The 72,089-nt window shown below is 38.5% G+C and overlaps 1 protein-coding gene across 1 annotated transcript; it reads left to right on the top strand.

Annotated features, from left to right (window-relative positions):
* Positions 1-1,693: 1,693 nt before the first annotated feature.
* LOC149814716 (uncharacterized) lies at positions 1,694-49,373 on the top strand. Its single transcript, XM_089989889.1, has 5 exons — positions 1,694-2,723; positions 38,665-39,325; positions 46,628-48,116; positions 48,402-48,485; positions 48,821-49,373. The coding sequence occupies exons 1-5, from the start codon at positions 1,697-1,699 to the stop codon at positions 49,313-49,315; spliced, it is 3,756 nt and encodes a 1,251-aa protein (XP_089846015.1). The 5' UTR covers positions 1,694-1,696; the 3' UTR covers positions 49,316-49,373.
* The last annotated feature ends 22,716 nt before the right edge of the window (positions 49,374-72,089 follow it).

Genomic DNA, 72,089 nt, shown 5'->3' on the forward strand with positions numbered 1-72,089 from the left:
GAGAGAGAGAGAGAGAGAGAGAGAGCCGAAAGAGGATCAACATTATCACTCATGAAGATCAACAAAATGTTGAACCCATGAACCCAACAAAATAGAGAACAAACTAAAATAGAGAGAGAGAGAGAGAGAGAGAGAGAGAGAGAGAGAGAGAGAGAGAGAGAGAGAGAGAGAGAGAGAGAGAGAGAGAGAGTTGAAGGTGGGTATCATCCAAACACATCAAAACTTGGTTTTTGAGCACAAAACCCAGTTTAAAATTAGGTTTCAGGTGTCATCCAAACAATCCCAAAGATGTTTCTGTCATGGTTTGCATAATAAGAAACTTATTTTATTAGCTCATAAGAGCTTCACACACTGGTTAGGCAGGTCAGCTTAGAAAGATGCCGAGAGTTTGATACCAAGGTGCTTATACCAACAAGAAAGAAACCATCCCCAATGAGCAAGAGGAGAGTAAGGGCATGTTCGGTTCATTCAGAATAGAATCGAATTCTCAGGTTCTTTGAGATTCTAACAATCGTGAAATCTCTTGTTCTTCCGAACATGAGATTTCAGGCAGTGAGGATTTCAAATCTCTTTAATTCGAAATCACAGGCGCCTGTGAGATTTCGATTCTCACGGGTTGCCTTGTGAAATCACACTAGTGAAACATGGGTCTCAAACTAAGAGCCGTGTTTCACGGGTCTGCAGTGGCTCTCTTCCTCCTCTCTCCTATATGAAGACGACGATGCAAGAAGGAGCTCCACTACGCAGCACATTGCCAAATCAGTTGCCGAAGAAAGTACTTGCTCACCGAGAAAACAGATACAATATTTTTTTATGGCTGAGATAGCGGGGGAGGGGGTGGAGAGGGAGGAGCTCTGCAGAATGGATTATGACGAGCTCCACTAGCCTCGAAAGGAGTAGCTGAAGGTGCAGAAAGAAAGGAAGGTTGGAGGTGGAAGAGCTCGGCAGAATGGATTCCAATGAACAACGACCTACTATTAAGGGGTGTCAATGGGTCATGTTTGACTTGGACCCATACCAAATGGGTCGAGTTTGACCCAAATATGCTAAACCCAAATCATGATCCATTATAAATCCAAAAATCCATCGAATGAAGCTATGATCCATTATATCTAATTCATGGTTTAAATAAAACAAACAACAATCTAATCCATGATTCGTTAAATCTAATTTATAATTCATTTTTTTTTAAAATATGAGAAAATGAATCCATGTCACGGTAATCCAACAACCCAAGCGAACATGAGAAATGAAATCTCATTATACTCCAAACCAAATGATTTTGATTCTCATAAGATTCTAAATCACACATAGGTTGGGAGCAGCCGAACATTCTCTAAGTAGGTACCAAATTAAATTGAGAAGTGCAATGTGATTAACTTGATCAACTGCATATGATGTTAGGCCCCACAACTGACAGGCTGTATCACAAAGATAGTGGGTGATTTATTTAAGAAGTGAAATGTGATTTTTTTTTTTAATAAGTGCAATAAATTGAGATATTTTTAAGCAGCACTAAAAAAGTGTGCAATTACATTGCACCTGATCAGCTGTCCAAGGCAGGCTCACGTCCAATCAATGTAGTAGTACAACCACGCGGTTCACACGTAAAATTTTTTTTGTTTTTGAAAAGTCATATCGTATATGAGGGTAATTTTGTAAATTGGAACCCGACGGTCCCCCTGACGCCTCTTCGATGCGATTCCTCCGCTCGGAAAAAAAAAAAGATCCGCTTCGTTTCCGCCATCCCTCCCTCGCGATCTCTCCGCTCCACCGAAATCCGGCCACCGACGGCAAGATTTCTGTTACCGACCATCAGGCTCCGGAAACGTCGTTAGATTCCGACGAATTCTCCGTTAGGAGTTGCTGTTCAGCCTTCCCCTTTACCTTCCCGCCGCCGTCGCGCGATTCTCCTCCGAAGGTTAGGGTTCCGTCCGCATATCCTCTGGTTTGCGATCTACCGTCGGATTCCGGCGGTTCTATCATGCCTAGGGGGTACAGACACAAATCCCACAGGCAGCACAAGCACGGTTTGAAGGACTCGAAGGAGGTATCGGACTCTGACGGAGAGGACCAGGAGGAAGACGGAAACCCCGCGGATTGTTCTTTGAGGAAGTCCCGGGACGAGAGCGCAACAGGAGTTAGGGTATCGAAGGGTTCAGTGCCATCGGAATCCGGCGGAAAGAGGAAGTTTGCGGCATCTGCGGCTGCGGATCTATTTGCCCCCGGTAACGAGGAGTGCTCTGCTGAATACTTCCCTGCGAAGCGCTGGAAGGATAGGGTGGAGCCGGGAGTGTCGAACCGCTGGAACGACGAAGCAGAGGGTGCTAAGGAGGTTAAGTTTGATGGTTTCAGTTCGAATCTGGAGTCGTCTCGCAAGGAAGAGAAGGGAGCGAAGCTTAGGGCTTCAGCCGACGCGAAGACTAAGGGCAGCCGGAGGTACGAGAGTTTAAATAAAGAGGAAGGGGTTCAGGTTTCGGTGGCATCCCTGGACGCCGAAGGGGGAACAAAAAGCAGCAGTAAGAGTGAGGTTTCATCATCGAAGAGGAAATCGGACAGGGAGTTGGCAACGAAGGAAGTTCATCAATCGACGCAGGGCAAGGAGAAGGCAAGAGACAGAAAGGAAATGGCTGTTGTGGTCAGCGAAGTAAGCAAGAGTCAGAAACCCCAAAGTGGTAGCACACAGGAAGAAAGGTCGCGTAAGAGAGAGGTCGAAAATACGGGTAAGGTAACACTAATTGGTTCCTTTAGATTCACCAGTCTTTCATATGCTGCCAACAGTGTTAGAGTTCAGGTGACGCTACACATTTTTTTCCTTGAGATTTCTTTTTTACCTGATCGTTGCAAAGTTATATTCTTTTTTTCGTTCTCTATGCTGGTCACTTATTGCAGCTTTTACAAAATATTCTCTTATGCCTGAAGGAAACATAGCCATTTGAACGGTTTTTTCTGTATCTCTCTGTTAAGTATTCTTATTACCAAGCCTTCAGAAAAAGAGGAAAAAATAGTTAGTCCTGCATGTCGCTGTTAAGTACTTATTCCCAAGCCTTCCAAAAAAGAAGAAGAAATAGTTAGTTTTTTTACTGATATCATATGAACCATTGTTGGTGGAATTGTTATCGGTATTATTTGACACAACGGGGCAACAAATTTCAGAATTGAGAAGACAGTGATAGAGGAGGGAGTATAAGTTGTCATTCCTCATGTACTAAATAAATACAACTTAGAGAGTGCTCTAGGTTGTTGTGAGAGAAAAAGAGTTACTGGGAAACTTTTTGTTTATCAATTGATGCAAATTATTAGCCAATCTATCTGACTTGCTTTTAGTGCATATCCACCATGCCGACATAGCTGCCATTTTAAAGAACAAAGGACAAAAATATATTAACCAAATATGAGAGAAACCTTCTATCACAATGTCAAAGAGAAGGGGTGAAAGTGGACCCCCCATAACGAACTTCGTAGCTTGGTTGAAATAACTCTCAGCATTATTGTTAGTTGAAACTAAGGTAAAAATGACACAATGGTTCCTTTAATTTGATCCCATATTTAAATTCGGTAATTAAGGGACATATTTTTTTGTAACAAAAAAACATAGTAAAGTCCCAACTTATGGAGTCAAGCACCTCGTCAAAATCAATATTAAGCAGGACTGGGGTCCCGCTATGCAGAATGGAGTTGCCAAACCCATTGGCTAGAACCTGACACTCTTGAATGGACCTACCTCTCAAAAAGGCCTTCAATTTGGCGCTATGACATAGTCCATAACCTTTCTTGTCCTATTAGTAGGATCATGGTGATAAGCTTGAAAGTGGTATTGATGAGTGAGATTGGGTGAAAATGTGAGATTTTCGTACACCTCCCATCTTGGGAATGAAGACCCAAGGAAAACTTGCTCATTTCCTTCAAAATTACCTCTTGCACACGTTATTCCCTTGGCATTTGAAGAAGTTCATGTAATGAAATGGTGGTCTTCAACAAATGCACAAATAACTCACAAACAAGTGTCTATTGGAGACACTACAAGCATGACCCTTGAAAGGGTATAAAGGGAAGAACACTTGAAAAATAAATAATACTTTATTCATGAACAAAATGCTTAAGAAGCATGGTTATTTACATTGAAGGGGTTCACCCCTATATATACAAAACAATGGGAGAGAGAGGAGAGCTCATTTTGAGCTCTCCAAAAAGAGACGTTGGATTCCAACGTCTCTTAATATAGCTGTTGGACTACAGTCCAACAACATTTATTATTATAGCTGTTGGACTATAGTCCAACAACATTTATTATAGCTGTTGGACTATAGTCCAACAACATTTATTATAGCTGTTGGACTACAGTCCAACAACTACTTGCACAGTCAAGTTCCAACAGGAACTTGACTGGATCAAAATATCTAGTTTCTATTGAACTAGATGCTAAAAAAGAAAATAGAAAAAATAGAAAAAGAAAATAATAAAAGAAAATATAATAATATTAAATAATATATATATATATATATATATATATATATATATATATATATATATATTGCAGTTTACATTTTAACACTCCCCTTCAAACTTACGGTACAATGAGCGAAAGTTTGTCTAAGAGGAAGTGAAATCTGGGAGCAGCGAGAGGCTTGGTGAAGAAGTCTGCTAATTGATATTCTGATGTAACATATGGCAGATCAATGGTTCCATGTAAGTATTCCTCTCTGACATAGTGACAGTCCATCTCAATGTGTTTAGTGCGCTCATGGAATGTCCGGTTGCTTGCAATGTAGATCGCACTTTTGTTGTCAAAGCACATCTTTGAAGCTTGCGTTGCTTTAGCTCCCATATCTGCTAGCAATCGTCTGAGCCAAACAACCTCCATAGTGGTGGTTGCCATGGCTCTGTATTCAGCTTCGGTGGAGGAAAGAGAGACTTTCTGCTGCTTCTTGCACCTCCACGAAATTAAGGTTTCACCTAGGAACACACAAAAACCAGTAGTTGAGTGTCTATTATTGGGATCACCTCCCCAGTCAGCATCAGTATATGCAATTAAATTTAATGAAGATGAAGCAGACAAGAAGAGTCCTCGTGAAAGAGAGGATTTTAAGTATCTAATAATACGCAAAATCGCTCCCATGTGCACGGAGGTGGGAGCATGCTGAAACTGACTAACTGTATGAACCACATGAGTTATATCTGGCCTAGTAATGGAAAGATAAGAAAGAGCTCTAACAAGTTGTCTATAAGGAGTAGGATCATCAAGAAGTTCTCCATCATCAATTTTCATTTTAACATTGACAACTTCTGGAGTGTCTACTTTCTTATCATCTGTAATTCCAGACCTGGAAACGATATCAAGAGCAAATTTAGATTGAGATATCAAATACCCCCGAGGGGAATAAGCAACTTCAATGCCTAAAAAATATCTTAATAAACCTAAGTCAGTCATTTCAAAGTGAGTTTTAAGAAGAGATTTGATATTTGCAACTCCCTGTTTGTCGCCTCCGGTGATGATCATATCGTCCACATAGAGAAGAAGAATAATGATGCCTGCATCAGATTTCTTAACAAACAAAGCAGTGTCAGTTAAACAAGGTTGAAAACCAATATCAAGCATAACATGACTAAATCGGTCATACCAGGCTTTTGGAGCCTGTTTAAGACCATAAAGAGCTTTTTCTAGACGAAGAGCTTTACCCTTAGGGATACTAATACCAGGTGGGGCTTCCATGTATACTTCTTCAACGAGATTCCCATTCAGGAAAGCATTTATGACATCTAATTGAAAGATAGGCCATGTTCTAATGGAGGCCAAGGCTATTAAAGTTTTAACAGTGGTCATACTGGCCACAGGAGCAAATGTTTCTTCATAATCGATGCCATACTCTTGGGCATATCCTTTTGCTACTAAACGGGCCTTATATCTTTCCAGGGTCCCATCACTTTTGGTTTTGACTTTGTATACCCACCTACAACCTATAGGTTTCTTACCCGGAGGAATATCTTGTATCGTCCAAGTATTGGCCTTTTCTAGTGCATCCAATTCTATTTTCATGGCTTTTATCCATTCTATATGATTTTTTGCTTGAGAATAGGATGATGGTTCAACATATGATTGTATTAATGTAATGGCGGCCCTATACGTGGGTGAAAAAGATTCATAAGACACAAATTTTTCTGGAGGTTTAGAGATTCTAGACGTTCTTCTAGGTGGGACTTCAGAGTATTTTTGTAATGCACATGGAAGATTTTGCTCTCTACGTCTTGAATATTGTAGACTAACATCCCTATGGATTTGCTCTTCATTATCATCATTTTCAACAACAATAGGACTTTGATCATTGTCAAGGTCATATCCAACATCACATTCATTGGATTTTGAAGTTGGATCAATTAAAAACGAGTATTCAGTGACATCCTTGGATTTTTCAAATTCAAAGAAGCTTTCTTTTTCCAAAAAAGATACATTTCTTGACACATATAATTTGTCATTTTGAAAATCGAAACACCTATAGCCTTTTTGATTATCAGCATATCCTAAAAAGGCACATGGGATTGCACGAGGAGAGAGTTTATCATTTCTGTTGGTGAAAACAAAACATTTGCATCCAAAGACTCTTAATCTAGAATAATCTGGAGTTAAATTAACAAGCTTTTCTATTGGAGTTGTATTCTTTAATGAGGAAGATGGCATCCTATTAATGAGGTAGGTGGCAGTTAGGACCGCTTCAGCCCAAAAACTTTTTGGAACTTGATTTGCAATTAGCAATGTCCTAGTAGTTTCCATAATGTGCCGATGTTTGCGTTCGGCTAGGCCATTCTGTTGTGGAGTGTGTGGACATGATCTTTGATGTGTAATACCATGTAAATTGAGATAGTCTTTGAATTCGTTGGACATAAATTCTCCCCCTGAATCAGTGCGAAAAACAGAAATATCATTTTGAAACTTATTTTTAACCATTTTATGAAATATTTGGAAGTTAGCAAAGACATCAGATTTATGTTTAAGAAAATAAATCCAAGTATGTCTAGAAAAGTCATCAACAAAAATGACATAATATGTATAACCACCTTTGGAAATAACTGGTGCGGGGCCCCAAACATCCGAATGTATTAACTCAAGTGGTCGTGAGGAAACAAAAGTTCTACTAAGAAATGGTAACCTTTTCATTTTGCCAAGAATGCAGTCTTTACAAGAAAAATTTTCAGAATTACAAAATTTTTCCAAACTTGGAAAATATTGAATTTTAGACATATGAGGATGGCCAAGCCTTTTGTGCCATAAATCCAATTCTAATTTCTGAATATTATAACAAAATGCATTCTTGGGTAATTCCAAAAAGTCCATGTAATAAAGTCCTCCTTCTCTATGGCCTTCCCCAATCAGCTTCCCTGACTGGCGATCTTGTACCCAGCAACCATGAGAAGAGAAGGAGATATTACATCCATAATCAGATATTTGCGAGACAGATAAGAGATTCAAATTAAGTTTAGGGATATATCTAACTTCTGGGATAAAAAATCTTTTGGATTTTTGAAGATTTTCAAAACATCCGATTCCTTTTACTTCGAGAGATGTGCCATCGGCTGTAAAAACCTTTGACACACTTGAGTCATTTTTAAGACATTCGGATAGACTATTAACATTTGGGGTCATATGAAAAGAAGCACCAGAATCTAAAAGCCAAGGAAAGTTACCTGGACCGGAGAAAGATGCAACTGCCGCTCCAGTTGAGGCTTCGGTTGAGGAGGATACCCCTTTGAGAAAAGGTTGAAGGATTTCCATCAGTTGAGCCATAGACACAGGTGCATCTTGATCTTTTGACTCAGATTCAACAGATGCAACTCTTTTTTCTTCTCTTCTTTTTAACTTTGGACATTGAGGCCTATAGTGCCCCGGTTCATGACAATGATGACAAATAACTTTTTTTTTATCAAAGTCGCCGTTTTGCCTTCCAAAATGAGGCGGCTTGTAAGTACGAGTATGATTCCCCGGTCTAGATACAGCTAAAACGGAGTCATCATCAACTTTTGGAGTACTTTTTCTAAGTCTATTTTCCTCCATAGTGAGCTCTTCTATAGTATCAACAATAGAAGGAATTTTTCCACGATGTAAAAGGGCCGATTTGGTGGATTCAAACTCCGGCCTTAGACCATTCACAAATTGATAGAAATGTTCCATATCGAGTTGCTTTTGGCGAAGCTCGATGTCTTCGGCACAATGCCATTTGGGCTCAAGAAGAGCCAACTCTTCCCAAAGTTCGGACAACTCATTATAATATTCTCGAATAGTTTTATCTTTTTGAGTCATTGTCCGAACTTTATCTTGTAAATTGCATACATGTGCAATATCTTTAAGGAAATACATGTTTTTGAGGTATTCCCAAGCCTTATCGGCATGCTCAAACTTAGCTAGACTAGAGCATTTTTTAATGTCTATGCTATTGATGAGCCATGACATAATTTTTGCATGTCCTATCCTCCATTCTTTCCATTTCTTTTCATAAGTGGCTAACGCCTTACTCTTCTCTTCTTCCGTTAGAGGAACCTCTTTATCACCCTCTTTCTTGGTAAGAGATAGTTTAGGTTCCAAATCGGAACCATCCACTATACCCCATAAACCTTTTCCCCAAATGTGGTGCTTCATAATCGAAGCCCACATTACATAGTTAGTATCATTTAGCTTCATAGGAATGATGGTGATCTTATCATTGTCATCCATCTTTTACAAGGGTAAGAGAGGAATAAATAGGAGGAGAGAGAGAGAGAAAAATAAAAAGAAAAGAAAAAGAGTAGACAAAGGAATAAGAGAGGATACAAAACCAATTTTTTTTTGTAGCACAAGTTCGCCTTTCTTCAAACAAATCTTCTTGAGCCAAGAACAAGGTGATGAAACACCTTTTGTAAATGTGGCACGGAAATCGAGGCGGAAGCACTTCAAGATCTAAGGATTTCGTAGCTTTGATACCATGTAATGAAATGGTGGTCTTCAACAAATGCACAAATAACTCACAAACAAGTGTCTATTGGAGACACTACAAGCATGACCCTTGAAAGGGTATAAAGGGAAGAACACTTGAAAAATAAATAATACTTTATTCATGAACAAAATGCTTAAGAAGCATGGTTATTTACATTGAAGGGGTTCACCCCTATATATACAAAACAATGGGAGAGAGAGGAGAGCTCATTTTGAGCTCTCCAAAAAGAGACGTTGGATTCCAACGTCTCTTAATATAGCTGTTGGACTACAGTCCAACAACATTTATTATTATAGCTGTTGGACTATAGTCCAACAACATTTATTATAGCTGTTGGACTATAGTCCAACAACATTTATTATAGCTGTTGGACTACAGTCCAACAGCTACTTGCACAGTCAAGTTCCAACAGGAACTTGACTGGATCAAAATATCTAGTTTCTATTGAACTAGATGCTAAAAAAGAAAATAGAAAAAATAGAAAAAGAAAATAATAAAAGAAAATATAATAATATTAAATAATATATATATATATATATATTGCAGTTTACATTTTAACAGTTCATACTTGCAGTCCTTCCAAATGAGTCTAGAAAACTTGATTCTGAAGCTATTTGGTCCCAAAGCCATAAAATTTTCCATGGGCTTGAGGGAAACCAAAATCTATACCTTTGAAAAGGGTCCCTTGTCCAGTGGTAACCTCTTTTTTGGCAAAAACTATTAGGAGGAAAAGCTTCGTGTTCTGGTCCTCTATCTTCAGCCAAGAGATGCAAGACCTTTGTCTCTGCTCGATTTCCTACCTAATGTGCCATTCCTTGATTCTATTTCTATGTATCCGATATTTTTACACCCCCCCCTTGGTCACCTTCAAGTTGGTGTTCAAGGTCTGACAGTTCAACTTCCTAGGCATCAATTTGTCTGAATTGGTCCTTCCTTAACTCCTTGGCCTAATTGATCAACTGACCCTTAACAATGCATAACTTCCTCATGATCTTGAAGGCCGGCCATTTTTTAGTTGGCTGTCTCTACCACAAGCCACCATTTGTTGGAAAATAGAGGACCTTTCCCAGCAAAGTTCATGTTAAAAAGGACTCGACTAGAATGCTCTAGTCCCTCAAGAAATAAACATGCCATGAATTGTTTATCATTAATCTGATGAACCTCTATCTTTCAAAGCATTATCCAAATTTTGGAACCATTAGAGAAGTCTTCTTCAACCTATACTTGGACTTTTCAACTTGCAAACGTGCTTTAAAGGGTTTACTTTTTAAAATCTTATGGGTTGTTCTATGTATTTTTCTTCCTTTAATTTTACATGCAAAAATTCATTCTTTATATCCAGCTGATATAGTTGCCATCTATAGAATAACGACAATAACAAAGCAATTCAAACAGTTACTATTTCTACTTTTAGGCCAAAGGTCGTGCAATATTGTTGGTTATATCCTTTGAACAAAACAAGCTTTATATCTTTATATCGTGTTGTCAGATTTATGTTTTACCATGTAAATCTATTTACAACCAGCTAGAGTTTTGTTTTGTGGACTTTCAACAAGTTTCCATGTTTTTGCATGCAGGGCATCTATTTCATCAGTCATGTCTTCAAAATGCTTAAAATCCTTTCCAGGTCCTTTATCTTGACAATTCACTAAACAATATCTGGATTTATGAGCAAAATTTTGATATGAAATGAGTTGTTCATTTGGATGATTCTGATGACGACCTTCTTAATTTTTGTGATGGATGTGAGGATAAACCTGGTTCTTGAACAAACTAGTCCTTTGGCTGTCTTGAATGTACTTGTTTTTATCTTTGGTTGTTGGAGTCATGAATAGACTGTTTTAGAGTTTCTTGACCGTTGGTCACTATTATGGGCCACAACTCTTTGTTTTATTTACTGATTGGTCTTATTCTTCTTGTTGTACATTGTTATACATTTGTCGAACTTCATAGTTCCGCTTGGATTGTCCACATTTCAATTTGTTCATCATCATCATGTCCTTTAACACTTATCAATTTTGTAAGAAAAAATGGCTCTTGATCTAGTTAACAATGTAAAGCATCCTTTCCGCTTGGAAACATTTCATGGGATCACGATGCTTGTTCAACCTAGAAGTATATATGTCTTTGGGCAACCCCTTTGCGTTAATTAGATATCCAAGAAATATCAAGGTACAACATCAGCCATAAACATGTACATATCACCAACATCCAAAACTCTTCATAAAGTTATAATCAAGATTTTGTTATTCATCAAATTGTATGGAGAATTACCAATTAAGGTATCAGTTGCAAGTGTATTAATAAAATAAACAATGATGTGAAATGCTTCTATCGAATATTTTTATAAATACTACCATATATTAAGGACAGACCAACTTCCCTGGTATGTTTATTTTTGATTTGTATCCCTCTATTTTGTTCAGACTTCAGAGTATGAGGATAGGAAAACTGTATCCCTATTCTAATTTCTTGCACGTGGTTGCAAAATGCATAGATGAGCATTGCCCCATACCATCATTATGAAAAAATCAAAGGGGAGAACTAAAATATTTTTCAGTAGTATTTGGATTTTTTTATTTTTTCAAACATTTGTTATTTATTTTTGATAAAATACATTCACATAGACCTGTGAAATCATCAATAAATGCAACACACTAAATACAGCCTACTTAGGAAGCAAGTGGGGCCCATACATCAAAATGAATTAATTCTAAGGAATAAGATGAATTTGTCTCACTAAGATGTGAAGGAAGATTAGCAATAGTTTTAGCATTATATTTAACATAACCAGAATTTATTGAGGACTTAAAATATCACGAATGAAATGACCTAGATGATAACATCTTTATTGACTTTGACTCCGGTTGATAAAACTAGTGCACTCAACCACTGCAAGAACAATTCTCACAGAGGAGGATGCAGTTGGGCAAGGTACGATATGAACAATAATACTTAAGGTTGTATGTATCTCATCGTAACCTGTATTGGTCGGGCCCATAGTTACACCGTATCGTATCGTATTGTAAATTTTTAATAAAAAATTTCTAAAAAGTCCAAAAAAATAAAAAAAAATCAGAAAAATTTAGCAAAAATTCTAAAAAAATCATATCACATGAAACAATGATGAATTTTACAGAATACAACTATAAAATCACATATGAAGCATTTATGTCTCTATGAGCCGCATAAGACATCATCAAACATCAACTAATATAGAATCATAGTTAATATTTCATGCATATCTCACAAGAACAATGCGAAATATTAAATATCTTGCAATTAAAAACATGGCACAAGACTCATTCTTTCATATTGCATAAACAAAAACAAAATAACCAAGTTTATGAACAATTAAGTGTTAAATAACCAAGTTTTGTTTAAAACATATTACATAAAAACTTATTAATCATAATCTTCTTCTTCTTCTGATCCTCCTTCGACATCCAGATCGTCTCCAAGATACGTGAGGTCTTGATCATCTACCTCTTGTGCTCCTTCCATGTTAATTCACTGAATGTCCTCTTCGTTCAAAAGAGTCTGCTTCTTCTTCAACCCATGCATCCAATTCATCAAAGTGTTCAAAACTGATGAGATAAAATTGCTCTTTGTACCTCCTTGCTGATAACTTTTCGATTTGCTTAAAAAGATGACATGAAAAAAATTAAAATTAGTTGGGTTTTGAATGAAAATGACAAATAAACTTTATAATTTTATATACCTCTGCATTAGTCGTAAGTTGTAGCTTACATAGACGAGGTCATTAAGCCTTTTGTGCTCCAATCTATTTCTTTTTTTCTTATGGATTTGCTCAAAGACACTCCAATTTCTCTCGCATCCGCTTGCACTACATGTTTGGCTAAGAATGCGAATGAAATGCTCTCAAATTTAGAACATCAGTTCCAAACCTGGCCTACCATATGTTTGAAAAAAAATAAAAGAATGAGAAATCAATAAAACAATAACAGATATACAATCATTACAAAACATCATAACTAAATAACAATATAAAATTAAAATTAAAATAGACAAAATAAATTACCTGGATTCTTAGTGGCACGGTTTCGCACTGCTACAAGTCTCCCTATATCATACAATGAATTATCATAAGTTTTCATTTCCTTATGAATTTGATCTTGAATGCTATAATCAGGGTTCAACCTTTCGATGCAATCCAAAAGTCCCTTGTTAATTTCTCTAGGCTTTCTTTTTTGTGCATGGGGTTATACATTCCACTCATCTGATAAAAAACATTTTTTTAGTGCAACTCTATTCTTTACTAGACTTTATGCTGTCAAAAAATTCGTAGCAAATCTAGTAACTACACTACAAATTAACTTAGCACCACCAGTGTACTTTCTCATTAGGCTGAAAACCTATGCATGATTGTAAATAAATTTAGTAATTTCTTGGTAGTATTCAATTGTCTGATGTACCTCATCCATGATGCCGATATCCTAAAACATGAGGTCTATGCAATGAGCAACAAACGGGGCAAAAAAGAATAACCTAAAACTTTCTGCCAATTCTTTACCTACTGCCTTATAATTTGTTGCATTATCAGTAATGAACTGTACAATGTTTTGAGGCTGAACCTCTTCCACAACCTAGTAAAAAAACCTCAGCAATACATTTGTTGTCTTGGGCGTATCAGACAAATCAATTGATTTCAAAAACATGGTTCCTTTGGGACAACGGAGAAAGAAATTTATCAAGGTCCTTGACTTTTTGTCTGTCCACTCATCTGCCATAATGCACCTAGTCTCTCTCCATGACTGCCTCATCTCATGACAATAAGCCTTCACTTCATTCACATTAACATATAAAATCTTTCCTCTTAATGCATGATATGAAGGCAACTTGTATTCATGCCCGATATTGGTTATGGCATTTGCCATGACTTGAAAATGAAATGAATTTACCGCATTGAAATGAATGCATACATCATAAAACCATCTCCCAACCGCGACATTCACCTGCTCGACTAAATGTTGAGGAGTCGTAGCAGTACGAATGTTGGGTTGTGCCCTGGGGGCAGTCGTAGCAGTATGACCATGAATCTCTGTGTGCATTCCTCTGCTATTTCATTGTGAATCGAGTCTGATTCACAGTGAAATCGGCTGAGCATTTCCGGCTGAAGCTCTTCACATTTTCGGCTGAGCCGATTTAGCATTTGTCGTGAATCTCTGTGTGCATTCCTCAGCTATTTCACTGTGAATCGGGTCTGATTCACAGTGAAATCGATTTGCATTCATGGCAGAGCATTCACGACTGAGCTTCACGGCAGCACCTCACGATTGAGCAGTTACCGTGAAGCTCACTGCACTTCACTACTTCACAACACCTGATTTCCACTTCACGATTGGGCCCGATTTGCATTTTCGGCTAAGCATTTCACGACACCTACTCCACGGCAGTTCCAGTTTGTTTTCACAACAATGTTCATGTTGCACTTCACCGACTGAATTTCACGGCACTTCACGGTGGAACAATTGCCCGATTTTCAATTCATGGTTGAGCCTTCATAGCAGCTTGTTTCACTGCACTTCACCGGCATAATCCCTGTTCCGGCAACCCTTCGTCACCAGCTGCTGTGATTTTTCATGGCACTCTTTTTGGATTTTCACGGCTGCAATTCATTTCTCACAACATTCGAATTTCTGCATTTGAGTCGGCCGTGAAAATCCAATTTCACCTTGAAAGTGAAATCGGGTTTGCCTTTCAATCACCGTGAAATCCCTATTCACGACATTCCCTTTTCACGGCAATTGATTTTTACGAATGCAATCCATTCTCATAGCATTTCATTTTAAATTTTTATTTTGATTTTCACAGTATTGCATATCTCACGACATATTCATTTTGATTTTTATGGTATTTCATTTTAGGCATATCATTTCATTTCCGCATTTGGTTTTGTCATTCATGCATTCATATCATTGCATTTTAGAGTTTGCAATTTCAATTTCATTTTCATTTAGCTTATTTTACTGTTGCGTGTACTTTGCATTTAGTTCATTTCGCATGTTTTCACATTTTGACTTTTAGCGTAGTGTTAGTTGTTTTGTCTTGTGCTGCTTCGTGTGTTCATGTTTTGCAGGAAAGCGTGGAGTGGAGGCAAGCAAGCGAGATATAGTTGCACACATTTAATACGCAACACGAGGACACGAGCGCAAGAAGACTTTAGTTTTTTTTCTTTTAGATTAGGAATTTCAATTTAATTTTGGGTTGCAATAAAACCATTTTAATATTCTGTTAAACCCTCTACGTAGGGTAAAAATTTGATGTAATAGTTAAGTAGTTTCCTTTTCTCGTACTTTTCTATTTTTGGCAATAAAGCGTAGTTTAGTTGCGTTTTTGGATACAAAGTATTTTTCGTTCCCTGAGATCGACCCAGACTCCACCACTCGTGCGAGCCGGTTTTATTTTTGGTGTCTGGCTTTCACGTGCTGTCACTTAAAAATCTTTTCTAAAATCGTTCGTTTCACAAAACTGACATCATGTCGCACCTACACCCATGTGGGGGTGTGATGTGGGTGAGTTGCCTTGTTAGAGGAGTCTGTGTTACATGGACGTTAACCAAATGACCCACCACTAAGCCCAAGCATGTTTTTGACTATTGTCACTGAAAAAATGTGTACATACTAAAAATTCTCTAGATTAACGTATATTGAAAAAAGGCAAAAGGCGAGATTTGTGTTGAGATTCAGAGGTTTTAAGTTTAAGTTTTCTTAAACTAGAGGTTATTTGATATTTAGTGTTTAATGAGGGACTTGTGTGTAATTTCTTTCTTTGGCCTCTCTCTTTTTAACATAGAGATTAGCCCTAATCTAACTTAACGAGTTTTCTCATTTTTACTGTCGTCTCTCTCTCTCTCTCTTCCTCGACTTCTGTGGTAGTTTTCAGAACTTCTACATGGTATCAGAGCGGTAGATCTCTGGAGCGTGATCGATTTACACCAACAAAAGGCGAAAGAAAAAAAACAAAACAAAAAGGGTTGGAAACAAGTGTGCACATTTATTTTTTTTATAGATCTGATAACAGATTTGGTGTCTGACTAAGGTCACGACACAGATCTGTCATTAGATCTAAAGGACACGATGATTGCGTGTCATCAAGATCGGGATATGACAGTTTTTTAATGGTGCACAGAAGAAACAATTTTTTTTTTGGCTGTCGTGATTTATATGTCTGGGAGCAGCTGTCGTGATTTCCTGTTTTTTTTGGTTGTAGTGATTTATGTGTCTGGGAGCAACTGTCGTGATTTTTATTTTCTGTGTGCTCATATTATCTTTGGTCGTGCATCTGGGAGCCGAGTTCGACGTGGTACTGTTCTTCTCAGATCTCATTTGGTCGTTCGATGTCAGAATATGAATATCAACAGTCGTGATTCCCTGCTGTGTCGTGATTTTTTTTCCAGCCGTAACATGTGTGTTGTGAAAGCAACATGTTAATATCATTTTTTTTTGTCGTGGAAGCAGCAGGCGTGATTCCCTACTGTGTGGAAAAATATTTTGTTTGTGGGAATCTTTTATCTACTGTCGTGGGATTTATGTGTTGAGTACAAATGCCTGGTCGTAGTATTGGCTGATGCATGATTGTGAAAAACGCTATTTTCTGTGTCACTTGTAGCCTGTCAAGAATTTATTTCTGGTGTGGCAAACTGTGTAGTCGTGGACTTGCTTGACGTGTGATTATAAAACACGCTGTTCAAGTGAGTGAATCTGATTTTCTTTTTCTAGCTGAAATAACATTAAATATTCAGTATGGGTGAAACTTCGAAATGTGATTCCAAAATTGAACATATTGGGGAGTATAAGGCTTTTGCAAATCCCTTCTCGTATGGTTCTTCTGTAAGGTTGAATGAAACTAACTATGCCAGGTGGTCCAGAACTTTTATGATGTCGGTATCTGGACATCGTAGAAAACATATTTTGTTGGAAGATGAACCCAATGAAAAGGTGTGAAAATACGTTACTTGGGACGAAGATAATGACATAGTTACGTCATGGATCATGAATAGTGTCGAAACCCATATTGCAGATGGTTTAATTTACTATAATACATCCAAACAGATGTGGGACAATCTTCGAGATACGTACTCACAAGAGACTAATGTGAGTCGTATCCTGCAAGTCGAACAAGAGATATATAATTTACAACAGGGAGATCAGACCTTGACCCAATACTATGCCTCCGTCAAAGCTGCGTTTGAAAGACTCAATGCTCACAAGCCTCTTTGTTGTTCGAAGCAAAAGGATCATCAAGAACAGACTATGGTTGCTCAGTTTCTTACAGGTTTATCTTCAGAATTCTCTGTTGCAAAAGTCCAAATGTTGATTGGATCAAATGTACCTACTTTTGCTGATGCATACAATCGTCTGAGTAGACTTGCGATCTCCGTTCCACAATCTCATCCAGTGACCTAGTCATCTGCTCTAGTTGTCTCATCTGGTTATGGGCGTGGAAATATTCAGAATATCAGAGGACGAGGTCGTGGGCGAGGTATGGGAGGCAGAGGAAAACTTCAATGTACATTCTATGGAAAATCTGGACATTTAGAAGATCGTTGTTGGGATAAGCATGGTCGGCCAACCTCTTCTTCATCAAAGTCATATGCTCCAAAAGCAAATGTTACTACACTAGAGGCAACAAATGTACATGATAATATCTCTGCAAGTGACAGTATCACCCTCAGTCGAGCAGAATATGATAAGCTGATAGCTCTTCGCCCTTTGAGTTCCACCCCTCCTATAGCCGGTGTTGCCTACTCAATAGGGAATCATCTTCATCTGAATGATAGTAAGTGGATTATTGACTCTGGTGCATCAAAACATTTGTGTGGAAATTCGCTAGTCTTTTCAGATCTAAAGGATATTATTGTTCATTGAGGAGTCTCATTAGCCGATGGGAGTTCCTCACCAGTTGCTGGTCAGGGAAATATTTCTATATCCTCCACCTTACAGTTGAAAAATGTTCTTCATGCTCTCAACTTTCCTCAAAGTTTACTCTCTGTTAGTTGCTTTACAAAAGAACTAAACTGTAGAGTAATATTTGATCCGATGGGTTGTCATTTTCAGGATTTGCTGACGGGAAAGAAGATTGGTAGAGGCTATGAAGAAAATGGAGTCTACTACCTACATCATCCAGTGGGTAATGTTTATGCTGCAGTGGAACACTCATCCAATCCTGTTCAATGGCATCGTCGTCTTGGTCATCCTTCATTGTCAAAGCTTCGTTATGTCTTTCCTCAAATTTCTTCTACTACATCATTTCAGTGTGAAGCATGTCAGTTGGGCAAGCATCATCGAAGTTCGTTCCCTTCGAGTCAGAGTCAGTCTAGTCATAAAGTTTTTGAACTTCTTCATGCAGATGCATGGGGTCCTAGTAAGATTCCTACTAGGACACAATGTCGATATTATCTTGTTATTGTTGATGATTTTTCTAAGTTGTCGTGAGTGTTTTTAATAAAAGAACGATTTGAAGTTTCAAGTATTATCAAATCCTTAATTCTTAAAATAAAAACTCAGTTTGAATCTGTTGTTAAGATTGTTCACACTGATAATGCTCTTGAGTTTAAATCAAAAGTTCTGTTACAATTTTACCAAGATCATGGCATTCAACCCCAAACTACCTGTGCCTATTCATCTCAACAAAATGGGGTGGCTGAGCGAAAACACCGGCACCTGCTTGATGTTGCCCGGACCCTTATGATTCAATCCAATGTTCCTGCGTTATATTGGGGTGATGCGATTACCACTGCTTGTTATTTGATCAACCGCATGCTTTCATCTTCTGTGGGTGATCAAATTCCATTACATATCCTAAAACCTAATGCCCCACTCTTCTCTTTCTCACAAAAAATATTTGGATGTGTGTGTTTTATACACAAACTTGGCCCTGACCGTGATAAATTAGCTGCTCAAGCTACAAAATGCATATTTATAGGTTATCCAAAAAATCAAAAGGGATATCGATGTTATGATCCTATTTCTCGCCAAGAGTATGTCAGTGCGAATGTATCTTTCTTGGAATCCACTCCATGTTACTCTAGTACCGGTTCTCCGTTGCCGGTTGATCTAACTGAGTCTTTTCCATTACCTATACCTCATTTTCCTTTGGAATATGTGCCCTCATTACCGAACCAAACTTCATCCTCTTCACGATTTAATAATCCTCCATTGGTATATGTGCGTAGAGCTCCACCTCCGCAAGTGCCTTCATCCTCTTCTTCTCCTGAGGTAAGTACTATTGACAATAGTGATCTTCATGATGATGATAACAGGCCTATCACTCTACGCAAGGGGACACAACAATGTACCTTATATCCCATATCTCATTTTGTCTCTGATGTCAGAATTGAAAATCAGATGAAAACTTTCATTTCAGCCTTATCTACTGAAATTATTCCTCTGAACTATCAACAGGCAGAGCTCGATAACCACTTGAAGCTGGCTATGCAAGAAGAAATGGATGCTTTAGTGTCTCAGCATACATGGGATCTAGTTGATTCCCCAGTGGATGCTGACATTGTTGGATGCAAATGGGTATATACAATAAAGTACAAATCCGATGGTTCTATTGAAAGGTACAAGGCCAGATTAGTAGCAAAAGGGTATACTCAGACTTATGGTATTGATTTCTTTGAAACCTTTTCTCCTGTTGCACGGATGAGCACCATTCGTCTTGTTCTCTCAGTAGTTGTTCATCATGGTTGGAGCTTGTGTCAATTAGATGTGAAAATGCATTTCTATATGGGGATCTATCTGAGACAGTTTACATACAACAACCTCCAGGATTCGAGGTTGAGGGGGAGTGTCAGAAGGTGTGTAGATTGAGAAAGGCGATTTATGGCTTGAAACAAAGTCCGAGTGCATGGTTTCAAAAGTTGTTTGAAGTGATGTCACGCTTTGACTTTAATAGGTCAGCGGCAGATCATACACTATTTATCAAGAAGACTAACTCAGTCATAGTTGTTATGGTGGTATATGTGGATGACATCATTCTTACATGAGATGATGTGAAAGATATTGAAGCCACAAATGCTCATCTTCAAAAACACTTTGTTACAAAAGACCTTGGTTCACTTAGATATTTTCTGGGTATAGAAGTTGCCAGGAGCCGTGAAGGGATAGTTTTGTCTCAACGGAAGTATGTTCTTGACTTATTAAAGGAAACAAGAATGTTGGGAGCTAAACCAGCAAATATTCCCATGGACCATAAAGTTCAGTTGTTTGAAGAAGGGTCAAAACCGGTTGATAGCAAAAGCTATCGCTCACTAGTAGGGAAGCTACTTTATGTAACTGTGACCAAGCCGGATATTGCTTTAGCAGTAAGCAAAGTTAGCCAGTTTATGGACAAACCAACTGAGGTACACTGAAATGCAGCTATAATGATTCTCAGGTATTTAAAATCTTCTCCTGGAAAAGGGTTATTGTTCAGGAAAGGTGGAGCTCTGGAGATAGTGGCCTATTCTGATGCTGACTATGCAAGATCTGTAGTGGATAGAAAATCTACCACAGGATTCTGTGTGTTTCTGGGAGACAACTTGATTTCATGGAGAAGTAAGAAGCAAAATGTGGTTTCTAGGTCGAGTGCAAAATCAGAATATAGGGCTATGACCCAAACAACTGCTGAATTGATGTGGGTTCGTACTGTTCTTCATGATCTTCAGGTGAAGGTTTCCTCTCCTATGACCATGATGTGTGATAACAAGGCTGCCACATATATACACCATCCTGTCTTTCATGAGAGAACAAAGCACATTGAGGTTGATTGCCACTATGTAAGAGATATGGTTCAAGCTGGTCATATCACTACCAAATATCTAAAGTCGGAGGACCAAGTTGCAGATATGTTTACAAAGCCTCTTGCTCGACCAAATTTCTCAAAATGTTGTGACAAGCTGAGCATGATAGATATCTATGCTCCAGCTTGAGGGGGAGTGTTGAGATGAAGAGGTTTTAAGTTTAAGTTTTCTTAAACTAGAGGTTATTTGATGTTTAGTGTTTAATGAGGGACTTGTGTGTAATTTCTTTCTTTGGCCTCTCTATATTTAACATAGAGATTAGCCTTAATCTAACTTAACGAGTTTTCTCATTTTTACTGTCGTCTCTCTCTCTCTCTCTGCCTCAACTTCTGTGGTAGTTTTCAGAACTTCTACAATTTGAAACCAACATGTTCTGAAGAAAAGTCTTAATGCATCGCCCATTGCGGTAATAATGACCGTTTGGTTTTATTTGCAAACATAATTTATATATTGGGTTCACAACGAACTGAGTCTGTCGAGCCTTATCTGTCTCAACAGGTCGTTCAAGCTCGGCTCGATAGCTCATCCGAGCTTCATACGTCAGTTCAAGCTTAGCTCAATTACAAAGTGGGTGAGTCCGAGCCGGCTCGGTTCGATGTGTATCCCTACTCTCGGCTAGCTTTCTTAACCAATTAGTTTCTAAAAAATTGACTACTTCAAACTTTCTTACTTGGAAAAGACAAATAGTTCCTTTCATCCACAACCAAGATCTTTCTAAACTCCTGGATAGGTCACTTAAGAAGCCACCAGAATTCATTTTGCAGAAAGAAAAAGATGAAAAAGGGGTTGTTGTTGCTTCAGTATCCGCTCAGAATCCGGATTATGTTTCTTGGATGAAATGTGATCAATCAGTGGTGGCTTATATCACCTGCACTCTATCATAGGAGGTTTTAGCGAGTATTCGCACAACTATGGAGCTATGGGTTAGGCTTGTGTAGACATACTCACAGGTTTTAGAGGCAAAAATCATGTTTTTGAAAAAGGGGTTCTATGTAAATCATGGAGTACCTTAATAAGATGAAGGAAATTACAGATTAATTTGCAATGGTCGGATGCGAGATCCTAAGGATAAGGTGCAACACACCCTCAATGGACTGGACACGAATAGTGTTTTCTATACTATCTTGTCATGTTTTGATGAGCTCCCTACATTTGAAGCTTTGCGTCCCAAACTGCTTCAGTTTGAGATGATTTTGGCAGGTACAACCGAAAGCTTCTCAGTCGCAGTGGATAGTCATAATGTGCTCATGTCAAACACCCAATATGGAAGAAGAAGAGGAGGCATGCGAAAAGGACGGGGAAGAGGAAGGAGAAAATCAAGGAGGCCATGGATTGCTTCCACTTCCCAACACTTCTCCAATCTATTATCAAGGCAGAAGAATTCTCACATGTTATATTTGCAAAAAGTGAGGCCATGTTAAAGCCAACTCTTTGTTTAAAGATGACCCAAGGTATTCTGGAGAGATAGATTCACAAAACAAAAATGCAGCAAATAAATTAGGAGGATCAGGGACAGAACAATAGTTACCGGGGGACAAACAACTTTGCTTAATCTGAAACAGAATGGTCCGGGAGTTTGGTATGCAGACTCGGGAGCAGGTAAATTTAAAGACTTAGCTCCTTTGGTAGAGATAGAGTTGTTACTGGAGATGGCTCTTGTCACCTCATCACACACATTGAAAAAGTTTCTATTCCCACATCCAATTCTAATCTTCACTTGTCAAATGTTTTTCTTGTTCCCAATATAAAAAAAAATCTTGTTTCCGCTTCTAAACTTGTTGATGATATCAATTCTTGCATCGTTTTTATTTCTGTTTATGTGAAGGATCTTCACATGAAGAGGACGTTTGCTGAAGGAGAAAGACGGGGGAATATGTATATCTTCAAAGAAAATCCATTGGTTCGTATTCCGATCAAGTCTGCTGCCAAATCCCAAAGCTATACTTCTCCTTGTTTTGTGAATGAGTCAGAGTCAAATTAGCCAAGAGTCTTGCATAGTCGCCTAGCACATTGTAATTAGGCTTTTGTTGAGAGGCTTGTCTCTAGTGGTTTAATTTCTTTGTCCAGCATGAGTCAAGAGTCAAATAATAAAGTCTGTCCCAATTGTCAAGTCTCAAAATGTCATGTACTGCCATTTGTTTCTACTAATAAAAGAGCTTCTAAATTGTTTGGAATTGTTCATTCTGATGTATAGGGACCGACTCTCAATCCTTCTTTTTTCTGAAAGATGTTATTATGTTACCTTTATTGATAATTATTCTATGTATACTTGGATATGCTTTATGAAGCACAAACAGGTGAAGTTTTTAAACTCTTTAAAAGCTTTCATACTTTGGTTCAAAATCAGTTCTCCCTGCCTATTCTTAATTTCAAGTGTGATGGTGGGGGCGAGTACTCTTCAAATAACTATTGAATACCTTAAAGAAAATAGAGTCAATCAAAGAGTTTCTTATCCTCGAACACCTCAACAAAATGGGCTTGCTGAGAAAAAACATAGGTACATAGTTGAGAGTGCTCGTGCCATGATGCATGAAGGATGTGTTCCTTTGTTTCTATGGATAAAAGCTTTTCATACAACAGTTCCTATAATTAACATGATGCCCATGAAAGTGCTCCAGCGCAAATCACTATATTATAAACTGTCTGTTTGGACAACATCCTAATTATGATTATCTAAAGACATATGACTGCACTCGTTATATTCATATTGGGCTGCCAAGAGACATCATATTCAAAAAATGAGTGTAGCTGAGATGCGGATGCTTAGATGGATGTGTGGAAATACAATGAAAGATAAGATTCGGAACGAAGAGATACGTAAGAAGGTAGGTGTTGCACCCATTGAAAATAAGATGCGAGAGAATCGTTTACGGTGGTTTGGACATATTCGGCGAAGGCCTAATGATGCTCCAGTTAGAAGGTTGGAGAAATGGGAAAATATATTAGTTAAAAGAGGTCGGGGTAGGCCTAGGAAGACTTGGATGGAGATGATAGGAAAGGATATGAATGCTTTGAACCTCACCGAGGACATGGCGTTGGATAGAAATGATTGGAGGAAAAGGATTCATGTGGAAGACCCAAAATGAATTTCTTTTTTGGTTCATATCGCTGACCCCAATTGTTTTGGGATGAAGGCGTAGTTGTTGTTGTTGTTGTTTGTTGTTATTGAGAACTAAATTTGATAGGAAAGCCTACTTTTGCAAGTTTGTTGGATTTGCTGATGACTACAAAAGGTACAAATGCTATGAAATTGAAAACAGATGCATTCGTATTTTGAGAAATGTTATTTTTGATGAACTGAATTTTGACTTAAAGAACAAGCCTCAAAGTACACTCACAGCCAACTCAATTATATCAGCCCTGGTTAAGTGATAGTTTGTTTCCCATGGAATTGGTTGTAGAGAATAATAAAGCTGATGATGAACTTGTCGATCCAGAAGACCGAATAGAGAACCAAATTATTACTGGACTGCAAATCATCAGAACCGATTTGGTAGATGGGAGGTTCAAAGGAATTGTATACACTATACAGTCACAAGGGTCTAAATGCACCAAAAAATTGCTTAGAACAGGGAAGCATTGAATTGACAGATGACCAAAATGTCCAAATAGCTAGAAGATCCGGTAGGGTTCGACATCCTATTGATCGATGTGTGAGTTATGAGAATTTAGTGCTGAGCATCAAGCATTTTTAACTGCTGTCTCCCAACATCAAGAACCCCAATACAAATGGATTGAAGCTATGAATGAAGAGATATAAGCATTGAATGAATGCAAAACTTGGGATATTATCAAGAGGCTTGTAGAGAAGAACGTGGTTGGATCAAAGTAGGCTTTTAAAATCAAATACAGACCAGGTGGTAGCATAGAAAGATACAAGGCAAGGCTGATTGCAAAGGGACTTACCCAAGAGCATGGACTGAACTAAGATGAGACGTTGAGTCCGGTTATGAAAATGGCGACTGTTAGAGTTATCGAAAGAGAAACAGTGGTGAAAGCATGTTGGCAATGATGGCCTTTTAAGATGCGGACTGAGCGGGAGAAGATCGGTTTCTGGGTATTATGTTTTCATTGAAAAAAAATCTCATTTCATGGAGTAGCAAAAAGCAAAAGGTAGTAGCTCGTTCCAATACTGAGGCCAAATATCGGTCAATGGCAACAACTTCATCGAAAATAACCTGGATCAAGTATTTGTTGTTTGATCCAAATCAATAGATACGAAGCTCAATATTGTTTTGTGATAATCAAAGTGCGATTAAGATCTCACTGAATCCAATTCAACATGGAAGAACCAAACATATTGAGATAGATCAACATTTCATCATAAGCAAAATTGAAATTGCGGAGATCACGAGTCAGTTTGTTGGAACTCAGGATCAAGTAGCTGATCTGTTCACAAAAGGGCTAAGTAAGCAACGTTTTTGGTACTTGAAGAGCAAGTTGTCCATGGTTCTCACCATGCACAACTTGAGGAAGGCTATTGAGATGTGATGTTCTGGATCCAGATCTAGATTGATGTTTTAGATGTTACGCCTTTTCTTTTATGTAATGTTTCTTGTATTTTATTGTTCTTATTGTTGCCCCTCTTATATAACTTTATTGTATATTCTAATTGGGGGTATTCTTGGAATGTATTTTTAATATTGATATAAAGTAACCCATGGTTCATGAGAAAGAGCGTGGATAATTCTTGTTGCAGCCCCTTTCTTTTCTTGTCTCTCATCTTTCCTCTTGTGAAGCTTGTGGTGATGTGACTTAAACTTACAAGGGGCCATAAGATCAGAAGTAGGGAGCTCATCTTCGTCCTCCTAGGGCTCCGCATATCCCATTTCTGCATCACTCGTCTCTTTTTCTTATCTTTTTTCTCTCAAACCAGTAGGTAATTACTGGCATTACCATTTTACGACATCCAACAATTTCCTTGACATGCAGGCCGCAACATTGAGATGTGTCCCAGCTAAATGATACTTCAACTGAAAGATATCACCCGGAATAACAATATGACAATAATTGCATTCGATTTTCACTCATTATTCGAGTGCCCTATTGCCATGCCAGATCATTTGATGCATCTTCCCCCAAAAAAGCTCAATCAAAAGGAAAGAATAGGGTTTTTTTTACTTTAACCCAATTCCTTGAGCGGAAAAACGGTGGAAATGCACTCTTGATGAAATCGCAAAAGCCCTCTCCCTTGCTTACGGATCGACCCCCAAATCTCTCTCATGAGTCTTGGGGGTTCGTGGATACCTCTTTAATGGTCTCTACACAAATGAGGGAGTTGGTCTTAAGAGGTCTTTAAAACCCAAAAATAAAAAATTACTTTTCGGTCCTTTTTAAGTGCGTCGAGCCTATCATATGATACTGGCCTGTATCGTACGATACATGCACGATATGCACTCGTATTGCGATACGAGTGTGTATTGTATCATTTTCCTTTATAGTTACGATACTTATCGTACAATACAATATAATACAAACAACCTTCGTAATACTACTCATAGGACACATTTTATAACAATTAACTGGCCTTTCCCATAATGAGATGCCATGTGGATGTTCTATCTGTTGTTCCAGGGCTTGTGACTAGGGGTGTCAACGGGTCGGGTTTTGTTCGGACCCGGGTGAAACCAAAATTGGACCTGCTTTTCGAGTATGGTGTCAGGTCTGGACCCGGGTCTAATCGGGTCCACTATAAGAAAAACCATACTTGGACCCGATAAGAACTACATGAACCAGACCCGGTAAAACCATATCTTTTTATCATTTTTACATTGAAAATTGCAGGTCTTAATTGGAACTCGGGTCGGGTCCGGGTCTGGTATAAAATTTCACAAACTATACCCGGGTCCATGTATTAATCGGACCTTCAGGTCTGGACCTGGGTCTTAATCAGGTTTTCTTATTTATCACCATACCTGGACCCTATAGGGTTTGGTTCAGGTCGGGTCCGGGTAAGCCTGACCCGTTGACACCCCTACTTGTGACCCATTGAGTTGATTGGGAAGCCTTTCATGCTAGGTTCTTGCTTGACTTAGTAAAAAATTTAGGTTGACACCAGTTTGTTTGGCTGAGTTGGGGATTGAAAGGCTCTTGCATAATGTTATTCAGCACGAGTATTGATCAAGTATCCACTTTGCTACCATGTAAGTCTGGTTTTAGTCCCAATATATGGTAGCTATATCTATCTGCTAAGGGTTATTTACATAATTAGGTGAAATGTGAGAAAAAGATGGATATCAGTGTTCATTCATTTGACATTACATTGTGACTCCTCTAGTAACGTGTACATTCGAGAATAAAGAGTGAATTCATAAGCAACACCTTTTGCAAACTATGTACACAAACAAGTACTTTCACATCCTCATCAAATTCACCATCAGATTAATGGTAGAATGCCATGGAGGAACTGAAATCTGAAAAGAGGTGATTTAATGGAAAAGGTAGCCCACAAAAGCTATGCAGTTTTTAGGAGAAAAACGTTGGGGTTTGGCCGGACCCCTACCTGTGCATTAAGATATATCAATAAGTACATAAAGGACTAGTACTTTTGGGGTTTACGATATGATACACACTCATGTCGCGATACGAGTGTCTATTGTACCCGTATCGGGTGTATCATATGATACACCCCTGTATCATGCCGTATAGTACGATACACCTTTGGTCACTTTAAAAAGGGCCAAAGATTATTTTTTTTCATTTTGGGTTTTAGATGCTTTTTGAGGGTCAACTTCTCCATTTGTCTAGAGGCCATTAGAAGTGCATTTCCACTCTTTTTTCACCCAAAGAAGTGGGTTAAGATAACAAAAAATGCATTTCCAAAAAATCCTTATGATGATTAGAATTACAAATTTATATCAAGGTAGAAATCAAGCTCTACACTCCAACAAAGATGACATCGGATGATCGGGCATGTCAATGGGGCACTCAAGTAATGAGTGAAAACCGATTGAAAATCGAGTGTAACTATTGCCATAATATTTTTGTTTATGTAATATAAAAGTATGAGTCTTGTGGCATGTCCTTAATTGCAAGATATTTAATATTTTGCATTGTTCTTGTGAGATAATTGATGTTTGATGTCTTATACAGCTCGTAGAGACATAAATGCTTCGTATGTGATTTTATGATTGTATTTTGTGCAATGCATCATTATTGATGTGATATGATTTTTTTAGAAGTTTTACTACTTTTTTTTTGGATTTTTTATTAAAAATTTACTATACATTTACGATACGATATGGTGCTACTAATACACTACTTACAACCTTGCACACGACCAAAATCAAAACATGGGTTCTACCTTCCTGAAGTCCAAACTATACTTTTATGATTTAACAGCATTAGGAGGTGACCCATTGCATGTTCAAAACAATTGTCCTAGCCACTGGGAGCTACATGGCCTGATCCACTTGATCAGGTCATGAGGAGGAATTACATAACCATCTCCAACCAAGGGAGCTGCATCACACACAATCAAGCAAGAGAGATAATCTGCTGCCCTTCTTTCTACAAGATCGACCCGTCAAGCTGCAAGTGCACTTGAAGTATTTGATCGAATCCAGATGCCAACACAAACCTTCTGCTGCCAAGGCCCACTTCCAAGCAATGCACCCTACTGGAGATTCCAAGCTTCTTCACTAGCGTCAGTCAAGGAAGACCAAGATTCCCTAGATGTCGAGAACACTCAGAAGGCACACGAGGGATAGATCCGTCATGCTCAAGTCAAACAACAAGCGACATATGCTACAAGAGCCAGAGAGCACAAGGAGAACCATAGAAATAGAAATCCGAAAAAGAACAAGGAAACAAAAGCACACATAAGATACTACACCTACCATAATTAGGCTGAGAAGCCCGAGTTTGAGGAAGAAGTTTCAGACCTTCTCCTTCTCATTCTCCCTTAGAAGACAGGGAGGAGAAGGTTCCCGATGAGGATGAAGTTGAGGAGGCCACTTCTGCAGGAGCCTGGTGCTTAGCCTTGCACACTTTGAAGTTGTAATTAAGCATTTAAATCTTGTTCCATCTCGGCTTTTTCCCTAGCACAAGATCTTTTGAAGGTGTCTTGGGAGGGAGATTGATATTCGACACCTCTCTCTTTTGGTTCCTTGTTGGTCGAGGAACAAGGGGCACTTGAAGAGGTCAGACAACTTCTTGATCACTTTCATTACGATTTCCTTGGCTGGACAAGGGGTCCTGATTTAGATCTGAGGGGACCTCAAGGGCTGGCTATTTAGAGCTCTTTTGAGGGTTCCATTTCTATTCAGCCGCAGGGGGGGAGGGTTCACAAGAGGTGATGGAATCCCAGGAGCTACAATCATGAGTCTCACGGGTTCAAGATGAGGGGCCATTTCATTCACATCAGTAGATGTTGTTCGGACAATGACTGACCTAGGGGAGAACAGGGGAGTATTGGACTCATGCCATGGCAATAGCTCAATAGGGGAAGGAGGAGAAGAACAATCAGAATGAGGGGGGTTGAAGGCCCCCTAGACCTCTTAGAGGGGCGGAGATAAGGCCCAGAGTAGTCCAGAGCAATGTTGTAAGCATCATACCGTATCGTTACTATGGGCAAAATCACCACACTCGTAATACGAGTGTGTATTATATCCGTATTGTATGTATCATACGATACAACCCTATATCGTGTCATATCGTACGATGCAAGGTGTATCGTATGATACATCTTCGGCGCACTTTAAAACATGTTGAAACTTGTTTTTTTTTGGGTTTTAAAAACCTCTTGAGGGTCAACTTCCTTATTTTTGTAGAGGTCATTAGAGGGGTATCCATGTACCCTAGGACTCGTGAGAGCGATTTGGGGCCGATCTGTGCGCAAGGGAGAGGGATTTTGCGCTTTGCTCAAGTAAGAGTGCATTTCCATGATTTTTCCTCTCAAGGAAGTGGGTTAAGGTAAAAAATCTCTATTATGAGTAAAATTACAAAACTACCTTCCAAAAAATTTTCGCCTCGGTGGATCACACCCTAGAACTCTTACCTTATGGGCATGGGGGCACTACCCTCCACAAACTTGTCGTAAAGTTGGATCCGGAGAAATTAGAGATTTATATTAAGGTAGAAACCAGGATCCACACTCCAACAAAGATGCATCAGATGGTCCAGCATGGCAATGGGACACTCAAGTAATGAGTGAAAATTGATTGAAAATCGAGTGCAACTATTGCCATAATATTTTTGCCTATGTAATATGAAAATAAGAGTCTTGTAACATGTTCTTAATGTTAAAATATAGCTTGCGTATGGATCTGGATTCAGATCCATACGCATGGTATGTTAAATGAAACACATGCTGAATATAATCTCATTAATGGCATCCTTGTAATATCTCTGATATTACAAGGATCGTTGTATACCTGTTTTATATATAAAGGTTAGGGCTTGGAGGTCGAGCAAATGAGTGCCGCCCCAGCCGATTGTGCATCTCCTCTCTCTCTCTCTCTCTCTACTTTCCTGTGCAGGCTGAACCACACATACGAAATCGAAATCTAATATGGTATCAGAGCTTGGGGTTGCAGAATCCTATTAGAAGCGTGTTCAACGAGATCACAGTTTTTTTTTTATTCTCCTCTCCGAATCTTTCTATGCAACTCATCTTTTCCCCTTTTTATTCTCCTCTCTGACTGCAGCCATAAACGACTAATTGCAGCCTGTTTGATTCATTTTTTGGTTGTAATCACCATTTTTTTTCTGCTAGTTCTCGATTCTTAACGTGATATCAATCCCTTCGTCTGCTACTCATTTTTTATTCTCGTTCATCAACGACTGATTCCAATCTCAATGTGTGTCTCCTAGAAAACAATCTCTTTGATTTCTACTCTTTAACGTCTTTGATTCCAGAATTTTTTTTATTCATTCTTTGATTTCCAGAACTTTTAACGTCTGTCAGTTTCATTCATTTTTTGATACCAGAAATTCTTTGATTCCAGAATTTTTTTCCTTTATTGCTATTTTAGTGTCCCCTGTGCAACGCCTACAGGCAGATTGTAACTGTTTACAATCTCGATTCTGAACTGCAAAAAAAAAGGGTTATTTCCAGATATCGGTAGCACAAGTACATGTCTCGTTGAAGTTCTCTTGATTGATTAAGTGATCTCAAACTTGTTTGTTTCTTTCCATTCGTTTTGTTTGCTTATTCATTGTCCCATTGATATGGATTACTCATCGTCATCCGGTCCCTCTGCAAATTTCTTGAGTCAGCTCGTTACAGAAAAACTTACTCATTCTGATTTTTTGACTTGGAAGAGGCAAATCCTTCCTTTTATACGGAGTCAGGATCTCGATGAACATCTGGATGGTTTAGTTCCTATACCATCACGACTTATTTTGCAGGAAACCAAGGATGAGAAGGGTGACACAATTACCATTTCTATTAAGAATTCAGAGTATACAACTTGAAGGAAGCGGGATCAGTCTTTGGTTGCTTATATTACGTCAACACTCTCTCAAGAAGTGTTGGTTACTCTTTCAGATGATTGCACTGCGGCGGATCTGTGGAGTAAGCTGTCTCAGACATATTCTCAGATATCAGAAGCCCGGGTTATGTACTTAAAAAATGAATTTCAAAGTTTGAAGAAAGGCTCCATGACAGTCATGGAATACATAGGCAGCTTGAAGAGTATTACTGATCAATTGGCGGTTATTGGAAGTGCTATTGCAGATAAAGATAAAGTTCAACAACTTCTCAATGGATTGGGTCCTGATTTTCACATGCTTACCACAGCTTTATCATGCCTTCCGCAGTTGCCCACTTTTGACGACCTTCAAGCGAAACTTCTCCAGCATGAGATGATTATGAAACAAAGGGCAGAAGGAAATGAATCATCTCGTCCTCATTCAGTTTTGGCCATGGACACTTCTGTAGGTTTTGGACGAGGGAATGGAGGGCATCAAGGAGGCAGAGGCCGCGGACGTTTTGGGCAGGGAGGACGTGATATCTTGTCTACACCTAATATTTCAGGGTTTTTTAATACAGGGAATCAGAGGAGAGTGCCCACTTGTTTCTTATGTAATAAAAGAGGACATGTGAAAGCTGATTGTTGGTTTAATCTACAGAATAGAGGAAAAATAAACAAAATTGAGAATAAATCAGCTACTACTGTGGACACAAAAGGGCCATCCACAGATGTGCAACAACTTTTGTTATCAGCATTGTCACAGATGACGATCAAGCAAAATGAATAAGGCGAATGGTATGTTGATTCAGGTGCCGCCACACATCTTACGGGTAATGCGGGTAAGTTATCTCACTTATTGCCTTATTTTGAAAAAGGTAGTATAGTTACGGGAGATGGAACTTATCACTCCATTAGTCATACTGGCAGTGCACATATCCCTATGTCAAAGTCCTCACTTCACTTGTCCAATGTCCTTCTTGCTCCTAATATTAAAAAGAACATTGTTTCTGTAGCTAAATTTGTTGACGATATGAATTCTTCTCTCAAATTTACTCCCTCTTCTGTTTATGTTAAGGATCTACGAACGAATGAGACGTTCGCTAAGGGGGAGCGACAAGGAAACATGTACGTCTTCAAGGAGATTCCTTCAGTGTCTTCGTCTTCAGTCCCAGTTCTCCAGTTGAAGTCGTCCAAGCATTCTTTAGTGTCTTCACCTTCAGAGTCTTTGTTTTTCCCTTCATTGGAAGTTTTTAATTCATCTCATTGTAATAAGTCAAATATTTGGCATAGTCGTTTGGGACATTGTAGTCGGGGTTTCGTTGAAAATCTTGTATCTGATGGTCTCCTTCCAGAGTCTAGTTTATGTTCATTTTTTGATAATAATAATAAATGTTCTTCATGCGAACTCTGCAAAAGTCATGTTCTTCCTTTTCATATTATAAATAAAAGAGCTTCAAAGCCATTTGAGATTATTTGTTCTGATGTTTGGGGACCCGCACCTATTCCTTCTCTTTCTGGCAGTCGTTACTATGTTATCTTTATTGATTCTTATTCTCGTTATACTTGGATATATTTCTTAAAACACAAGCATGAAGTTTTTCAAATATTTCGGGAATTCCATTCGATGGTCAAAACAAAGTTTGCTTGTGATATTGTGCATTTACAATGTGATGGTGGAGGAGAGTATTCATCGAACGAGTTTATTGCCTTTCTTCGGGATAAATGAATAAGTCGCCAGGTTTCTTGCCCTCATACTCCTCAACAAAATGGGGTTGCGGAGAGGAAACACAGGCATATTGTAGAGAGTGCGATGAGCATGTTACATGATAGCAATGTGCTCGTTAGTCTCTGGACATAAGTTTTTCACACATCTGTTCATATCATAAATCGTTTTCCTATGGCACTTTTGGATCGGAAATCTCCCTATTATACTTTATTCGAGCAACATCCCTCTTACGATGAGCTGCGTGTTTTTGGTTGTGTATGTTATGTACATGTTGATTCATCTCTGCGAAATAAGTTTCAGGACAAGGCTGTCAAGTGCAGATTTGTTGGGTATGCAGATGAATACAAAGGTTATCGATGCTATGATCCTACTACAAAACGTATTAGGACCTCCAGAAATGTTGTTTTTGATGAACGAAATTTTCAAGTCAATGACTCTGCAGCGTTGCCATATCGAGAATTAGAAGTATATGATCCATGGATGAGCGCAGATCTTTTTGCTAATACAGGAGAAACATGTCAGACAAACTGTCCTTCCTTCGGCTTGAGTAGGGAGTTGAATGACTCACAGATGCATGTTGAATTATCTCCAGTTGAGCCACCCCCAGTAGAACGCTTCTCTAGGCAGATATACACTAGACGAGACAAAAATACAGAGCCGAGGAATGTGGAAAGCATCGCCAATGATCCGGCTCAAAGGCCATCACGCATTAAGCATCCTATTCAACGATGGGTGAGTTATGAAACCTTCTCCCTTGATTTCCAGTTGTTTATGTCTCAGCTCACAAAACAGGATGGACCCACTTGTTTTAATCAAGCTCTTCAATCCCGTCATTGGACTGAAGCTATGAATGAAGAAATAGAAGCTCTTCATGAATGCCAAACTTGGGAAATAGCCCCTCGGCCAGAAGGAAAGAATGTAGTTGGCTCAAAATGGGTTTATAAAACAAAGTATAAGCCTGAAGGAAGCATTGACAGATATAAGGCACGACTTGTTGCTCGAGGATTCACACAACAATATGGTGAAGACTACGATGAAACTTTTAGTCCGGTAGTCAAAATGGGTACTATTCGTGTCATCATATCCCTAGCAGTCGATCGAGGTTGGAGCCTTAGCCAGATGGATGTTAAAAATGCATTTTTGCATGGAACTTTAAAGGAAGAAGTGTATATGGAGCAACCTCCTGGTTATGCTGAGAAGGATCCTACTGCCTAGGTGTGCAAACTAAGAAAATCTCTGTATGGGTTGAAACAGGCGTCCCGTTCCTGGTTTGAAAGTTTCTCCATGCAAATTCAGAGTTTTGGTTTTAGAAGATGCTCTCTGGATCACTCACTCTTTATTTACCAAAAGGCAGACATTGTTATACTTCTTCTTATATATGTTGATGATATTGTGATCACTGAGAGTTCAGATAATCATGTGCAAGACGTGAAACAGTTTTTAATGAAAACTTTCAAGATGAAAGATTTAGGGGAGTTGAGGTATTTTCTTGGTGTGGAAGTTGACAGACAACAAGACACATTGACACTCATGCAACAAAAATACACTCTTGACCTTCTGGAAGGAGCCGGGATGACGAATTGCAAACCAGTCAGTACTCCTAGTGTATTATATCAAAGGCTGAGCTCTGAAGATGGTCATCTTTGTGTCAACCCTACAACGTATAGAAGTCTCGTGGGGATGTTACAATACTTGACCTTTACCAGACCTGATATAGTTTATGCTGTCAATCAGGTATCCCAGTTTATGCATGCTCCAACGGAGGGTCATATGGAAGCTGTGAAGCGCATTCTACGCTATTTAAAAGGAACTATAGGAGACGGACTTGTTTATCGCAAGAACGATAATCTGCATAGAGGACATGAACTCATCACTTATACAGACGCAGATCGGGCAGGGGATCCAGATGAGAGACGATCTGTCTCTGGATATTGTGTATATATTGGACACAATTTAGTGTCCTGGAGCAGCAGAAAACAAAAGGCAGTGGCACGATCGAGTACAGAGGCTGAATACAGATCGATGGTTGTAGGCACGACAGAAGCCACATGGATTAGACACTTATTGAGTGATCTTGGGGAGACAATTATTCGATCTTTTCTTCTATGTAACAATCAAAGCGCAATAAACATTGCATGTAATCCTATCCAACATAGCAGAACGAAGCACATTGAGATTGATCAACATTTCATACAGCAGAAAGTCAAGATGAAGGAGATAGAACTACGTCATGTTCGAACAAAAGATCAAGTGGCAGACCTGTTTACCAAGGGGTTAACAGGACATCAATTTTGGCTATTGAAGAGCAAGTTGTACATGCTCCAAAATCACGTACAACTTGAGGGAGGGTGTTAAAATATAACTTGCATATGGATCTGGATCCAGATCCATACGCATGGTATGTTAAATGAAACACATGCTGAATATAATCTCATTAATGGCATCCTTGTAATATCTCTGATATTACAAGGATGGTTGTATACTTGTTTTATATATAAAGGTTAGGGCTTGGAGGTCGAGCAAATGAGTGCCGCCCCAGCCGATTGTGCATCTCCTCTCTCTCTCTCTACTTTCCTGTGCAGGCTGAACCATACATACAAAATCGAAATCTAATACTTAATTGCAAGATATTTAATATTTTGCATTGTTGTTGTGAGATAGTTGATGCTTGATGATGTCTTATGCATCTCATAGAGACATAACTGCTTCATATGTGATTTTATGGTTGTATTTTGTGCAATTCATCATTGTTTCATGTGTTATGATTTTTTTAGATTTTTCATGTTTTTTTTAGAATTTTTGCTATTTTTTTATTTTCATGTTTTTTTTAAATTATGATTTTTTATGATACGATACATATCTTATTTTGGGCCCGATTGATATGGGTAACAATATGATACAACCTTGGTCCAGAGTCCTCCCATCTTCTGTGCTAAGGGTCACAGCGTTCCTATTGCTCCCTTGTTCAATCTTGATTGAAACAATGATTATGATTAGGTTGCGATCCCTTACCAGGAATTTGCAAGATGAAACCTTCAGCAGGTGGTGAGGTCAAAACATATCCTCAGGTTGCCCATGCTTCTTTTGGATGAACGATCAACTTTGATAAATTTTCCACCAAAGATCCTCTCTAATCTTATCAAATACGCATTTATTCTAGAGGGATCGAGGGAGTTCAGACATCTGAACCCAAAAAGACTTGGAGAATTGAAAGGCAAAAAATCGTCCAGACTACGGTAGAAGCAAAAGGAAACTCCATTCGACCATCCACAATGGGAACTTGCTAACCCTGTGAAAATCTTCTTCAAGCTGAAAGACTACCACCTCTTTTGGCCCCTATGGGGGTCATTTTTTCAGGAGATTAGGACCTCTCCCTTCAGATTTCAACTTAGGCGGAGGTTGGCAAAAGCTCTCTTTGAGTGAAAGCTTCCTGAAGCTTGCCCAGTTAGGGAGAATTGGTGATCTCTGAGGCAATCACTATGAAACTACTCTGAAAGGGGGATGGCACGACATCCATCCTTTAGAAATGGGGGACCATGCAAGAGGGGGTCCTGGAATTGTTTTTTTCAAGAAAAGAACGAATTTGAGGGAGGAGTTCTCTCTCGCCATATTCACAGACATAGCAGGAGAAGGATTGGCAAACATTCGGTCCTTTGAGGAAGTGGAGTTGCTGAGCGCAATAGTGGTATTAGAGCTGGTGAAGGAGATAAGGAAACACTGTTTACACAAGAAAGCTGGGGGTTGTGAAAAAGGTGAGAAGAGGCAGAAAAGGAGGGAGCCTCTGGGATGTGACTGATTGATGCATCCGTAAAGAAGACAGAGAACATCTCTGGAGCATCATGGTGAAGAAAAGACTTTGCGGAAAGATATAGATAGGGGTTTCAATCAAATCCAAAGGACCTTGGTGAAACCCAAAGGTTTTGACTCCTTGGTGGAGGAATGCAGTTGGATTGTCTAGAGGCTAGGGGCTGCTTCCCCAAACAGGCTTGCAAGGGAAAAGGGTGAGGGGGGAAAGAAAGGGAAGAGCTAGGGAAGTGAGGAGTGGGAGTGGGAGTGGGAGTGGGAGGGGGAAGTGATGGAAAGGTGAGAATAGAAGGAGACAGGGGAAGACAGAGACGGAGTGGGGGGGGAGAGACTCAAACCCACAAGATGGAGCCATTTATGGTTTGAAGCTGTGTGGTTACATTATATCATTATCATTAAACTACATGTTCATATAATGTGTTCATGAGAGGTGCTGATAGTTGGATGGGGACTAACTACCTATTTCACACGGATACAACTGTGGATATGGGGATACAACCATTTTTATAAAGTTTTTTTATATGGCGAGTATATAAGGAGACACTATATGAGAGCCAAAATGGATTGTCCTTGTGACATGGCTAACCACATAGGGACAATGGGTTTGTGTAACATTGTTGGCAGATTTTGGTGACCTTTGGTCACCTGTCACTAACCTGTCTTACCTTTCTCTCTCTTTCTTTCTCTATCATATGTTTTGCTTTGGAATAATTTTCTTATTTCCTTTATTTTTATGTTAGACCTAGAACGAGAGGGGTTAGAGTGTGTTGATGCATGCTGCAGTGAAGTTAAAACTTGAAACTTGTTCCAATTACTTTTTGTGTTTCATCTGGATGAATTGTACCATGGTTATGGATCTCTCTCTCTCTCTCTGCATTTGACTTGGGGTCGTTTCAGCTATTGTGTCATTCTTAGCTTCCCTATCCAGCTGAACCTTGTTCTATTTGACCCACTCCCAAATGCAGTCAGCTGTAGGGTGGTGAGATCAGGTGCAGACTAGGGCAGTTAATTTTGAACTACCAATTTTTGCATCTTGTGGTATGATGCATGCATCATATATATAGGTTAATGTTTGTTTGTTACCCTCATGGGTAAGGAACCCCCTATTAAAGAACTGTAATATTTTTAATTTTTTAATGTTTTTGAGACATCTGACCCTCCAGATGAGATCTACATGTCTTGGTTGGTAGAAATCAGTGCTTGGATCATGTTATTCCGAGGTGTATGTGAGATTTTTCAGGGGTTGAAAAATCAACGGCCTACAATGTACCAAATTTTCAACCCTCATACAAACATATTTTTATATTGAAAAAATATGATCCAAGAGTTGATTCCTACTATTTTGACCATGCTGAACACATCCACGCGGTTAGATTTGGTCAAAACAACCTTCTACTATGAGTGCCAACTAAGGGTTCCTTATGCACGAGGGTACCAAATACCTTCCCTGTAGTTTCTCAAGTGCTAAGTGGCCTACTTTGCTTTTTAGGTTTGTGCTTTGTATGTCTATCATGTAGGAGGGACCTAGTTTTTGATTTCTATCATTTCTGTAAGGACTGCTGCTGGAGACCCAATATTGTGCGTCATATCTATTCGGGTTTTTCTGTGCACATACAACATAACTTCGACATTTTTTTCAACTTTTCATGTTCTCATAGTTAACAAGTGATTATTAGAAATTCTCATGAATATTGCATGCCGGTGATTTCCATACTAGTGATATTCATGAGAATATTGGGTTTAAGAACTAGTGATTTCCATACTAGGTTCCCGTACACCCCCCACCCCACCCAGGTGGTGGGATATTTGAAGCAGAATGTTTGACACTCTGGTGGGATATTTGTAAGTGCTATTTTGTGAGAAATTATAAGTGGTATACATTTTTGATGATTATTTCTCTTGTTCGGCTCTTAGTTACATCCCTGAGGATTGTTTACATGTGTACAGAATGGCAACTGAAAGATGAGTTACACAATCCCAAGCTAGAAAAAGAACTTGAAAAACGGATTAGGAGGAGAGATGGGTTTGGGGACAAAGATAAATGGCAGGAGGATGTTCGTGATAGTAATGACAGACACTTATTTTCTCGTGATGATTGTGTTAAAAATGCAAGGTATAAAGATGAAAGACATAAAGATGCACGATACAGAGATAAATTTCGAGAAGATATTGACAGAGATCACAGATATCGAGATGAGAAACACCGAGAGGAGCGCTCTTCACAAGATCGTACTCTTGACAGGTTTGATAATAAGCATGCAAGAGATGAAAGTAGATCATCTGGAAGCCATCATAAGAGAAACAAGCCTGACAGTGATCATGATGGTAGTCCTATCTTAGACCGCAGCGCTAGGACGAAAGAGAGCCTGGTGAAGAGAAGGTCATCTGATGAAAATGAAGATCATAGTGATGCCAAAGGCCATGGTATGAAGGAAACCAATACTGACTTGGGGATCAAAGTGCTGAACAGCAGTCTACCAGTCAGTTTATCTGGGAAGGAAAGGTCTTACACCTATCATATTCAGTCTGATACTGATGTTGGTATAAGCAAAAGACAACAGAAAAGTTCCCCAAGCACCAGCAAGCACAATTCCAAAGATCAGCAGAGGTAAGTCCACATTCCTCTTTGTCTATTTGTTTTGTTGCCTTTTGGCAAACTGGATGCTTATTGCTTTGCGTTTTTTGTTCTTTTTTGGTTTTTACTTTCCCCTTCTTGTTTGCGTTGTCCATGATCTGATTTATTAATCTGTTATTTTTACCTGCATTATATTGACATTGTTATGAGATATTTTTTTTATTTCATGAAGCCTATGATGGTATGCTTTTCCACTGGGTAGATATTTATCACATTGCGGCATTGCCTTTTTTAATGCTGAGTCTTTGCCTCACTTATTCTATATTTTTGTTGCACATCAAATTTAAGGGCTTCTATGTCTAATTCAAGGTTGTTTGTGCTTATTGAGTTGTGAAAACAGAACTCTGTCAAAAAAGTTTGTTCATTAGCTGCAAATTTAGGTCACAATTATCAGTGGACTAACTCTTCTTGTTGGTTTTCATAGGTGGCATGAAGTGATTGACTAGATTTTTTTTCTATTTTTATTATTGTTGACATGCTACAGTAAGAATGTCTTGACAAAGTAATGAAAATGGAAGAATGACAGAGCTGTTGAGATTCTTGAGAAAGTCTTAACACTCGACAACAACATGCAATATAGAAGAATGAAATGTAGGAGTCGTCATTCCCTATAGAATGTGAGTGGCCTCATTCATCTTCCACATGGGACGAAGCATAATAGTTGACCATATACCTGTGTCATAAAAATTTGAAGTGTTTATGCCTTTATGGTTGCACTAGATACGATGGGGAACTATTAAAAATCTCAATCAAGACATGCTAGTATAGCCTGCAGTTGCAGGTCCATCGCATGACTTGTCATGGTCAGGCATCCATTACCATTTGTTTTGATAGGTGATAAATCTGCTAGTATGTTTCTCTCCAAAAAAACGTTGTGTATTTCTAAACATATTTGTGCTGCAAATACCTTGTCGACATTCCCCTGTTGCCTGTTCTTTAGAACCAGATCTTTCTTTTCTAAGAAAGTGTATTTCTGTTACAAGACTAATTGGACATGGGCATGCACCATATTCAATCGCTTCAAGTGCTAGATAAAATGATCTCTAAATTTTTCTTTTTGAAGGGATAAAAAATGTTATTAAGAAACCGCGAAAGCTCTAAGTACATTTCAAGCCAGCAATGTTGGTTGACAAGTTGTCACCCAACATTTGCTGGAAGAGAGACATGTTAGTGCTGAAAATAGGCATCAGCCAAGACACATTGCAAACTGACTGTCATTTCAGGTTAACCAGTACAAAAACATGAACTAAGACAGACTTAAGAACCAAGTCAACAGTCGACTGGCTTCCCTAAATTATTCTACCTTCTAAACAGCCCACCAAGCAGTAATTAGACAGAAATTTCCAATGCTTGTTGTTACACAAAGTTTGAGGGCCCAAAATAGGGTTTCTAATACACATGTCAGCATTCCCAGCAATATTCAAATCCTTCCATGTAGAGCGGAAGATCTGCTGAAAAAAAGAAATCGCAGACCCAAAACAGGTGTGAAACCATTTCCTCCTCCCTACAACAGAGGGTACATCTGCTTACTCCGATCGAGTCTCTCCTCAAAAGGACTTTTTGATTGAGGACCTTATCCATCGATCGAAAATAGTCATGCGGAAGTTTGTGATCTTGGATATAGACCAGACCTCCAAATGCAACCTTTTGGAAAACACATGGTTCCATCGAAGATCTATAGGAGTTAACCGAGAAGACACCTTTCTTGTCACATCACCACATAACCATGTTCAGTTGTTCAAGAGACTTCAAGAGAGCCAGCCAGGTACTCAGCTCATGGTCTTTAAAATGCCCTATGAAATGTGTTACCTGCCAGTAGCTATTCACTGTGCTAACCTACAAAGGGCCTAGTAAGTATAGTGCAGGGAATCTACCTGCCAGCCTCATTCCGTATGACCAAATCCAAAATAGGATATTAGCACCATCTCCTAGTTGTGGTTTGATATGAGTCTTCAGGTCCTCTCACATCTCCATCCAGTCCAACCACATGCCGGACCCCTTTCTCCGCCTATTGTTGGGGTCCCAACTTGACAACTACAAGGCATATTTGTTTTTTATGTAGTTTACCCAAGGCTTATCTTATACACTCATGTACTACCATCACCACTTTGAAGATCTTCAGCCTGCAAATACCAAGGCCACCCATGTTAGTTCATGTAGTGACAACTTTCAGATCAACAATTGATACTTGCAGTCATTAGACGCCCCTTGCCATGAAAATAACCTCATTGTTTCAGTATTTCTTTCCTCAACTTGTCCTAGGATTGTCTATATCAACATAAGAGATGGAATGTTAGATAACACATGTTTGATCATGGTGACACAGCCTGCCATAGATGGGTATTTGGACTTCTATGTTTGAAGTTTCCATGACATCGTATTCAGAACCAGCTCCTGTTGAGGAGCCTTATTCTGCCCCTTTGTAATTGGCATATCAAGATATTTGAACATAAAGGTTCCTAGCTGTTGCCAAAAGGATTTTCTGCAGCATGTGTAATCGGCATATTTAGATATTTGAACAGAAAGGTTCCTAGCTGTTGCCAAGAGGATTTTCTGCTGCATTTTGAACATCAGAGGCTGTATTAAATACCATGAGCTGGAATTTGCTTCATTTATGGACAATCTGATACTGTTGCTGATGCACGGAGAGCATGAGAAATATTTTGCACATCTAAACTATGGAAGCTTCCCAAAGATGAGGATGTCATCTGCAAACTGGATTGGAGAGAAGTTCATCCTGTGAAATGGGATGGGGTTCAGGAAGCCCTGGTAGCCTTCTGAAATAAGGTTGCTGGACCTTCTGCAACAATATTGAAGAGTAAAAGGAATAGAGGCCAGTCTTGTCCGAGGCTGCACTGCATCTGAAAGTAGTCTCTGGGCAAACTGTTAATATTAATTCATCGAGCAAATCCATAGCATCCCAATTCCCATTTTCTCGAGATTCTTTAATAGGAAGTTCCGGTAGGCAATCAAAAGCCTTCCTAATGTCAGCCTTGAGAAGGAAATCAGCTTGCCACAATTACATGATTGAATGGATCTAACCCTGGATCCGTCATGCAGGGAACACATTGATACTTGTCGATGATCTTTTCCATTATGGGTTTAAGTCAATTGGCAAGTATCCTTGCAACAATTTTGTATATGGAACCCAACAAAGTTGTGAGGCGAAAATCTGTAATGTTTTCCACACCCAGATGCTTTGGAATTAGGATCAACTTAGACTTGTTAAACTCCCTCAGTAGGTTACAATTTGAGTGCAACTCATATGAGACTGGAGAAGATCGTATCTAACTACGTCCAAAACCATTTGAAGAAGTTGTCAGGGAACTGTCTGGTCTGAGAGCTTTCATCTTAGCCAATGACCAAATAGCATCTTTAATTTTCATTTCTATAACGGTCGCTGTAGCAGACATAAGTCGGCTTCATCCAATTTATGATATTCAGGCTATAACATGGCCCCAACCTTGCCATGAGATCTGCTGAAATGCTTCCTAAAGTATTCAATGATTTTCACTTGCATCTCAGCCTCATCCACAATATTGTCTTCAATACAAACTTGTGCCAGTCAGTTCAGCTTACAGTTTTAACAATTTTCTCATGGTGCTGTTGAACCTTGGCTGTCGTAATGTATCAATACAGTTGCATTATCAGTAGAATTTGTGGCAGCCAAAATTGAGGTGAAAGAGTAGCTAACAAGGATTTAATAGTAGGGTAAATTCCATATTAGTCCCCAAGTATGGGCTAAACACAAAAGACAACCCCGCCACCTACTATTCTTAAAAAAGATCCTCTGTTTTCTATGTTAAGACTTAAGACAACATGATTATATTAGATATTGACCAAAGTAAGCCAATCAAAACGTAGAATACCCTTGCTTTTCTTTGGTAATTACTGACAAAATAACAGTTAGGATTACTCAATCCAATCATTCAAGAGTCCAGCATCGAGTAATCTTGTGTACTGCCATGAATGTTGACAAACGAAAGGAAAAAAAGCCCTAATCTTAACTTTAAACAGAATCACTAATCTTAACCCTAGTCGAGAACTGAAAGACATAACTAGATTAGGGTTTTTATCAAGCCAATCATTTAAGAAAGGAGCATCCAGTAGTCTCACGCACTACCATCAACTATGAAAAATAAAAGACCTGATCTTAACCCTAAACAAAAAACCTGAATACTATCACTAATTGAGAACCCAAGAACATATCTCAATTAGGATTTATTAATTTAATCATTTGAAGAATTGAGCATCGAGTCGTCATGGCAAATAAAAGCCCTAATCTTGAGCCTAAAAATCCCTAATTTTGACCCTAAGCAAGATTCCAAAAACATAAGTAAATTAGTATGTACTAATCTAATCATTGAAGAGTCAAGCATTGAATAGTTTGCTGCACCACCTTCAACAATGACAAAAAAAAATGTGATCTCATTCTAAACAAATGTTATAATTTTAATCCTATTTGAAAACCCCAAAAATGTAATTTTGATTAGGGTTAGTGAAGCCAATCATCCATGAATGAGGGTAAGAATATAATTTCATCCAAACTTGACGGTTTCTGCGACCTATTTTGATGGAAATTAACTGCAAAGATTGTTGTGGGAGGGTTGACAAAAAAGGGGAGAGATTTTTTAAGAATAATGATAAGGAGTTTTTTTTGGGTTTAGCCCATATCTCAGGGACTAATATGGAATATCCCCTTATTAGTAATATTTCAAACAAAAAGCTTAATTGAACATTCTATTGGCCATTTCTAATTGGTGAAGAAATTTGGTTGGACATGATGAAATTAAAAATTTTGTGTGGAAGAAATAAGGCTCAAGAGTTCGGAAAAATATTGTAATCGGTGAGCTTCACAGAAACAATAATGGAATAGCCTTTTGGCTGGAAAAAGAAGTGGAGATGAGGCAGTATTTTCGATCTTCATCATTGAGGTAGAGATGTTCCATACTTTTTTATTTTTTCTGCAACAAGGTAGTGCAATCAATTAGGGATTTAGATGATTCCTTTGAGCTTTGTAAGGAGGTTACCAACTTACCATCAGGTTTGACTTGATTTTTTTCAAGTGGAGAATGTTGTTGGTGCATGAGCATGATTGCTGATGTGAGCATCCGCGGTTGTTGAAAGCATCTGGATTGCTTTCTTTTACAATATCTTTGGTTTCATAATGGTAGGATTGCTTTGATAGGCCCATGGTCTATCAATTATGCTGTAATTAAGTTTGCTCTTAATTGGAGAAATAGCTTCCACTGTAGTGGTAGGCATCAATCTGTGCTCTGAAACTCCTCTTCAAGATAATACATGGAACTCTTAGTTTTTTCTATGCAGTAGACTAGGATTCCTATTATAAGTGCTAAGTCTATGAGAAACAAGCAACTGATTCAAGTCAAGGTCAGCATGCGACATGTGTAATATGTTGAGCTATATTGTGCTTCTTTTCTCAGAAGTGAGAAATTTCCAGTAGGTCATGATCGTGACTCATAAGTGTCAACATCATAATTTTTCTACAAATGATGACTATTTTGCGTCAGGCGTCAGCAATGAGGATAGAGTAGTGCATTTAGGGGGCGTTTGATTTGCGGATGGCACTGGACAAGAACGCCATGTTCTGTCCAGCCTTGTCTTGACCCTGTCCAGGACAGTTACAGTGTGTCCTTGTCTAGCGTTTGCATCCATCACGTTAGAACACTGCTATCCGTGTGACCCGTGTTTCATTCCATCGCAGAAAACTTGGATACAAATGTTTAAAATTTGTGTATTTTGATTAAAAAAGAAATTCATATTCTAAGCATAAAACAATTGGATTTAGTTTATTGAAAAAATAGGGATTAAAATACACTCAATGAATTGCAAATAAAAAAACCCCTAAAATCTAAATCATATGCAGAAAAAAAAATCAGATTTAGCACCATTCACTCAATAAATAGAAAAAATAGGGATTAAAATACAAAACCACTAAAACCTAAATCATATAAAAAATTTGAATTTAGCATCATTACTCAATAAATAGCAAAAATAGGGATTAAAATACAAAACCCCTAAAATCTAAAGTATATCTCAAAAAAAATTCGGATTTAGCATCATTTACTCAATAAATAGAAAAATAGGGATTAAAATACAACGCCCCTAAAATCTAAAGCATATCAAAAAAATATTTAGATCTAGCATGATTGACTCAATAAATAATACAAAAGCCCTAAAATCTAAAGCATATAAAAAAAATGGATTTAACATCATTCACTCAATAAATTGCAAAAGTATATATTAAACTACAAAACCCCTAAAATCTAAGCATAACCGAAAAAAAAATCGGATTTTGCATGCATTCACTCAAAAAAATGCAAAAATAAGGATTAAGTTACAAAATCCCTAAAATCTAAGCATGCCTGAAAAAAAATTGGATTTAGCAAATCCTAACCCTAAAATCGGATTAGGGTTTGCTCTAACCATGAGAGAGAGAGAGGTCCTCGTCTCCAGAGCGTGGTCGTCTCGTCAGAGGTGTTGGAAGGAGTGAGAGGAGAGGATACCCCCTCGACTCTCCCTCTTTTTTTTTTGAGTTAAGATGGGTGTCCATCCCTCGGTGTTCCATGGGGAGGGGCGGACCACCATGGGATGGTGAAACACGTAGGGGTGTGTCTGCTATCCAGCGTTTGCGTGGGCGTGTGAGTGCACGTGGGCCCCACGAGGTGGGCATCCCACAGACGCTCTGTTCCGCTGATTCAAACACTCTTACTTGGACACTGCTCCTGCTTGATGCTTGACAATCCAGTGTGCAGCTGCTGCATGTGTATGTAAATGTTCTCATCAAAACCATGTGCCATATATATATGTGTGTGTGTGTGTGTGTGTGTTGAATAGGCTTGTCATGCTTCCTCTCATTCTAAATCTGTGCATGGGATGGTATACCACATGTTTTTGGTTGAAGTGACATGCACACACGCATCTTTTGGCATAATGATTTTCATCATGGAACTCTGTGGTTGCGTTCTTTATAACTTCTGCATAATAATGCTATTCATTTACTGCTGCTAAATCACAGCTGGGAGAAAACATATTATTCAGTTTGTTTAAGAAATGTATCAAAAAATTAAGGAAATATGAGTTACTGTCCAGCCTTGTATGGGTAGCAGTCATGTTGGAACACCTTACACTATCATTTTAAGTTTACATATCCTGGACGTGCTTTATAGCATCCCTTCCTTTCTCTTGCACCAGTTCATATATTGGACTACTATTCATTTTAGGGAAGTACTGATTTTTTCTCTCTATTTCTAGGCATTGTTCAAAGCAAGCGGACTCGGCTTACACCAAGCCCCCCTCCGAGGCAAGATACCGACGGCAGATGGATTCTCCAGGCCCAAGAGATCTTGTTAGAGTTTCTTCTATTGCCGAGCGAGGTTCTGAATCTCAATCCAGTTATAGGGGAAAGCTGAAGCGTGGTGGCCATTCAAATGAATCCCTTTTGGGGGATGTTGGGAGGTCCCCAAGATCCGAGTGTCGAACTTCACCTGTTTGGTTGACAAATAAATCTTCTTCATCCACAACACATGAGCACCACCATTCTAGTAGTAGCAGGTGCAGCCTTGATCTGGATGAACCAAGGCGTGCACCTGACACTTCCAAGGATATCGTTCATTCTCAAGATTTCTTGTCAAATGAAGATCAGGGTCTAGAGTCACCTCTGGAGAAGCCAGCTGTGGACAGTAATCCACAATCTGAAGCACTTAGCAGTGACGGAACTTCTCTTATCTCATCCCTTAGAACTAGTAACAATTCTGGCAATTCTTCTAGTCTCCTTCCTCCTCCGCCTCCTCTTAGGCATGGTGTTGATTGTTCTGTCTTGTCCTCAGAAGAGAAATCAAGATCTCAGGCAAGCAACCATACATTCAATGGTCGGTACAAAAGGAGCAATGATCTTAGCTCAGGAAGAGGGCAGCAGGGAAATGCTTGGAAAGGCATCTCAAGCTGTCTGGGGCCTGTTGCAAATAACTTCATCCCATTTCAACCCCAGGTTGGGCCTGCCCCTGCTGCATTCCACTCTATTCTCCATCAATTTCCAGCACCACCAATTTTTGGTATCCGGCCATCTATCGAATTGAATCATGCTGGTCCTTCTTATCACATGCATGATGGCGACCAATTTTCTGGCCATGGACACCCTTTTGGGTGGTGTAATCCAGGAGATGATACATGTCCTCCTCATGTTCAGACTTACCTACATGGATGGGATGCTGGTAGCACTTTTGGAGAGGAGTCCTACCTCTATGGAAAGCCAGATTGGGATCAAAATAGGCATATAATGGGTGGCCGAGGCTGGAAAAAAAATACTGACATGTGGAAAGGACAAAATGGTGGCATGACCTTGGATTTTCCTGCTAATAAGGAGCCAGAATTCCATGGACGACTTCCAACTGAGGAGCCACCTCGGCCTGGACAAAGTGGTCAGCGGCCACGTCATGAAAGGCAACGACCTGATCGCTATCCAGCTGAAAGCATAGAAATCAAGCGATCAGAAGAAGCACCTGCAACTAAACTTGACTCTGACGCTTCTGTGAGACCTGTCTGCCCAAAGGGAACAGAGCCCAATAAAACTTCAAGGATGAATATATCATACTACCTTTCTAAGCTTGATATCTCTGTCGATCTTGCTGGTCCAGACTTGTATGAGAAGTGCATGCACATGACTGTTTCAAAAGGAGATGAATCGGGAGGTAGCTTTGCCAGGCCTCAAGGACCTTTCTTGGAAATGCCTGTGCATCTGGAGGTATTAAAAGTGACTAATTTATTTATGACTGGGCATGGACCTGAGCTTATTTATGGTGACTAGAGTAGACATCTTGGTTTGAGTTCTGAACCTATATGCATCTAAATCAGAGATTGTATTTCCAAGTGATGGGGAGCATGTCCTCATCACCTTGGTTTAGCCTCATCTGAGTTCCAAATTAGGCCAACAGATTTTGATGAATAGAACATTGTGTTTTGCTTAATTGCCTCTTTCTTTGAAATGCCTTTAATATCATTAAGCCTCTTGTTCCTTGTGTATTGACAGACTGGTACTGAAACTCGTGAAGAGATTGACAAGTATGGTCCAATGGCCTCATTTTTCCCTGGAACGACTAAATCCCTTTTTGAGGTAAAAATCTTTGTTGAATATTATGGTACCGTTCCATCAAACCCTATTTATCTTGTTGGGAAAATGAAAAGATATCTGCTGCATTTGACTTTGGTGGGGGACATTTTGGTTAGGCAATAGTTTCTTTTCCTGTGGATAGACCTGTAGAGACCTGTTAGCTGGTTGTTCTTCCCTATTTTGGGTGGAAGTGTATAGAAAATGTGCTTCGGCATGAGGCAAGGGGACAATCTTTTCACTTCTACTCAATCCCACAAATGTAGTTAACAGCCTTGCATAAAGAAAATCTAGTGTTAATTTCTTGATCTAGAACAGGCCACTTGTTTTCTTGTCTGCAGAGAGCTATGACGCTGTATCAAAAGCAGAACAAAGAAAGGAAAACGAAGATCTCTCCATTTTCAGCTGGAGGATTGGAATCCAAGAACCGTTGTCTAACCTCTGATGCTATGGTAGAGACAACAGAAGCTTGTTTTCCACCTGAACACATCTCACAGGCTCTTGACTCACCCAAGGGAAATGAACCTGGATGCAAGTCTCACCCTTCTGAAGGTGATGATGCTCTTGCCAGAGCAATGGAGCAAGGCAAGGCCCACAAAACTGGAAGTGCCTTAGATTGTTCAGCCCAAGGTGGTTGCAATGCTGAGTGTCAGGGAGACCCCCGGCCTGAGCCTGTTAAGGATCTGCATGTATCTGGTATAAACGGAAGATCATCTTCCAAGTACACCAACCAAGTAGAGACCTGTGGCCCTATTTGTGTGTCTCTGAAGCCAGAATCGATTGAATGTAGGGTAAATTTGAGTCGGATACATAATTCTCCTGAAAGTACACGTTAAGACAATTTCTAATCCATGTTTCGAAATGTCTTTTTCACCAAATATCATGTTTAGTTGTTCATGTCTTCTGCTTGGCCTGCCAAACTGCTCTCTCTCTCTCGTTTCCAATTTGCTTGATGGAAAAATAAAAAATTTAAATCAGGTATATTAGAATCTATAAGATGTTCAGTATGTTTATCATGGTTACCAATAACTGGCTTTGGAAGATGCTTTCCTGTATCTGCAGCAGGACGCCCGTTTCTGTGGAGGGGATGTTTGTCCTCATGGTGCCGTTACAGGTCAGTTATTTCTTCCTCTTATTAGCATTTCTTTATTCCCGTTCTTTGGTTTTTTATTCTTCTGGAGCAACCATAGCATGTTTGGGATTTGAGAGAGGTGGTTAGGAGGAAAGAGGTATCGTCAAGGTAGATATGGGTAATGGCTTGTGTTTCTCTTTCTTTCGCTGCCACACTCTCAGAATTGCATTGGCCGATTCATTGCTTGTGGCTGAGGGTGTTTTAAAGGGCGACCAGCTTAGCATTTTAGAGCTGACAATTGCCTGGTCGAGGTAGTTCCCATCATCCATTTGAGAGAATAGGACAGGTTGCATTAAAATTTGAATAAAAAACATGATATTTCTAAAATATAGTATTTCTTGGGAATGAATAAGCATTTGAAAATGTCGTCATACCAATGTCTATATATATATAGGACTCCAAAAACCATACTTTCAAGTATTTTTTGCTCGATCTAAGCCTATAGATGTGTTTATCATTGCTTATTTTACCTCTAAAATACATGTTCTCTATTCAGCAAACAATGAAAAATACATGCAAGGGAAAGAGAGTCTAACCAAAGGAAGGTCCAAAATCTACAACCAACTTCAATTGGACGGCTCCCCTTTTTCAATGCTTGAGCATCTCATCGATGGGACTTCATATGTTTGTTCTTTGTAAATTATTTAGTAAGAAATATTCGGTGACTCACAATGCATTTAAAACTTTACAATACAAAGTATTATGGGCAGTTGATTTTTAGCGCTTAAAAAAAAACACATTAAAAATTTATAATCCAAATGTCGTTCACTAAATGAATGATAAAAATCCAATATGTAAAGTCTGATCAATGAAAAACTTCATCATTAAAAAAAGAATGTCATCAATTATCATCGTTGTAGATTTTGAACCTTCTTTTGGTTGGATAGGAAAACTGAACATGTTATGCCTCATTTCTCGTTCTGCCCTATAGTTTTGAAGTGTTTTATGATAGATCTGTAGATGTGTTTAGCATGCTCAATTTAGTGAGAATCGACTCTTGAATCATGTTTTTTCGACAAAAAAATATATTACTATGAGTTGGGAAAAACTGATATCTTCGTAGCCATTGAATTTGGATTACCAAAAAAACCTATATACAAGTCGGTGATCCAAAAGCCAGTTCACTAAAAATACCCAAAACAATAATTTTTGAGGGGGCATAGGAGTGCATTACTCTCTCTCTCTCTCTCTCTCTATATATATATATATATATATATATATATATATATATATATATATATATATATATATATAAAGTGACCCATGCCAATGGATGTGCATTGGATGCCCAACATGCATCTTGTCTATAAAAGGCCTTTAGCGACACTTTTGTTGCTAAAGTTTTTTACCTTTAGGTGCTTTACAAGTGTCACTAAAGCCTTTAGTGATGCTTCAAAGTACCTCTAAAGGGCCTTTGCCTTTTAGTGCAGTTTTCTGGCATCTTGCCAGATGGGTGGTAGACAACTACCACTCACTATATATATATATATATATATATATATATATATATATATATATATATATATATATATGAGAACTAATGTGTGAACCACTATTTTCATGGATTTTTTGTTCTTTTCTCTTGAATCTAACCGTATGAATGCGATCTTCATGCTTGGCTTTATAAGAACCCGCTCTTGAATCATCCGATTTTGATGCATAAACATGATTTTTTAAAGGTTTTAAAATCAATGGCTCATATATATATATATATATATATATATATATATATATATATATATATATATATATATAAAGAGAGAGAGAAAGTAGGTGGCAACTGTGTACCACTTTTCTGGCCTACTACCAGCCTATTGAGCTTTTAAAGTTTTTTTTTCATGTTTTTCCTCAAATCTAACTACAAAAATGTTTTATGAGTTTGATTTTATAAGAATCAATTCTTGGATAGTTCGATTATGATAGCAGGTAGGTTTTTATAATATTTAAAAATTGATCTAATTTTTTTATAAATACTGAAGGTTTAAAAATTAATGTTTTTTATCGGAAAAAAACATCATCTGTCATTTCTTTGCAAATCGATGATGCCAAACAAATCTCTAGGGTCAGATTTGCGAAAAAACCCTTGAAAACACCCGTTTGCTCGCAGGTCAGAAAAGTGTTAGACAATTGCCATTTTTTCCTATATATATAATCATCCATCCACCTGTCTTCACCTTCAAAAGTCATATTTATAGATAGTTTTGGCCAAATCTGACTAAGAATATGATCTCCATGGTTGAAAACCTAAAAGACAACTCTTGATTCAAGTTTATTTTTATGTATTGATATGATTTTACAAGTATTTAAAGTTAACGATTCTAGATTTTTTGAAATGTTCTATGTGATAAAATCCTACGTACACATTTAAAAAGTTCGATACAAACGTCTGTTTATAGGATTTTGACCATGGAGTTCACATCCATACGGTCAGATGTGCCATAAATGTGTTTCTAGATATGATTTTTTAAGGTGAGAACAGGTGTGTGGACCATCCTCTCTCTCTCTCTCATATATATATATATATATATATATATATATATATAGAGAGAGAGAGAGAGAGAGAGAGAGAGAGAGAGAGAGAGAGAGAGGCCCGTAACAGTGGACAGGCTTCTTGTCGAATGCTGCTTGTGCGTCCAATTTAGTTAAATCTGGAGCATTAGCTGACCGCCGTTGATGCTCTGGGAGGACAAACAAGAATTAGAGGCGGTCATGACCATCACTAATTCCTTATACATGTTAAAAAAATTGTAGCCGCTGATCTGCGGGGAATCAGCGGTGGAGAAGCATCCGTAACAGTGGACACTTTGTGGCTACAGTTTTTTTTAATGTGTATAAGGAATTAGCTAGGAGAAGCATTTGCAACAGTGGACTGTGTCCATATATATATATATATATATATATATATATATATATATATATATATATATATATATATATATATATATATATATATATATATAGAGAGAGAGAGAGAGAGAGAGAGAGAGAGAGAGAGAGTAGGGGGTAGCTGCGTGTTCCAATTCGCGCCTACCGCCAACATACCATGAGTTAATGGGGTTTTGAAGGTGTTTTTCACAAATCTAACCTTGCAGATGCGTTCAACATGGGTGATTTGCTGGAAAACGACACTTGGATCATTTGTTTTTATGAAAAAATGTGAAAATTTTATATAGTTGATTTTCAAACCTTATAAAAACCTACCAATGTGTTGGAATTGGAGGATCCAAGAGATTCCTATAAAATCAAGGATGCAGAACACATTTATACGGTCAAATTTGAGAAAAAGTATGAAAAAAAATCCCTTCAAAAGTTTGGTAGGTTGGTGGTAAGCACGAATTGGAGTAGACAACTATCCCCATTTTCTCTCTCACTAATCGTCTCGGACCCCTTTAAAAAAATACTTGCATGTATTTTTTGCTTAATCCAAACATGTAGATGCATTTATTATTGTTTATTTACTAAAAGATCATGCTTTGAATCAAATCAATTTAACAAGAATTCTTGTTTTTTAGTTGATTTTTGGTATGATATAAACAGTTGATTTTTTTTTTGTTGAGCTAAAAAACAAATCTAAACATGAAAAATGTTTAACGTAAATACATGTTCATGTGATCGACGAAGTCTTGTGCCAACCTGAAGGCAAGGATCGAATCCCGCTGGAACATGGGGGCTGCCATTGTTTTATCATGGTTGGGGCATGTAAGGCTGGGTGGTCGTGTCCTCACCTTGGAGGAGGTAGGCCCATTAAGTGATCTAGTTCTCGGTGAGGGTTTTTCTTCATCATCAGAATACGTGTGAATCTATTATGGTCCAAAATATGACAATAGATCCAGATCCAATACTCAGGATCCAAACACCACTTCCAAATCCATGTGTGGGTTGACCAACACAGTATGGGTCCCAAGTTGATGATGTGGCAACTAATGTGATTTCCTTAATTGAGGAAAGGTTAATTGTTCATAGTCCTAGTCAGAAAGATGAGCTGAACACATGGCATCATCAGGAGGCAGACCAATTAGCAGTAGGGGCTTATATGAGGATGACGTGAATTCAGCAGAACCCTAGGGGATGTCTCCCCCACTTTTATAAGTTAATTAGTTAATTGCTTTCAATTAAGAGTCCTTAATTGATTTGGTGAAATCTTTAGTTAATTAGGAGTTCTAACTTAGTTGGGTTTTTAGATTTTTTAATTAGATAAAGTTTTATGTAAGTAGGACTCAATCCCAACTCTATTTAAGGAGGTCTTTGGGAGGTTTATTGGTATGAATTGAATTACAATTTTTAGAACTCTCTCTCTCTCTCTAGCCATCCCCTCTCTCTCTAACATCTTTCTCTCTCTTCTCTCTTTCTTATTTGTTCCTCTATTCCCTCTCCCCTCTCTCATGACCTCTCTAGTCCTTTCTGGTTATCAACATATCAGGTTGTTAAGGGTTGGACGTCCAGCCCCTCTCTGGAACCTGAGCTCCCCCGCGTTGCAAATCGTGTATTTGAATTTCAGAACGTGGAAAACTTCATCCCACCCTGCTACAGACATTCAAGGTGCCTCTACAACCCTTCCATAGCCTTAGAATAATTTTCATTGTTTTTCTAGACCCCGAAACCCAAAATTGCATTTTGTCGGATACCTGAAACACCTGAATTTTTTAAACTGATAATCATTGACCGTCCACAGCCTTTTCTTGTATTGTGATCATATCCCAGACCCTTATACACGTCCTTAGGCGAACCTAGAACCCCTAGACCATATTCTCTCAGTTTTGGACCAAAACCACACTCAAAATGCTTATCGAGTCTAAACCACACTTACTTGATTTGGCCGTTTAACCCTATATCCATTGTTTTACCTAATCCACAACCACAAGAAATATCAGACCTCGTTTCTATCGTGTCCAATAGAGTTCTGCACCCCTGACACGTACCATAGGTCCTACGATTCAAGAATCTTAGGTTCAATCATCTTGAGTCTGTCGGGCTCAAATTGTAATACCCATCCATCAAAAATTTGGAATTGCCTTCCAGGCCTTTTTTTGAACCACCTACTTCAGAAATCCCAGAGGGTCTAACAGAGTGGTATCAGAGAAAACACACCGAAATGGAGCCTCTGCCGTCCAACATTGATAAGACAGAAGAAATTCCAAAGCTTGCGAAAAAGGCTCGAGCGATTGCCAAACAAATGCAAGCCAAATTTTTCGGTAATGACAAGCGAGCATGGGAGCAAGGCAACCACTTGAAGCATATAGAGTGGTCGATTGCAAACCTCATAAATTACATTGAGGCCCTCCCGCTCAATACACCATGGCAGCCAAGTCACTAGGTCTTCGTATTTGCCAATAGACGCATGGAAGTACTGAACAACTTGATTCTTAGGGCATGGGTAAGAAACCTCATTTCAAATTACATTCTTTTGTCGGTAAAATCGTGTGTGAGTGGGTTTTCAAACTCAAGCACTTTTTTTCACATGTCACAACATGTTGTCCAAGGCATGCATTGCCGAAGCGATTGTCCACCTTGAAGGTGGCTCCCTTCAATGGTATGAATGGTTGAACATTGTACACGGAATAACATCTTGGGAGGAGTTTGTCAAGCACATTATGGAGAGGTTTGGGCCCACGATATTGGTGAATCACCATGTGGAGCTCAAAAATCTCAAGTAATAGGGCAACTTGGATGAGTACTAAGCAGATTTTGAGAATCTATGCACACTATTGCCCAAATCGACAATGAGATCTTGCTCGAGTCTTATGTTGATGAGTTGCATGGGGATTTTTGTATTGGAGTCCTAGTTGTAGCCGCGAGGAGTCCAGATGAGGCCTATAGGGTGGTTAAGCTTCATGATGAGAAACAAAAAAGACTCCAAGCTATGCCGAGGCTGAATCAGCCTAACAATGATCACAATTGTTCCTCAGGAGGCCAAACCAAGCCCGGTTCATCCAAGGAGGCAACATCAACCTCTAAAGTGAAGCCCATCTCATGAGCACATCATGATGAACACATCAAGAAGGGTTGCTCTTCAACTGCAATGAGAAGTGGTTTAAAGACCACACGTGTGAGTGCTACCACATCTTTCAAGTGGTAGAATCGATCTCTGAAGATGAACCACTGAATGACCAACCACCAGACAAGGTAGATAGCGAAGAGGATCTTAGCCATGACATCTCCTACCATGTACTCTCGGGCATCTCTATGCCCCAACTCTATAAGGATCCATGCCCACCTAAGCTTGCGGGAATCAAATGTTCTCCTCGACACTGGTAGTACTCATAATTTCATCCGTGAGAGCATAATTCAAAAAATCGGGTGCAAATTCAAGGAGCACCCTTCCTTTGATATTGTAGTTAACAACGAGACTAATCTCAAGTGTTTAGAGGTCTATCCCGATGTGTGTTTGCAACTTCAAGAAGCTAAATTTATAGTGAACCTATATGTCTAACCTAACCATAGTGTAAATGTGGTCCTTGGTATGCATTGGCTGCGAACTTAGGAAAAAATAGCTTGAAATTTCTCTAATATGGAGATGTCTTTTCGAAAAGATGGATGAGAGGTGAGACTTGCTGCTATCAGACCTTCTATAGTGGAGGAAGTGCAACATAAGGAGGCATTGAAGTTGCTACGAGGCACTCAAAGTGCCTACTTGCTCATCACCCAAGTGATATAGCCAAAAAATGCGTCGATCCCCTTAAACATTTTTCCTAATATGACAGATTTGGCTAAAATTTTCTTATGTATTTACTGTGCCACATGGGCTGCCCCCTAAACAGTCTCAAGACCATCGTATACCCTTGAAGGAGGGTACATAACCTGTGAACATGCAGCCCTATCGGTACACCCACTCCCAAAAAGATGAGATCGAAAAACTCATGGAAGAGATGTTAGATCAATGAATCATTCACCCTAATGTGAGTCATTTCTCCTCACCGATGCTCTTGGTGAAGAAGAATGATGGGAATGGAGGTTTTGTGTTGACTACAGGGCCTTAAATGACATCACTATGAATGACAAGTTCTCAATCCTGATCATCGAGGAACTACTTGATGAATTGCATGATACCACTTATTTCACTAATCTAGATCTTCGTTCGTGGTACCATCAAATGTGTATGGCCCATGATGACATTCATAAGATGATTTTTAGGATTCATAAAGGTCTTTGTGAGTTTTTGGTCATGCCCTTCGGGTTAACCTTTGCATTCGCAACTTTTCAAGCATTCATGAATGATGTTTTCAAATCCATGCTACGAAAGTTTGTGCTTGTTTTCTTCGATGACATATTGGTGTATGGTCATTCTTGAGACACACAAATACAATATATACGTGAGGTTTTGAACATCCTATAGGAGTATCACTTGTATGCTAAGATGTCCAAGTGCCTCTTTGAACAAGAACAAATGAATTATCTTAGTCATATTGTCTTCGGTCAAGGCATCCGAGCTGATCCAGACAAATTAGATGTGATGCAAGCATGACCCGAGCTACAAATTGTGTGGGCACTTCGGGCTGACCAGATACTACCAGAGATTTGTGAGGGATTATGGTCTCATATCCCAGCCCCTTACCTCCCTCTTGAAGAAGGATAACTTTGTGTGGACCGACAAAGCCACTAATGCTTTTGAGAAGTTGAAGAAAGTCATGTGCTAAGCTCCTGTTATTGTCTTGCCGAACTTTTCTAAGGTCTTTGTGGTAGAAATGGATGCGCATGTGACCATGGGGTAGGTGATGTCCTCTCGCAAGAGGAATACCCATTGCATTCATGAGCAAGGCCTTACCCAACCAGAGTCGTGCCTTGTCTACCTATGACAGTTCTTGCAGTAGAGATGTGGCGCCCCTACCTCCTTGAGCGTAAAATCATCATGCAGACTGATGACCAAAGCCTCACATACTTATTGATGTAACTTATCACTATTGTCAACCAACAAAGATGGGTCACAAAACTCATGGAGTATGACTTCGAGGTTCAATACAAGAAGAGCATGGAGAACAAAGCAACTGATGCTCTTTCTCAGTGTTTTGAGGATACATCGCTTTTGCACTTACTTACTACTATTTAATGTAATGCCCAAATGAGCCATAGTGGGATCTATAAGATTGCGTGTGAGTTGGGTACGAACCCGGATAGTCACCTTAACCATATGGTTAGAGGTGAGATCTTCTTCTACAAAGGACATATCTACCTACCATTGGAAAGTGACATGATCTGAGCTTTATTACATGAGGTACATGACGTGCCTCGTGGCGGATATGGGGGTGTGTCCAATACATACTTGAGGTTGAAGACCCTCTTTTATTAACTGAGCATGAAGGTTTATGTCCTTGAATATGTGCGACCGTGTGTAGTTTATCAAGCCAATAAGTAAGAAGCAATGAAAATGCCCGGGTTACTACGACCATTTCTGATTCCTGAGCAAGTGTAGCAAGATATTTCCATGGACTTTGTGGAAGCCCTACCTTCATGTGAGCAAAAAGAAATCATCATGATAGTGGTGGACAAATTCTTTAAGTACACTCACTTTATTATCGAGTTGTCATGAGAGTACTCGTCTGAATTGGTAGGCCAACAATTTGTTAGCCACGTGGTAAAGCTCCATGAGAGCGTTCGAGACTCGATCTTCTTGAGTCAGTTTTGGACCACATACTTCAAGGTTAGTGGGACAAAATTGAACTATAGTACTGCTCACCACCCATTACTTTCTGAGAGACCATCCAAACAAGTAGTAGCACTTCTTGCTATGAGCCGAGTATGCCTATAAAACAAGTCATCATTCATCCATCGCGATGACTCTGTTCAAGGCATTATATAGGTTTTCTCCTCTATCAGTGGCCATGTACGAGAGTGCGGTATCTCTCAAAGTAAATCATGATCTAAATGGGTGAGATGAGATTCTCGCTAAGTTGAAGCATAACATTGTGAAGGCCCAACAACACATGAAATAGATTTACGGCAAGGGTCAAACCGATCGAGCATTCAAAGTAGGAAACTGGGTGCGGCTGAAATGCAGGCCTAGAGGACAAAACCGTCTCTTGGACCAGGACTATCACAAGCTCTTGCCCAAGTTCAAAGGACCATACTAAGTTGAAGAACATATAGAGAAACTGCACTACCTGAAGATGTGAAGATCCATCCCGTCTTCCACATTTTTCACCTTAAACTATTCCATGGTGAGACGCCAGCAATAGTAGAAGCTTCCGCACAGCACAGGCGACCCCCTGCAGTGGTAGAGAGATTCATTTGAGCAACAAAAGATAGCAGCTGTTGTAAGTCGAGTCTGGAGAACAGAATTAAAAACAATAATCTGACTTTGGAGGCCCAATGAGAGAGAGAGAGAGAGAGAGAGAGAGAGAGAGAGAGAGAGAGAGAGAGAGATTTCGGAAAGAGCGAGATTCTGGCCATTTGAGGGATTGAAGCAACTCTGAATATGACCAGGTCACCAATAAATTGAAAAGCATGGAGAAATTCAATCCATGAACAGAAATCAGCTCAATGAAACCAACGTCAAGTGGATGCCTAAAGAGGACAGCCAGACCCTCCATCATAATGTTGAACAGGAGCAGAGATAGAGGGCAGCCTTGAACATGATTGAATTCTTGAATCTTTCTACGTGAAATCAATACCCACTGCGAAGGGTCAATAAGGCAATCAATCACAATCTTGAGGCGATTGCAAAGAGATAGGCCGAGCCATTGATGTCCTCTGCATCAGCCTTCTTTGGAATAAACACGATCTTGGATCCATCACACCTTAACAAATCAACGGTTAACAAAAGAGTTAACGAAACAATAGCAATAAATCTACTTTAGTGCTGGACCAAAACCATTTAGAAAAAACGATGAGGAACCTGTCAAAAGGGCCTTAAGCTTAGAAAGAGCCCAAATAATATATAATTATTTTGGTATCAGGTAGGTGTAAGGGAGGATTAGGTGCAATGTGATTGCACACTTTTAGTGTGCTGCTGCACCTGATCACCCTCCATTTTTGTGATACAGCCTGTCAGCTGTGGGGCCTTACAGCAGATGGTGGGTGCAGGAGCGCACTAAAAGCGTGCAATCACATTGCACATGATCCTCTATCCAAAAAAGTGCCTTACCATGAAATTTGTTAGCAAAAGAAGTTTCCTATATAGGGTTGCGTTGATAGAACCCGCACCAAAGGCCGGATGGAATACCAGGCTTTGAAGTAATCCGTGATACTCTGCAAAACCTTTCACTTGCACCATGCTGGGCCAGTGAAAATCCATTTCACTGGCGTATTTTTACTGCCGCAGTTGTGCGCCAGTAAACACAATGTATTACAGATACATGAAAATTATTAGAAGTAGAAGCTCAATGGCTCCTCGAATACATAAAAACATGCATATGCACCTATAGTTATATATCAGTAGACAACAACATAAAAAATAATAAATCTCTAGTTATCCACCAGACTATGCATAGACAACAAATGATGAAAAATTTTATGCATTTTGAGGAACAGTCCAGAGTGCCATTGTATGATAGAGATACCTTGAGGGAAAAAAAGAGGAGCAGTCAACCAACTAACCCATGGCAATACAGTAAGCCAATCAAGAAAATTACGGATTACACCAAACTCGCTTGAACTAGCTTCTAAAAGTTGAAACTTTGCGAGTTCTTCAATAACTTGCAAAACATTAGGTGGGCATTTATCCTTCTTTGGCTCAATTCTTTCCCTAAATTTTGCTGCAAGAAGCCATAACAAGAAAAGTGAATAAAGCATATTGAAATTAAAAGGTTGTCAGAGTATGTTTCTCCTTGAATAGGAAGGTTCACAAAAATTAAAGTCTCTCATCTGTCTCCAAACCAAGCTCCTGGATCAAGAAAAATGAAGTTATATTCCTGTAGAGTGTAGACTACTCATGAAGCAAGAATGATAACATACAGTGACCATTGGCAACAATTGCAACACCGTTTTGCTTTGAAGTATTTGCAACGATAATCATCTACCAACTCATAAGGGAAATAACAAGAGTGTTAAAGTAGCTAGATGTAACAACTTCTCTATATCCAAGAAAAGTTTCTTTTTTGTTAATATTAAAATGATAAACATCAAGATAAATAAAAAGGTCCATTAATGAGAAGACAAATTTTTAACAGCAAAACTCCAGGAGTTGACTATATATAATCATAACTAACCTTCTTTATTGCCTTGAGTTGCTCATTAAGCAGATAACGACGCTGTTCACCATTTACTTTTTCCTCGAGTTTTGGATATAGTACTAATGACAGCCTCCATATATAATCCGCAAACAATAAGTGAGCAAACTATGAATGAGAAACAATCCACATCAAAGAATGGCTTCAAGAATAAAGGGATGCAACCTTGTATTTTCCCATGAACAATGTCGTAGAGGATACACAATAATAGCAAAAGCCAAAGCCAAAGCTTGGAATCACTCCACAATCAATCTAGATAGCTTATGAACAAAGGAGACTCACTTGCAGGCTAATCATCATTTTCAAATTTATAACTATAAAAGGTGCATAATTAGATATGCAAGAAAATTATAGATGTCATTGACATAAAGAGAAGTGCATTATTCCTCCATGTATAATACATGCATTTTTCTCGGTTCTTCATACGTAAATATAATTTGGGCTTTATGTGACAATATATGATCAACAGATGGGACATGAATGTTCAGGAACCTTTCCAGCACGTAATAACACAAGATCTCAGGAATTTATGATATTTCCCATGCCCACACACATACACAATGATATTTCCCATGCTGACATGAATACAAACACACACACACACACATACATATATAGTTAACATGGCCTGACAGAGCCAACAACTTGACCAGCTAAGCCACAACTCAATCACAGCCTATTCGAGGCTGGAGCATGACTATGAAAACCCTTTTCTTGTACAAGTGAATGAGTTTTCAGCATTACTCCAACAATTCCCCTATCTTCTTTCTCTTCTCCTCTATTATCGTCCTATTTTCTCTTCCTAGGCCCCCCTCTTCAGAAGAACCACCAAGATTACTACGACAGCAAGCATGAAGGATGATCTAATTGTCGTTCCAACAGTCATTGTTGGCATCTTAAGAGCTATGCAATTTCAGACACCTTATCAATAAATTCAGACATTTTAAGCTTCATATCAGTCATGAAGCTCCAAAATCCTTCTTCTGATCCATCAGAGGTTTCAATGTCTGCTCCGAAATTCTCACTTACTGCTACATTTTCAGCTGCACCTTTGGTAAGAAGACCTGGAAAGAAAAGGAAGAGAGAAAACAAAAGGCAACAGTAAGCAGATCTGGAACACATAACAAGGGAAATCTGGTTCCGGTAACTAACTTGTATGGTTTGACTGGCAGAACTCCAAAACTGGTGGATTTGTCAGAACTGCTTCCCAGATATGCTAGTCTGAGTCCAGTGAAACAACCATGCATGTTCTGCATGCAAAAGACAAGGAAACATACAGGGAACTGTTCCAAAAAATATTTGCCTTTCAAGATATTACTAAAAACAAATGGGCAAAGAAATTCATCTAAACAAACACCTAGTGTTTGGGCACAATTAACAAGACAAACGCAGCACGACTTGTAGCAGTCAATTGCTTGATTCACTTGTTCCAAAATATAGAACTGGTTGGTAAATCTTTATCCAGATAAATAGGACAGAACCCAGTTCTTTTCAACACTGCCAGGAAGACTAATTGATTTTTCAGCAACATGAACCAAGAAAAAGAAACTTGCAGAGTTAGTCATAGATTTCCCAAGAAAGAAAAAGAACCTAATGCAGTTTAAGAAAGTCAATTCCTGAAAATAATTTAGATCTCAGGCAATTATAACTCTTAAGAGTAGCTAATAAATGTTATGTAATCCAGTGTATCATAAAGAAGTTATAACAACAATAATGAACAGAACAACAACAAAGAAAAGATGGCATGTCAGAAGTGGTCACCTGAACATCAGCTCTTTCATTAAGCAATGAAAATGCTTGCAACACATTATTATGCATTGTGGGAGAGATGACTGCATGATCACTTGCCACACAAACTTTGGTCTCGGCTTCATGAGATGCAGCATTACCAGCAACAGTAGGAGAGGAGAAATACATCCTGATAGTTTTGTAGAGTTAAGAACATAAGCCCATTAAAAATGACAATTTCCGTTCATTAAAATCTGCCTACTGAAAGATATCATAAACAAAAGTCCAAAATGACAATATAACATGGAAAAAAGAGAAGCACGGAAAATGGAACAGGGATAGCTTCAAACACATGTATTTTCATGATGTCTTTTGCTGCTATCTGTATGTCATAGTTATCATTCCGGGCAAGGACAACAAGGCGTTGGAACAAACCATCCTGTTATGATTCAAGAGAGTCAGCTAGGATTCTACAAACATAGATGAAGTCACCAAGAAAAACAAAATTATAGTGCATAACCTAAATATAGCTTGAAATTCTACCCAAAAAAACAGCAGACATGAAAACACCTGTATTTCAGTCCTCAAACCATCATAAAATTCAGAAGACTGCAAAACAGCTAGACATGGCTTTGTAATGGCAAGGTCTTTGGAAGTGCTGTTTATCTGTAGGCCGCCACAAGTTTAAAAAGGAAAATGGCTGCAAATCTGGCTTAGTATTACCATTGGTTAGTCTTCAATTTTGATCCAAATTCACTTCACATTAACTAAAGCATGATTCTTTTCACTATCTTTTTCAAATATAAGACATCATTATCCATGAGCTTTAAAATGATTCATCTCAATTGAGTGAATGAATCAAGCAAATTGCAGGCCTATAACTTAGTTACAAATGGACATCAATCCTTGGCATACCTAGTTCTTGAATGCTTCAATGGCCTCCAAGAACTTGGATCTCAATGCAACTCTTTTCTTGCTTTTTACCCTTGGATTTCCTTGAGTGATAGAGGATTGCAACGACAATAGAAAGAATAAAGAAAATGAAGATGCTGATGCTTACTCCTACATACGAGTTGTAGCCTTACATTACACAATTAAAGGGAAAAAAGAGAAAAGAAAGAAAAGTGCTTGGTTACTGAATACCATCAACCGGCAGTTTGTCCTGCAATATAGGCAACAAACTTGGCAGATTGAAGCATCAATTTTAAAGATTGAAGCTTTAGCCTTTAAGTGGCTGCAAGTGTGTGTTAGCTTAACATGAATGCTCAAGGATGCACAGATCCAAATTGTATGATCAGAAACATTGATATTTGAAACCATTACTCCAAACACGTCACATGCTAGCACAATTATGCCTTGGCCAGTGCAAGATGTTTCTATAGTAAAGCAAGTTCTAAGGGACTTACCTAAACATGCCTCATTGACAGTTCTGTAAAATGATGGAGACATTTGATGCTTAGTATGTGTAGCTCTTAACAACATTGCAAAATAAATTTAGGATTCAGTGACTAAGAATTTGCAAGGGATTCACCTAGGGTGATGTGGCCTACACCCATGGCTTCTAATAGGTGGATGTAGATGCGCGAGAGTATGTGTGTGTGTGAGAGAGGACCCTAAACATTTTTATCTTCTAAACCATCCTAAATGGCCTAAAAAAGCTTATGCACACAGGTTTCAGTTATATCCGGTTCATTTTTCATCTAGCCCTAATTGAATCTGACCTATTCAAATTAGCATCATCAAATCTAGAGTTGGTTAGGTACTTGCACTTCAATTATATGCTCCCAACTGAATCCAATGGACTATCTCCCTAATCTGGTGGATATTAGTTCGTTGGATTAAAACCACTTAGAATCACAAAGAAAACTCACTGAATTAAAATGAAAATGGAAAAAAAGTGATGTATTACTTCTCAATCAACAAAATTCAGGCAGATTCCACATTTTCACCTAAAATAATGAATACATAAATGAAAAAAACCCAAAACTAAGGAAGAAAAAGCAAAACTAGCGAAGTCTAAAATTTTCAAAAATCACGAAAATGAACGATGAGGACAGAAATCCTCTTCTAACATCAACAGAAAATCCTCTTCTAACATCAACAGAACACTTTTCTCCACAGAGGAGACACAAAAGCTAGAAAAACCATGAAATTTTCTGGTATCCAAATCCAACTAACAAAAAAGAGAAAGAAAATGCTAAATCTTAAATTTCGAATATTGGGAAATAGAAGAGAAAAAGAAGAGCAACACCTAAACACTCACCATCTCTGTAAGCCGAGAAAACCCTCCATTTTGCAAAAAGCAAAAAAACAAATTCACAACAAATATGTAAAATTTTTAAAAATAAAGCAAACCATTCTAATCACTTCAAAATCACCAAGAAATACCATAAAACTCTCACATTCAGCTTAACATCACCACAGAATAACACAGAATTTCAAAAAAAAGGAAAAGAAAGCAAAAGAACTCTCAGACTCATAACTCAGGCAACACATTTGAACTCTAAGAAGCTCTAGGATTATTTAAAATAATAAAGAAAAATTTTCAAAAAACAAAAAAAGGTAAAAAGAAAAAAGGAAGCAGCAAGGAGACATGCAGAAAGAGGACGTACGAAGAGTCCAGATCGTGGAAGATGGCCAGTGGAGAAGAGAGATGAGAGAGAGAGACCTGAAAGGTTTGGGGACTCCCGCGGTGCTCAGCTTCAGGCTTGAGCCTTCGACAATTTTTGACGTGGGTGGGAAACAAGAGGGAGAGTGAAAAGAGGGAGGGGGCACAGAGAGAGATAGGGTGCGTTGGAAAAGGGAAAAACACAAGAAGAGGAAAAAAAATTCCCGCCCTATGGATTTTCACTGGCGTAAATAAATAATGCGCCAGTAAATACTCTCTGACGTTGTTGTCCACCCACACTTTTGTAATGCGCCAGCAAAGAGGAATTTATAGGCGCAGTGCAACAGAAGAATCGACTGGTGCAAATTTCACTTTTTACGGTGCGCCAGAAAAAATGAATTTTACTGGTGCAAATTTCACTTTTTTACTAACACTAAACAATATAGCGCTAGTGAAAATGTACTTTTACTGGCGCTCAGGGGGGGGAGGGATGCGCTAACAACAAAGTAACTTCTTGTAGTGGATGCAAACAAAATGGATCTTATTATTACGTTTCCTCTCTAAAGCTGCCATGTGGAAAAAATGAGTACTGTTATCACCTGAGCCTAACTAGCTAATGCGAGAGTGCTGCCTTCATTTCATTTAATGCTAGAGTCTCCACTCCCTGATGTTACTAGCCAATCGATTAATATGCTAATCCAGGTCATTGATCAGGTTGGCGTATTGGTCAAAGAGCTTTTGGAGGGGAGAGAGCTGCTGCTCCCAGCTTGCAATATGAGAGAATTTAGATAATTTCTTAGCCTTGTTGCAAGATCATAGGACTCTCCTAAGAAAGATCAATTTCTGAAATAAATGAAAACCCACCCATACTCCCAGGGGTTTGAATAGCTCAATGATTTTGGATAAGGGAAGTTCAGGCTCTCTTATAACCACTAAAATTATGTTAGAGAATACTGGCCAACACCAACTGAACCAACCAAACTAGGGCTCACTCTGGGTCGCACTCATGAGCTGAACAAAGAAAATAAGAAGGAAAGAGTCAGGAAAGTTCTGGCATGTCAGATCGTTTAGGCAAGCAAGTTGATAAGAAGAACAAGTTGCCTAATGAGAAAGATTTTCATTATAAAGCCAAGTTCATTCATGAACAAGACTTCTCTAACCTTAATAATGATCAAGTTAATTACAAAGAATCCCAAAATCAGTAGGGTTGTGCTATGTTACCAGAAGAGGAGAGTCTCATGTAAAACATGTAATGAGCTAAATCTATTAGTATAGAGCCTCTCTCACAAGGAAATTGTTGAGTGAGAGAAGACAATCGTGGATGTAGATCTAACTCATGTGTCCTTGTGTATGCTTCCATTGTGGCTGATACTTTCACACATTCGAACCAGAACCTATGCGAGCCTCTGAAACTATCGCCACAAGAAACAAAGAGGTCCATGATCTGAAATAGTGCGTGTCAATGAAACCGAAGATGTCAAGCACAAGGTCAAGTAGGCGACTAGAAGCTAACACCTTGTCTAGTTTTTTGAGGCAAGGAAATTGCCTCACGTTAGACCAAGATATTGTTCACCACCTAAGAGCAAGTCAATCAGTGGTAGACTAATCCAAGAAAGGATCTGAATCCATCAGCTGATCCGATATATGTTGCAGTCCACCTGACTTGGAATCGAATTGAAGTCTCCAAAAATAATTAATGGTAAGTCGCAGGGAGAAGATAAATTAGACTGACACTACCTATTTGCCGCATCTTTTTAACTATTGGGTAGATGCTAATGCGTTTTAAGTAATGAAAGATTACTTGCCAACAGAAACATATAATTGATCAAGTTGGTGCTCTGATTGTGTGTACAAGATGAGAGGTGTGCCAGAATAATATAATATGAATAGATTTTGAGAGAACTCTTGCAATAGTAAAAGAATGTCCCATGTCCATATGTTGATCTAATATTCCCATTCTCGAAATTCAGCTACAAATACAGGTTAATTAGCAAAAATACCACTACACTGTGTTACGAAAACTGCGAGCAAGAAACAACCGAAGGAAACAAAACACAGCAAGAACACACAGATTTACGTGAAAAAACCTTACCTCAAAATCCGAGAGAGTAAAAAACCACGGCTGCCCAAAGGAAAAAACTTTATTGCTCTTTCTCGACAGACACAAGAGATAAAGAAAAAAAAGAATTTATACAAGGCAATGAGTTGTGGAGCCTGATTCAGAGTTTTTGCCCTTGCAGTTAAGGGGGTCCAGGGGCTCCCCCCGGCATGGGTCTTGGGGGATGAGAAGAATTTATAAAGAATTTTTTTTGCTTTACTTCAAGAAAAATACAAAAATTCATTATGGATGAGAAGAATTACACACAGTACAAACAAGCAAATAAGTTAGGGTGAGAAGCAGCAAAATTTGATATACAAGAAATGGAGGTGATAACATGAGGTACTTAACCTGTCTCATCCGATCCAAGAATGATCTTAGCCCTCCAAAACCACCTTAGCACAATTGCTAATGTCGGCTTGAATTAAACTCGACCTGTCTGATCCGATCCAAGGAAGGTTATGACTAAGGCACAACCTAAAAGAGAGAGAGAGAGAGAGTTATCCCATGGGCCTATTGGGCGGTTCCAATTTGGCTGTAATGGCCCTTTGTGTCCTCACCTTGATAGAAGGGATCGGTTCTCATCTTGACAAAAATCATTTTATTTTAAATACAAAGGGGCATCAAAGTACCCCATAAAACATTAATACGTGATTATTAAGATAAACTTTCTATGGAGTGTTATGTTAGAACTCTAGTTTCAAAATTCGATATGGATTAAGTCACTAAATCGAATGGGGCATGTACTAGAAGGAGGACTCAAACCTTCGGTGAGCTATTTCAGTCCGTCTCTAACGGTAGGGCTCTCCACAATCCTCTTACTAAGCACATAATGCTTGGACTTGTTAACTGACATAACCATGGTTTTCATTTATAAGCGTTCTTGAGGATTGGATTTAATCCACCACTAATTAGAGATAGTACCCCATAAAATCTAGTAACCCTCTTCATTTACATACAACCCATAGAGTCATATAATCATGTTTCATAATTAGGTTTAATGAGTCCACCATTCTTGTAGCTCTTGGGGTTTCGGTGTGAGACCCTAAGACCACACTGGATCCAGATTCAAGATCCAACATCTTTCACTTGGTTATACTGGGCGGACACCCACATTGTATCATAATCGGTGTATCAAGTATATCATATTACATTTCATGATAAAACATGCACAATTCCTTGGGTTATATCAATGATTTTTTTTTACATGTTATGGGTTATTTCTCGCATAATTATGTAAATTTTTTCATCAATCAATTTCAAGTATGAGGTTTTCACACATGCTATGGGTTATTCTTACATAGTCATATGATTTTTCCATCATCATATGAACCATAATTCTTTTCATATATAGTATAAGTATAGCCATGACAACATAGGGTTTTACATAAACTAGCTCAATTTTCCTTCATGATATATCTCTATCATGAGGTTATGCACAAACTAGGTAGATTTTTCATCACGATCTTTTCATGCACTCATTTTACATAACTAGATGGGTTTCTCATCATGTCATAATTTTCATCATAACTCTTAATCTGCAATAATATATTTTCAGTTTTCACCATCCACTGCATACTAAACTATGCAATCCATAGTTCTAAAGTAAATTTAATATATCATAATGTAAGTTTCACATAGTCATGCGGTTCTTATGGCTTTTCCATGGCCATATCATAAGACATGATAATGTGTTACTAACCTTGCACACATTCCATTTACACAATAGTGAAATACTGTAGATTTTCATCAATTCATAGATTCATGATAAAGTACGAAATGCCAAATACAACAAATACTTCAACTTTTTAAACTTTCCACCATAGTCCATACTCTCACTATCCATATGCATAATTACATGCTTAAACTCTTATCAGATGAATCATCACCTCATCATTTTGGATCAATATATCTAGATCCAAACTCATGAAAGCTATCCCATTACCATTTGAATATACCAAACATGATAAGTTAATTTTAATGCTTTAATAAAACCATAAACTTGTGAACATATCAGTTTAGATATATTACCAAATTCACTCAAGATTTAAATCCAAAATCACTGGATTTGTATGTATTCATATCCAAATTCGACTTGAAATGTTATCCATCAAGTCTACCATGATTCATATTAAAATTCAAATGGATCTCATGTAAAATAAAACCATGGATCACAGAGGATTTGACCATAATCCAAATCCATATCCATATGTTTCAATTTCAAATGGATCCATACCATATATCTAGCATTAGTTTTATTTGGATCTATTTGGGTCAAACCAGGACCCATACTAAACAAGTTATTGTTAGATCCAATAATTGGTCTTGATACTATCCAGATAAAACCTGGATCAAAATTAGTTCCATATCCACTAGTATATTTCCTGATCTATTTTTTGGATCAAATCTAGATCTATATCCTATATCCAAGTATTATAATTATTTGAATCCATCACAAAACCTAGATCAATTCTATATTCATATCGCATATTTGATAATTATTCTATCATGATCCAATATAAACTTAAGATCAAATTTGGATCCATATCCTATTAGTTGGATATATTTAGATATATTCAAGTTCAACAAAATCCAATAGCATTGTCTAGATCCAAAACTAATTCAACTGGATCTATACTCAAACAATTTAATCTATCTGGATCTATACAAGTTCAATAAGATCCAATATTGCTTTACTGGATCAAACCATGTTTATGTGATCTTACTAGATCAAAACATATGATCCAATACTGATCAAATCCAATCTTGATTCAAACATCATATCTAATATATTTTAGTTCAATTAAACTTGATCTATTAAAAACTGAATCAAATATTAAATCATACTAGATCCATATAATTTAGGACCCCAAAATTGAATCGACGCCTAGATCCAAAATGTATCCAGCATGATACTATCTACATTTATCATAAAACTAAATCAAATCTGGATCTAGATCCATATGATCAGAAGATCCAAAGAGGTACCAAATAAAGCACACACACATAATGGATTAATTATGCAAATAAATAAATTTTGGATCCAATCAAACTTATCTAGATCTAAAGTTGCCCTCAATTCGGATTATAATTAGATCCAAAACAAAATTTGCCAAAAATAAAACATTGTGAGGTTTTCAACAAATTAAAATTATATTTTTGCAAAATCTAAAAAAAATATAAGTTTGTTCTAGGCAAAAACCTATAAACTAGAACCTGTTTATGATAAAAAAAAACTTGCAGTCGAGTCTCGATTGTGTACCAGAGGACAAACCCTTTTCTGAAATTTCAAGAAATCAGAGCTCATATTTTGAAAAATAAAAGGGCACAAGCAAAATTAACAGAAATTAACAGAAATTAATAGGGAGAATTATGTAATCTTGTTTGAGTGAAATTTTTGAAAGGAACATGGGTTAATTTTTATATTCAAGTTAACAGAGGAAATATCAAAAAAAGGTAAGGGTATTTTAGTACTTTTACTTTTTAAAGTAAAAAGTAAAAGCAAACATTTCCTGACCTTTCTTCTTCGCCATTTACCTTTTTTTCTAATAGAAAAAGGGGGAACCCGATTAGGGTTCCCTCTGTATGAGAGGAAAGAGAGAGAGAGGCGACAATTGCTACTTGATAGTCTATGTGGCCATAAACACCATAGGCCGGTTTCATCCATGAACAAGAGCCCGTTCGTGGATGAACCGTGAACCATTTTTCTAAACTATTTTTCAAAAGCATGCTTATCAAAATCTTGGTCCTCCGAAATCCTTTCACAGCTGGCGCAACTGCTCATCGAGTCTAAGGGAATCCAAGAGAGAAAGCAACCTATAAAGAGGCATGCTCAGCATACAGAAACAGAAAAAGAATCTGAAGCCCTCCTGAAGCAAACCCCCAAAAGGCATTCCACCTTCTTCTTTCACTGTCCTTTTTGTTGTTCTTTTAGGCTACTGCTGCGAGATTCCTCCTTCAATAGAGGTCCAACAGTGGTATCATAGCAAGGTTAGGTTCTGAATCGCAGCTTGCGGTCTGAAGCAGTCAAACTCTCCTCTGGTCCTTGCATATCAGCGTCTGCAAAAAAAAATGGTATTTTTTTTCCTTTTGGGTTAAAAGGAATTTTTTTTAAAAGGGTCTGTGTGTGCGAAATAGCACACCAAAGCTCATCTAAAACTGCTCAAATCTCTTTCAGGACCTTGATATACAGAGGCCATTTTTTACAAATTAGCCTGCATATGTTTCAAGCATGTCAACTTAGCTAATGTTAGACATATATATATATATATATATATATATATATATATATATATATATATATATATATATATATATATATACATATACATATATATTCTGTCGACAGAATACATTCAGGTCGACGCTGTTTTCCAGCATCCACCTTGAAAACTCTGCCCTTTTTTTTGTTCCTCTCTCTGAACACCCAGTTGGTAGACAACCACCAGCGTATCCATAAAACCCTTAAGACTGGCTAGAAGACAACCATCAGCATACTGAGCCTTAACTCACAACTAAGAAGCTCATTAAAAGAGAAAATAAAATAACAACACAAGGAAACACATGCAGACGAGAAACAAGGTTTTTACCAAAGTTGTCTAAGGTTGAGGCTCAGAAAATAGAAGCCTGCAACCAGATCTACAAACCCAAAACCTCTGTTGAGTTGGAGCGTTGCCGAAAAAATCTCTGGCAGACCTGTACCTCTGAGAAATCGAGAGAGAAAAGAGGAAAAAACATCAAAACACTCAGAAAATAGAAGCCTGCAACATGATCTACAAATCCAAAAACCTTCGTTGAGCCAAAGCATTGCCGAAAAAATCTTCGATAGACCTGTACCTTTGAGAAACTGACAGAGGAAAGAGGAAAACATATCAAAACACTC

This window comes from Nuphar pumila, chromosome 15 (genome assembly GCF_984573655.1).
Source record: "Nuphar pumila chromosome 15, dmNupPumi1.hap1.1, whole genome shotgun sequence".
Taxonomy (NCBI): domain Eukaryota; kingdom Viridiplantae; phylum Streptophyta; class Magnoliopsida; order Nymphaeales; family Nymphaeaceae; genus Nuphar; species Nuphar pumila.

Coding starts and splice junctions, on each gene's coding strand:
- LOC149814716 (XM_089989889.1), top strand. CDS start 1,697: ATGCGATTCCTCCGCTCGGAAAAAAAAAAAGATCCGCTTCGTTTCCGC. Junction 2,724..38,664: donor GAGAGAGGTCGAAAATACGG/GTAAGGTAACAC, acceptor ACATGTGTACAG/AATGGCAACTGAAAGATGAG. Junction 48,117..48,401: donor AAATGCCTGTGCATCTGGAG/GTATTAAAAGTG, acceptor GTGTATTGACAG/ACTGGTACTGAAACTCGTGA.